Source organism: Panthera onca, chromosome B1, assembly GCF_046562875.1.
Source record: "Panthera onca isolate mPanOnc1 chromosome B1, mPanOnc1 haplotype 2, whole genome shotgun sequence".
Lineage (NCBI taxonomy): Eukaryota > Metazoa > Chordata > Mammalia > Carnivora > Felidae > Panthera > Panthera onca.
In genome coordinates, this window is record NC_138342.1 from 186,745,449 (window position 1) to 186,817,537 (window position 72,089).

The window sequence follows — 72,089 nt, forward strand, 5'->3', positions numbered from 1 at the left end:
ATTTTTTTAATTTTGGTTTTTATTTTTTTAATTTACATCCAAATTAGTTAGCATATAGTGCAACGATGATTTCAGGAGTAGATTCCTTAGTGCCTCTTACCCACTTAGCCCATCCCCCCTCCCACACCCCTTCCAGTAACCCTCTGTTTGTTCTCCATATTATGGGTCTCTTATGTTTTGTCCCCCTCCCTGTTTTATATTATTTTTGTTTCCCTTCCCTTATGTTCATCTGTTTTGTCTCTTAAAGTCCTCATATGAGTGAAGTCATATGATTTTTGTCTTTCTCTGACTAATTTCACTTAGCATAATACCCTCCAGTTCCATCTACATAGTTGCAAATGGCAAGATTTCATTCTTTTTGATTGCTGAGTAATACTCCCTTATATATATATACCACATCTTCTTCATCCATTCATCCATCGATGGACATTTGGGCCCTTTCCATACTTTGGCTATTGTTGATAGTGCTGCTGTAAACATGGGGGTGCATGTGTCTCTTCAAAACAGCACACCTGTGTCCCTTGGATAAATGCCTAGCAGTGCAATTGCTGGGTCGTAGGGTAGTTCTATTTTTAGTTTCTTGAGGAACCTCCATATACTGTTTTCCAGAGTTGCTGCACCAGCTTGCATTCCCAACCTGTCTCTTGTTTTTTTAACTACAATCAATCTTCCATAGGATTCATGCCCTCTCTACTTGTCCAGTACCTACTCAGATTACCCCTCACACTTACAGTGGGCTCATGAAGCTGCTTAGTGTTCTCTGAACATGAAGACAGTACAAATTCTATGACAATATTCCTCCATGACAATACCCCTTTTTCTCTGCTGGAATGACCTTGTCTACCTGGGGCGGGGGGGGGGGGGGGCAAAAAAAAAAAACCTCTGACTTATCCTGCAAGACTCATTTCAAAGTTTTCTCTATGGGATTCTTTTGAATCTACCCAGAATTGGCAGGTCTCTTCTCTTTGCTTGCATTGGGTCTTGTATAAACACTGTTACAGTAGATATTACCCTGTGTTGCAATGATTTGGCCTATGCCTGCTTCCTCTAGTAAACTGGAAGTTCTTGGACTCAGAGGCATCTTATTTGCCACAACATCCTTAGAACACATGCACTTGGACTAAATAAATGCTATTTAATGAATTTTTGTTGATCAAGTGGTTAGATAATGCTATGCTTGAGCAATGAGACACTAACAAGTGCCAAAAGGACATTGTTTTCCTTATTAGAGTTTATAATCTCTGACAGAGAAACTTACCTATCCACACAGCATGAAGTCACAGAACTCCGACTCTCCCAGAATGCTGGGAATAGCAGTGTGACACTGTAAGCAGTGCTTACACTACCTAGAAACCCACACGGATTACCACCACATTGTCTAAAATCGACATCCAACCTCGAGCAAGAATATTGCTCCATGGAATGGTATGGTTAGGTCAAGAGAACAGAAGTCACTTGGAAAAAAAATCTAAAAAATATTATCTTGAGAAGTTACAGTGCTTCTCTCTAAGATGTAATTGATTCAGAAGGATATTTCTTACTAATGGCAAGTTGAATAATTTCAGAATTAACAGATCAAGTTTGGCAAACCATTTGGACCCCTTGATTCCAACTTCCTATTTCTGGCAGGATGCTGATCCCATTTCAACTTGGACACTTCCATAGTGATGAGAATCTCATTGGTTTGGAGGCAACTATTTAATTTTGCATTATTCATGTTAGTTTGAAATCTGTCTTTTTATAATTTCTTCCATTGACTTGTTGGGGTTTTTTTTAAGCTACATTTAATTGTTTTTCCATAGAAAGCTACATGTATTTGAACACAGCTATCATTTTTCCCAAAGCTTCCTTTCTCCAGGATTAGAAAAACTGCATTTCATATGGTAATTTCCTATGTGATATTAATTTAAAGCCTTTTAGCTCTATTTGGTTGTATTCCAATGGACAAATTGCAGTGCATTGCTCAAATATGGAATTCAGCACTGCAGACATAACCTATACACTGCAGCCTATAAGGAGACATCATTCCTCACTTTATGTGTATGATATACACATTTATTGTAATCAAATATTGTATTAGATTCAGTGAATAAGAGGATCAAAATATTGTTTGCCAAGAATTGTTCTTGGGGCTGTGAGAAAGGTGAGTAAACAGAGTCTTTGCTTCAAGAAGCCCACACCGTAACAAAAACTAACAGTACCCTCTTATTATATTCTAATATCTATAATTGAGGTATAAGCAAAGTATGGTCACCAAGTGAACTCATATATTAGGCTTTTAGACAATTGAATATCTCTGTGTTTTTTTCAGATGACTTGATATTTGTCAAGATCACCCTAATTCACACTTGTGCTGCTAATTTTTTTAAAATCTAAATGTCAGACTCTATGCATATCTTCCCTAATTGTATCTTGTTGATTTTGTTCCAATTCCAGCCTGTCCAGGTCTTTTAAATCTTTATTCTGTCATCAGGCACATTAGTTTCCCTTTCTAAGCTTTGTGTCACCTCTAAGTCTGATAGAAACAGAGAATTTGGCTGCTCTTTACGTGAACAAAATGGTTTGTGTTCTATTTTCCCAGCAGAAATATGTGTTTGGGAATTTGGTTAATGGGAAGTGGTAAGGCATATATTTAGAAAAGGCAGTTTATTCACCCTGGACAAATATAGACATTTGGAATTCTACCCGCGATGACTCATAGAAAGCACAGAGGCTTCTCATCCTCTGACTGTTGCACGGTGTTAGCTGTTGGCATATGGTGAAGTCAGGGCCTGAGAAACAAAAGATGGCAATGGTTGATTGCTTTTCACACCAATTTCTGACTGTATTGCAAGTTAAATGGCCACCTCAATTCCAGCCATCTTAGGGCAGTTTATGATGTGCTTACAATAATCAAACTTTTTTAGGGGTGTCTGGGTGGCTCAGTCGGTTGAGCGCCTGGCTTCCGTTCAGGTCATGATCTTACAGTTTGTGAGTTCAAGCCCCGCATCGGGCTCTGTGCTGACAGCTCAGATCCTGGAGCCTGCCTTGGATTCTGTGTTTCCCTCTGCCTCTTCCCCTCCCCAACTTGTTCTCTCTCTCTCCCTCCCCCCCAAAAATAAATAAATAAACAAACAAACAGACAAACAAACATTTTTAAAAAATCAAACTTTCTTTACATCTCCATTTGAATGACATCTTGCTAGGGAGTCCTCTTAACATCTCTGCTTCTGCATTCCTTGTCCCTTGCCCTGCTGCATTGTTTCCCATGGCTCTTGTCACCATCTGGCATATGCCATATGTCTTACTTGTTTATTGTAGGGTTCACTTCATCCCCCCTGCCCACATGCACTGGACTATAAATTCCTTACTACAGTGTCCTCACTGCTCTGAACAGTTCCTGGCATTACTACATGCTCTCTTGGCATGTGCTCAATAAATGTTTGTTGAATAAATGAATGGCTATGGTGGTAAATTGTTCTTGTATTTGTCTGGCAAAGGATTTTAAAAAATAATGACTGATAGAAACATGACAGGGTCATGATCCTTGAAAAGATCATATTAATTATACAAAGGATTTTGAGCTTCTCTACATAAAAGAACTTCATATGTACTTTTAGTATATGATGTTGTTCCTTAGTGATGTATACAAAAGGGTTTGTGAAATAGTAATAATAAATACCCTTTCACCAAATTACCACGTAATAAGCTAACTGCTTAACATTTATTTTGTCATTAAGTATCACAATATTCTCATAGAGTAGATTTTATTGCGCATTTTGTTTATGTGGAAATGGAGATCAAAGAACCTTAGCCACTGATCAATGACCCACCGCCACTCAAGGTTCCAGAGCCCCAAACTGTGTCTGTTAAAGCTACTCCCTCCTTGCAACATTTAGTGGCAAGTAATAAACAAAGAAACAAATGTCTCTTCCTTTTATGAAACTTCTAGTACAGTTGATACAGCTGATCAGAGGTCTGCAGTGAGTATAGCTGTATGCTCAAGTTGGCTGTGCTTAGGAAGGTGACCACCAAAATGACATCTGGATATTTTCCACTCCCAGCTTTTCTTGCAAATCAAATTTGCCAAGAAAATCAGGTAAAGTAATGCTTTTGAAGCTGTCAGCATTCTTTACATCTGAAACAAGTTATGCGTTTTCTATCACATTCATCACCCTCTCAACAAAGATTTTATAATCCAAATGGGAGAGCTATGGGAAGAAAAGTTTGCACTTCTCTTGTGCTGGCAATTTTGTTAGGTAAGATAAACTAACAAAGCTTGCTCTTCAGACCCTATCTGAATTTTGAAACTCTCACAGACGCAATTTTCACCCAGGGGTTACCAGAAGGAAGAAAAGGGATTGCTTATAAACCAGACAGACATTGCCGGGAAGGGACTGATGGTGGCTGTACTGTGACATGGCCCTTTGCAGAGCCATCCTTTCAGCTTCCCCCATGCAGATTGCCTGATGTCAGCAATGACCTTGGATAGCTGCGCTTTTGGAAACCACTAGAGGGAGACCCTCCAGCTTTTGCACCTCTGGTGCATGGCGTAATTAGTGATCCCACTCTGCGACACTCTGCTGAAATGTATGTGCTCTGCACTTTTACAGAGGTCATATCTTCCCCATTTGGAAAACTCTCTCTTTCCTCACGTGCCCAAGCATCATGTGTTTCCTGTCAGCACCACTTACAGAGAGAGGTAAAACGGATGAGAAGGAAGACGGAAAAAGTCAGCACTCCGCAAAGACTACGCAGTCTGTTAGGTGCAGTTCCTGACACAGTTGCTTCAGTACTTTGCTCGGAGGTCCCTTCCTGTCAACAGTTCTGGGATGGGTGAGCAGATTCTCAGGGTGGCTGCCGTGCCTTCCTCATCTCCTTCAGCCAACTTAAAACGATCTGATTTGGGAAATGTTGGGCTTCATCCCCACAGGCACCTCAGGTCTTGATCTTAATTATGGCAGGGAGCAGATAATGGGCTGCTCTCCAAGATGAGTTCCAGTCTGACCTAGTGCATTTGAAGACTTTGTAACAAAAGGTGGTGAGCTCATTAGCATATAGATAGAGCAGAAACAAAATTAAGACTAACTCCCTTGTAAGACTTCATCCGCCGACCTCAGTCTAGTTTGGAGGCAGCCCATTCAGGGAAACGTAGATCCATCATAGACCCAGTTTTCCTCATCTCGGCAGAAGGGATAGAGACAGGTACCCAGAAACCCTATTTCCTAAGTAGGCATTCCTGTTTTGACAGCTGTGCAGCAAACCACAGTCCTGCGTCGGGACTCCAAAGCCTTGGTCACTAGGCAGGGTCATACCCACAACACTGCATTTCTTCAGTGCAGGGTCAGTGGGAGAAATAGTGTCACCCTTCCTGAAACACTACTTTCCTTCCTTCGTTACCAGATCAAAAATAGTAACAACGACAGACCTAGTGAACAGACCATTTAAACATAGTAACTTTAAAACTCTATTCATAAAGTAAAAATATTACTAAGTATCTACTGTATGTGGGACATTGCATAAATTTCTGGAGTGACATAAAATACAGTACCATCTTTTTCAAAATCTTGAAATTTTTGGCGGAGTTTGGGGGGGGGGGGAGGACGCAGACATTGAAACCAGAATTGCCAAGCAATATTTTGTCATGTCATTTCTTATCTATATCTGTGAACGTTGTCCCCACACCCTCAATTTCATCTCTGACAAGCCAAGTTCTTTGTCTTGGCAAACAAGATCATCCATGGTCTGTCTAGTCCAGTCTGCTTCTCCAGCCTCATCTTTCCCTTTGTCCTGCCTGACATCTTCTAGTCCAGCATCAACTGTCTGCCAGCACTTTCCTCGATGTTCCACAGAGGTTTTTCATCTCTCTTGCCCTTTCTTTCTATGAAAGAAAGCAGACGTCTGAAACATTCCGCTGAATAAAGGCCCACAGACTAAGACAGGAGAAACAAAGTGAGGTTGTTTATGGAGAGTCAAGTCTATCCAGAAAAGTATTGTGGTCTTTATTGAGAGGGCGGCTGGGAGCCACTGATGGTTCATGAGAAAGAGAATTACATAGTATCATACTTGGTTTTGGCAGCACTGTGGAGGATGGTTTAAAATTCATTGTCTTAGAAATCCAGGAAAGAGTATTTCAAGAGGAGTGTCGCCTCTGTGAAACTGGATGGAACTGAGAAAAGACTACTTGTAGGCATGGAACCAGCAGGGGTGGAGAGGAAGGATAAAACGTATGACCAGGGGAGGGCAGGAGACACCAGAGGGACAGAGACTGCAAGTGAAGCGGAAGAAGTAACTTTGGAAATTCGTGTAGATTCTTTCCTCTAAGAAAGGAGAGCAGAAGGAGAAAATCTGAGGTGAAAGCAGGGTGGAGGAGATTTAATATTGATAATTCAGTATCAAAGTAGGGTATCTTTTACATTCTCATTTAGGGAAAGACAGGTCTGATGATGACTGCAAAGAGAACGAGGGATGGGTTTTGAGTTTGGATAGAGTAGGAAGGGTCCAGGGCAGTGCTGTCGGAAAGAAGAGAAGGAGTCAGTGTTCAGTTAAGAACTGACACCACACCCCTGGGCTCTTGCCTGAAATACCCTATCGTGACTCTTTGTTTCGTTTTTGTGGAGGCCACCACCACGGTTCCAGGTGCCTACTGCAGACCAACAGACCACCCTTCTGTTATATTCATGATCTCTGGGTCGTAAATCAGGACACGGCTTGCCTGGGTGGGTCTTCTGCTCCACATGCCACTGGCTGAGGTCACCCCGTTTATTCAGCTGGCGGCTGACGGGCTCTGGAGTGTCCAAGCAGGCTTCACTCTCGCGTCCGGCACTTTGGCAGGCATGGCTGGGAACTCGCACACCTGCGTCCCTCTCCATGCACCGGGGAAATTTTACATACAATCCCACCAAGATTCTCCAGACTTCTAACACGGTGGCTTGGGAAAAGAAGCAGCCAGCCAGGCTGCAGGTCTGGGACTGGAAGCCAGCACAGAGCCACTTCCACAGTTGCTTCTTGGTCAAAGCAAGTGGAGAGCTTCTCTGGGGAAGGGAATTTCAAGGGCAGGGTTGGAAGGGGTGCCAAAGCACTTGGACTACCTGTTTACTTTCGCCAAAGCGTTAGTCATTGTCTAACGTGTATTTTTCTCCTGGATCCCCCACTGGAACACACAGAGCAGGAAGTTTTTCTGTTTTGTCCCAAGGGTCTGATACATAGTAGACATGTCCTATTTGTCACATGGATGATGGGAGAATGTAGACAGGAGAGTCGGTAATACGGGAATGAAGTGCCCAGGGCTGTGGTCTTCCAGGTAGGTAGGGAAGAACATCAAGAGACTGCAAGTTCATGGGTCCTTCCACATACCTGTACGAAGATTACAGCACTTGCCATCAGCCACTGTGGCTGAGTAAGGCTGTGGCTTTAGCCTCCGGGAAGAAACCATATCAGCCTCTTTAGCACACATGCTCCAGAGTCCTCGTGAATATATTTATGTTTATTCCAATGGGAAGCCCTCCTTCAGTTGCATTGACGAGTTACCAATTAATCGTGTGGTTTGTAGGAGTCTTCATCTAAATATCATAGACTGGATTTGCAGTTCAGGAATCCCTCCAAAATTGTGTAGACAGATGTATCTTAGGAGAGGCCCTGTGGGTTTCATCAGTCTCTCAAAGGGAGATTTGACCCAAAAATATTACAAAGCACTGTCAGAATAAACTATATTTGGATTTTACCTTTTAAATATGAAAGCCGTCTTTCAAATACTATGAAGAAAAAAAAATAACCTGAAATAGGAGAAAAAAAAAGGCCACTTCTAACACAAACTAAGGCCACTTATGTAGCAAGCAAATTGATGCAATACTATTTAATGATTCCCCCGGAGCTATTAAGTTTGATTTGGTTAGTGGCATGTGAACCTGCAGGGATTTACAGGTAAAGTTATTCTACCTACAAAGAGAAGCCATAGCATTGTGTCAAAAAGTCATTTAAAATGGAAAAAAAAAAAGTATTAGGGGAGACTTAGACTGTAAAAAGGTATGTTTCTCAATTAGTGCTTAAAAGCCTCTGATTATAATGTGGTAATTTATTTTTTCTTAAAAAGAATCTCCTAAGTATATTTTAACAATTGAACTAAAATTATAACTCCATTATTTGAAAATACTTTCACATACTTTTCTTTCCTCCTCTTTACTCACTAAAAATAAGAAGTTTTTTTTTTTTAAGCTTATGCTTGTCCAACTTTTAACAATATACCAATATAATGGGGATATAGAAGGTCAAGTATTTTAAAAATTGAATAGTTTGGGGGCACCTGGGTGGCTCAATCAGTTAAGTGTCCGACTCTTGATTTTGGCTGAGGTCGCGATCTCACAGTTTGTGAGTTCGAGCCTTGCATTGGGCTCTGCTGACCTTGTGGAGCCTGCTTGGGATTCTCTCTTTCTCCTGCTCTCCGTCTGCCCCTCCCCACTCTCATAATAAATAAATAAACTTAAATTGAATAGTGTATAAATTGAGGTTATAAAGATATTAGGGAGATTATATCTAGAAACATAAAATCTCCAGATAAGCTAATGTAGGTTTAAAATGGTTCATAAATATTAAGATGCAAAGGACTTTATAAAGTTTTGTTCATTTCCTTATTTTTATATGTGAAGTACCTAAAGGATATCACTATTAGAGTTTCTTGTTACTTGTTACGACCCAGTTTTACACAGGCTAGAGCTACATCTCAGCCCTTGCCGGATTCCTTTCTCAATGCCCGCATTCTGTGAAATGAACAATCACTGCATGAGATCACCCTTGACTTCTTTCCAGTCGCACGGATCTGGTACCCTCATCTTCTTAGCTGGAATCTCAGATTCTAGAACTTTCTGGGTCATATAGCCCAGGTGGGAAATGCATAGATAAATACACTTACACAATCTGTATTCTGATTCAGGCCTTGTTCCCAATCCATAGCTCAAATCCTGTGTTTCCCCCGTCTGCTCAAAAGTCTACTCCATTACTCAAGATTCTCATGCTTTTCCTCCAAGATAATACCTTTACCTCATGTTCCTGATGCTAAACTACTTTATTTTTTCTTTTGAGTGCTGCTGGGACAAAACTCTGTATAACAGTCCATTTTCTTTTCAAGTGCCAGTAATGACTTCTCATTGCTCAATGAAGCAATCCTGTGCCTCTTCTTTCTCTCCTACCAACGCATAGGTCACATGACCAGTTAGACAAGGATGAGTGAGAACGAGGTTGCAATTTATGATTGATTAATTCATAAATAAAGATCCAACAAAAGAATATAGGAGAATTTTTTTTTTAATTTCCCCTAGTTTGGGATCCAGGATCCAGGAGTCAACTATGTGAAGATACAGTGTTAGTAAAATACGCACAGTGTGAGTGTGAGTCTGGTACATAGGACAGAAGTGAACGGCTGTATTATACTTTCTGGGTCACAGGAATTTGTCTCCAGTTGGCTCTGGATCTAAATACGTGTGATGTGTGTATGCAAGTGGTAGAGAGACTTGATAGGGAAGCAGCACTCTGGTCCTTGCTGGACATTTGCATAGGCGTAAGAATTGCAGGGGTGCCTGGGTGGCTCAGTGGGTTAAGCAGTGGACTCTTGGTTTTGGCTCAGGTCAAGATCTCCTGTTTCTGGGTTCAAGCCCCGCATCAGGGTCTGCAGCTGGCAGCACAGAGCCTGCTTGGAATTCTCGGTCTCTCCCGATCTGTGCCCCTCCCCGACTCGTACTGTCTCTGTCTCTCTCAAAATAAATAAATAAACTTAAAAAAAAAGAATAAGAATTGAAGGAAGAAGGTGTGCAAACTCTATGATCAACCTGTGGTCTATCAGTCACCAACATAGGCTCACTCACTCAGTTGGGATAGGCTCTTTCCTTGGCCCCCAAAACAGTAAGCTTCCCTTCTCATCTCTGTTAATGCTGTCACCCTTCATTTGAGACATGCCTCTGTATCTTCTCCACATAGCCAAATCCTTCCGTTCTACTTCGCATTTCATTTCAAATGCCACTGAGAGGAGTTCCAATTCCATTTCATTCATGGTGCCGTCTCTAGCTTCTTCATACTGACCTGTCTCTTCTCGGAACTTCTGCACACACAGTGAATAATGGCCACTTCATACGCACTCAGTTTCATCAGTAGAGAACAGGGAACATGTTTTTAACTTGTTTTCTGTCTTACATGCCTCCTAGCATAGTTCTAAGAGCAACAAATAGCCTTTGGATGATTGTTTTAATCAAAGCTCAGTTTTTCCAAGAAATTATTAAGCTTTGGGATTGTAATATTTGGAAAGAGCAAGAGAGAAATACAACAATCATAAAACCACAGAAGTTAAGACCTGAGAGTGATATTAGACATCATCTCTTTCCACCCCCTCAGTTGATGCACCAGGGTATGCAGAATAACTTGGTAATTTCCATCAAGCTAAGCAGTAAACTAGTAACAGACCCAAGGCCAGATCAGGACTCCAGCCCTATTCTAATGCTTTTTGCTAAGCTGGACTATGGTCTAAAGTACCTCATGAAAGGCAAAATTGATTGAAAAGATTTTAAATATGCTTGCCTTTTGAAATCGTACTTAGGCATGCCTTCGTACAAGCTGCAAAATACGTAGTTTGAGTCCTAGTGTAGCTGACACTGTTGGCTGACTATCCAGTGCCCTTTCTTCCTTTATTATTACGTCAGCATATCCACACAGAAGCGCAGACAACCCAGAGGCATGGGTATGTGCCCCGATGAAATCTAAAAGCTCTCAGTCCCCTTGGTGTTGAATCACTGTGTCGTATGGTTTTTTTGTTTGTTTTTTGTTTTTTGTTTTTTGTTTTCATTAATAAGATACAATTGTGCAGTCTCTCTCTGCTGGTCAGGACAGCAGCATGGTGGGTGCTGAGGTATGGGCCTCACTGGAGCAGCAGCCAGATGGGCACCCTGGCCATCCGCACGGAGGTCGTGGGGCACCCGGAGGTGTTTACAGTTGAAGAACAATTGAAGAAATGACGCCTCATATCCAGCATTTGAAAGGAGCACACAGTAAGAACTTATTTCTTAGAGACAAGAAGAAAAAAAGCTATTGGCTGGTGACACTTCATGTTCAAATGATCTTGCCAAGCAGTTAGGCGTTGGGAGTGGGGATCTTTGGTTTGCTGAGGAAACAGCCATGCTAGAAAAGCTAAAAGTTGGCCAAAGCTGTGCCACACCCTTGGCACTCTTCTGTGGTGATGGAGATGTGAAATTTGTTCTGGATTCTGCTTTTTTGGAAGGTAGACGCAGAAAGGCGTACTTTCATCCAATGACCAGTGCTGCAACCATGGGATTGAGCCCTGAAGACTTTCCCACATTTGTGAAGAAGATGGGATATGATCTCCTGGTGCTAAATTTTGGTAAAAAGCAACGAATCGGGCTGGTGTTTAGAATATGTTTATTTCTGAAAGCTGTTTTTCTTATTTGTAATTTCTTAAAAAAACATTAAAAGTGACAAGAGTATTTTTTTAAGAAAAGATAGAATTGAAAATCTGCTGGGAAATGACTACCTATACAAATAAAAACAACGATATCTCTGTGTGGAGAAGGTTTTTGGATCTTTATCTCTTTGCCCTTTTTGTGTCTGGAGTTCAGATGTGATACTGGAAGCATAGGAGCCATCTTGTGATCATGAGGATGAAAGCCACAACCAAGGATTAAGAACAGTGTGATAGAAGGAATCCAAGTCCTTGATATCATTCATGAGAAGCTGACCCTGTCCTGAGTCAACTCCAGACTTCTAAATAAGAACTATAAATCCTTCCTTGTCTAGTCCATTAGTTATTACATTTTCCTTTACTTTTGTATAATAACACCCCACTCCCCACCAAAAACATAATCACAAAATATGTTAACATGCAGGAGAACTGGTGACCTCGTCATTCATATTATTTGACGAGGCACTTTGGCAGTGGCTTTGCTGCAATGGAACTTTTCAGTTCATAAAAGCATACCTGTTTTATAAAATGGCCTAAATATGCTAAGCATTTATCCTAAGCCCTTTAAATATATCATCATCATCATTGTAGAGACTGTGTGAGGAATTCATTGCTATCTTCTTTATAAGGAAGAACATTTAAAGCAGTTGCTTATCACATAGTAAGTGATAAACGTCCCTGTGATATGTATGATCATGTTTTGTCCATTGGTCACACCACATAATAAGCCATGTGAAGTGCAGTTGTGTTAATTAACGTATTGTTTTAAAATTTAATATAGTTGACCAGCAATCTTGTTTTCTTCTCCAGAAATGAAACTTTAAAACTATAGTAAAAAATACAGAACCTGGGGGCGCCTGGGTGGCTCAGCCGGTTGAGCGGCGGACTTCCGCTCAGGTCACGATCTCTCGGTCTGTGAGTTCAAGCCCTGCGTCGGGCTCTGTGCTGACAGCGCAGAGCCTGGAGCCTGCTTCAGATTCTGTGTCTCCCTCTCTCTCTGGTCCTCCCCCCATTCATGCTCTGTCTCTCTCTGTCTCGAAAATAAATAAACGTTAAAAAAAAATTAAAAAAAAAAGTACAGAACCTGGATGATGCATATGTAACCTAGACAGAAAATTAAGTTGTGAAGTTCTGAAACTGTTAATTTGATAGTTTTGTGAAGAATTCATCATAGAACTGATTTCATTTTTTTCTCCGGCTGGAGCTTGGCATTACACTGGGCTGGTAATTATTGCAGGTGTAGAGGCCTCAAACGAACTCAAATGTTACATTCCACAGCCCTTCAGCATTTTGACACCAGGTTCTTTTAAACTGGAATAGCTTCTAGACTTGCTTTCCTCTTACAAAAACATCATAGGTTTAGATTCCAAAGGGTGTAAATCCCTAAATCTTTCAGGTAATTTGTGGTTTCTGATTCTTTATTCTCTAGGAATTATTTTCTTCATTGTTCCCTCAGAAAACAAAAGCGAGCATGAAAAATGATAAAGGATGCTCCTAGATAAAAGGAGTAAATATCTATGACAATCAAACAAGACAGTTGAATACTCACACCACTTGAATTGCCAGTAATTAGAGCATCTTTTTTAAAAAGGTAATTGAAAATCTGGTTTTATCAGCTCAACTGAGGAAAGTGGTATTTTGGAGTCAACTGTAAATGTACATCAAGGTAAAAAGTATCTTTCATTCTCTCATTAACACGAGACAATTGAGACAAAATATTTTTCCAGTTTGAACTTTCTGCATATTTTCCACAGTGAAATGGAGAAACTCAATCATAGCTTTCTAGATCAGATACAGATTCTTTACCCAATGTTCAGTGCTTTGGATGAGAGAGTAAAAATTCTCCAAATTTGTAGTTTTCCATGAAGACTTCTGGAAAATGTAGACTATGAACCAAATCTAATACTGATCAGACTAATTGATGATTACCTTGTGGATAATGTGCTATGAGGATCTTTACTGAGATCCTTTCTGAAAGTACTTTATACCACCTTCACTGGATTTTCATATATTCTCCATAATACAGTTTCACTTGACTGAACACATATTATGTTTTAGAGAGGCTCCATGAGCTCCAGTGCAATTGTTTTAGAGGTAATTCCTGCAAAGAGGAGAATCCCAAGTCCCTAAGAGCCCACATCACTATAGCAATCCATTCTTCTCTGTCAGGGAGATGTGAGCTGTAAGACCTCCACGGGTTCTCAGCTCAGTGGAGAGACAGTATTTATAAGCAAGAAACAAATACAAGTAAAATCGGAAACAGTCTATATCCACAAGTTAAATTGGGTGACACAAATCAGAAATACAGCCAGACATCAATGGGAAAAATAGTCATTGTAGTCACAAATCCTGGGACTGGACACCCTGCCCTTTGAGTTTATCCATTCATGCACCCAGTACTCCCTAGGTGACCACTGTGTGCTAGGCACAGTGTTAGACTCAGAATATAACACGGGACTGTGACCTCAAGGAGTCTGCAATCTAGTCGAGATGGGAGGAAACACCATGTAAATGAGCGGTTGTGGTGCAAAGGGAAAAACTCTACTCCGGAGAAATGTATAGCTCCCGAGTGTTAGAGAGGAGGGCGCTTCTAATGCAGGGACAATATGGTGAAGAAAGTGCTGAGAATAAAGATAAGTCATTCATTAATTAAAGAAATATTGCCTTTGGATAAAAGCCCAGAAGTGGGATTTCTGGATCATATGTTAGTTCTATTTTTAATTTTTTGAAGAAACTCCATACCGTTTTGTATAATAGCGGCACCAGTTTACGTTTGTACCAATAATGCACGAGGGTTCCCTCTTCTCCACATCCACTTGTTATTCCTTGTCATTTTCGATGACAGCCATTCTGACAAGGGTGAGGTGATACCTCATTGTGGTTTTGATTTATATTTCCCTAATGATAAAGTGACATCCAGCACCTTTTCCTGTACCTGTTGACCATTTGTGTATCTTCTTTGGAAAAATGTGTATTCAAGTATTCTGCTCATTGTTTAGTCAGATTTTATTTTATTTTATTTTGTTTTATTTTATTTGCTATTGAGCTGTATAAGGAAATGCAAATAGGATCTCAAAGAGATATCTGCACTTCCGTTGCAGCATTATTAACCAAGATAGGGAAACAACCTAAGTGTCCACTGGATGAGTAGATAAAGAAGGTATGGAATGCATACACGATAGAATATCGTTCAGCCGTGAGAAAGAAGGAGATGCCGCCATCTGAGAAAAACATGGATGAACTTTGAGGGCATTATGCCAAGTGAAATATCAGAGAGAAAGACAAATACCGTACAATAGCACTGATACGTAGAATCCAAAAAAGCCGGGGAGTAGTATAATGGTTACCAGGGACTATGGAGGGGATAAGTGGGAGATGCAGGTCAACGAGTACAAACTTCCAATAAGATGAATACATTCTGGGCACCTCGTGTCCAGCATGGTGCTTATAGTTAATAACACTGTATTAAATACTTGAAACTTGCTAAGAGAGTCAAGTCTTAAATGTCCTCACTACAAACATAAGGTAGTTACATGATGTGGCGCTGTTAGCTAATACTATGGTGGTAATTTTATAAAATATCAAGTCAACACATTATACATCTTAAAATTACACCGTGTTTTATGTCAATTACATCTCAATAAAGCTGGAAAAATATATTTAGTGAGCATCTACTCTGGGTGAATTCTTACATAGTTTTAATGAAATATGCTAAATGCTAGAACAGAGATAAAGTACTTTGTGAATTTTTTTTTTAAAAAGGAAAATTCACTAAGGGTTTAGGAAAGAGGATTTCAAGTGAAGACTCCATTAAGGAGAAAACTACCGAGCTGAATGCATTTTTTGATAGAGAAATTAAAGAAGGTCATCAGAATAACAAGCACAGCAATGTAAAAGAGCATCAGCGTGGGGAGCAGAGGAACTCCACTGTGTCAAGACCAAAGGAAGCAGGAAGGAAGGAGGAGAAAGGGAGAGGAAGTAGATGGAGCTGGAAAGTTAAATTGGGGTCAGATAATTGAGGTGCTGTAGGCCAGCTTACGGAAGTGCTAAAAGTCAACCTGGAGGAGGTTGATGTGAAATCCATGAAAATGAAGGATGCCTTCAAGGAAGAAAGAATACATTAAAAATAGAGGAGCTGAGAGTAGAGAAAGACTAATCCACTTCCTTCCATAAATTTACTTAGGGAGACTAGAAAGAATTGCCCACATTAAGTGCTAATTTTACTAGTCTTCACCTATGACACAAAGATTATTGATGCACCATTAGCGGGCCCCGGCATTAGTCGTTTTCCCAGCAGTGGGGATGAATTTGCACTAAATGTCAAGACTGCCTTGTTATCACCTTTTCAAGAAGGCTGGGAGTTATTAACAGTTGTAGGCCAGGGCTCAGACACAGACAAAATTCGGAAGGGGGCAAAATTGTTTTTTAGCTCCCACCAAATTTGTAAATAAGGAGAGAGAGAGAGAGAGAGACAAGAGACAGAGAGAAAGAAGAGAAAGGGCACAGAGCAATATTCCTTTGGATTACAAATCTGTATATATTTCAAGGAAAATATAACCTGTTTCTAATTGAAGTAATTATAACCCAACAACACTTTGATTTGGCAAGAAATACTGGAACCCTGACTAATTCCTTACAACTTCTTTTGTAAACCTCCTTAAATCTTTCTTGTTTGCAATAAGAATTCATAGCTTGCCAGCTGGGAATCTTAAAGAGATTTGAGTTTTGTTCTTGGCATTGGGATGGCAAACTACATTCTACCACTCCTAATTGTAAGAGAGACAAGATTCTTGTCAGAACATTCTGAATATAAGGCAATTATGCAGGAACAGTAATTTCTGAGAACACAAATGCACAACTGTGAGCCAGTTTCATTCTTCTGAGATGTGCGTCAGAGGGAAACACGGAACATGGAAAGAGTTTGCTAAACTAACAATGAGCAAAACCCTGTAAAACAGCTACTTTGATTCTTTTAGACTGGCTGGCTGCCTAGGAGGTGACCTTGGGCAATTTCAGAAGCAAAGAAATAGAGATTTGAGCCAGAAGGTGGTGAAGAGAGAGGGCAAGTAGTAATGTATTTCTCAGGAGAAATAGTGAACACTCCTCAGTGACCAGGAACCGGTCGCATAATATTCATGTGTAATTTTAATATGCGGGAGTGGAACTATTGGTCATCAAAATATATGTGACATTTCAATTTAATATTTATTTTCCATTGATGATTTTGCAATATAATGTTATTTTCACCCACATTAATGAATGTTGACAATCTATCAGTTCTAAGAATGAGAATAAAAACATTTTGGCGTGTATTCATCTTTAAATGAATTTATTAAAAAGCTCTTGATATTCTCTAGATATTCATGTCAGGGACAACTGATTTTAATTTGTCTTTTTGAAGTCCTCTCAGAACATTCATTAGGAAAGACAGGGCTGCAGGAATTCATACATCAAGGATTTTATGCATGACAAGTTTCTTGAAAAAGACTTAAGTACTGCATGATTCTTGACAACATTTACCACCAGATGATTGCAATTTGCTTACATTAAAAAAAAAAGATATACATTTGATTCAAATTTAAAACAATGTTGAAATCTTCAACTTGCTGAGACATTAAGTAAGAAATGTAGCCTATAGGAAAAGGAAAAAAAAATCACTTTAAAATGCAATGTTTAGCATTTCGGGGAGAAAAAGTGTATTCAGTTTAATATAAATAAAAATATCTATGCTGTGTAGACAGTGCTGATTATTTCCATTATTTGGTCAATAGCAGAAAGAGAATCATGATGAGAAATGGATGGGAGAGTTGCAGATTCCAGAAAATTTATAGTTCTATTGCATCTTTAGCAGATGAACTTTAAATGAGAGGTTGTGTTGCTTACTAGGAAGTTTTTAAAAATAGATTCATTATAAATAGTGCTACAGCAGGCAGGCTCCACACTGCGGCTGGTGCCTCTTCCCATCCCACTGCTAGGACCCTAACTAAGGCTGTTGTTATTTATTAAGGGGGTACTGCAAATTCCCCTGTTTTGCTTCAAGCACAAAACAATTCTGGATTTCCCACCCTCACTTGCCCACTTCCCATTTGTTATGGGGTGAGTTGTGTCTCCACCCCCAAAAGATGCTGAAGTTCTAAGCCCATACCTGTGAATGTGACCTTATTTGGAAACGAGGTGGTTAAGGCTGATCAAGTTAAAATGAGGCCATTAGGGTGAGCCCTAATTATATATGATGTTGTCCTTCTAAAAGGGGACATTTGGACATAGAAACGGAGATAGGCCCACAGAGAGAATGGTACCTGAAGAGACTGGAATGTAATTCCAGACCCAAGGAACTATAAGCAACCAAGAGAAAGGCCTGAAACAGTTCTTCCACTAGTACCTTCAGAGGGAGTATCCTGGTTTCAACTTGTAGCCTCCACAACTATGACAGTACATTTCTGTTGTTAAAGCTGCTTGGTCTGTGGTGCTTTTCTATGGAAGTTCTAGCAAACCAACATAATACCCCATTCATTCTATTCCATGGCCAGCATGTACTTTTAAAACTCTACGCGATTTCACCACTTCTCGGTGATGATGTGGCTTCATTACCGCCTGCGCCTAGAGAGTGTCAGACACGGATTAGGTACTTAGAATTATTTGTTGAAAAACATGATAAATGGCCAAATTAATTACCTACCAAGTTAAGAAAAATTACCTCATTCAAAACATTAAGAAAGTGTACCATCTGTCTTCAACCTGCTTTTTCAATCTTTTGAAAACATGAAAAAATGTCTCGAACATTACAATCCAACTTGGCTCTTAGCCCCACTTTCAAAACACTGAGTTTATGCGCTTCACCAGAATATTTTCATGCTCTGTGTATCAGGATCTGTGATGTTCATTTTGCACTGATATTTCATCCTCTGCTAGCTTCTCCTTCAAATTTTAACTGGTTACAACCTATATATTCTTTAAGGTCCATTCCCCCACCTCCTTCGTGAACCCCAGTATTATTCCCCAATTCAATGTTTTATCTACTCTCTCTGAATCCTCAAGCACTTTTGTGACTTATTTTAGGCCATTCAAATTGTTCCTTGGGATGTGGATATCTGGTAACTACGTTTATGTCTATAATTAAATGATAAATTATTTGGGGACTGGGACTGCATTTAATCAGAAGAACACTTCACATGATATGAGTGAAAGTAATACACAGAGTGGATGCTCAACACATATTTTGAGTTCAATTATAAAATTAATGGGCCATATTTAAATGTGATTCTAGGACGGTCTTTGCTGATTTTGCAGGAAAGAGGGAGAAGTGACAACAGAAGCAGAAATTACAGTGATGTGAGCCGAAGAATGAGGCAGCCCCTGCAAACCCAGGAGGCAAGGAGAGGGATTCTTCCCTGAAGACTCCAGGACCCAGCCCTGCCCTCACCTTGATGGTAGTCCTGTAAAACTCATTTCAGAATTACAGTCTCCAAAACTATTGCTGTATTAATTTGTGTTGTTTTAAGCCACTAGTTTTGTGGCCATTTGCTAACAGCAGCCATAGGAAGTTAATACAGAACTGAAAGTCTTACTACTGGGCACACCAGGATTTCCCTGAGAAATACTATAGAGAAAAGGGTCTTGTAATCAAATATACTGGCCACTGTGACATCTCCCTCTTGGAGATTCAAAACAGCATCTTAGGCTCTGAGGAGACATAAAATAAAGAATCTGTTTAACTCAGCATTTATTAGAAGTGTCTGGCCATATAACCACCCCCCGCCCCCCCCCCCCCCCACACACGCACACAAACACATACAGACCACACATCACCTATTAACATCCCACAAGAACACATTTGGGAAATGCTGATGGAGCTAATTAGATCATCAGGCAAGTGTTACTCACCACTGCAGTACCACAGAGGTATTTCCTTAGCTATACTCAAATATTACCATCTGACATAGCAACTTCTAGTTCCCAAAGTTAAGCTCATCTAGATTCATGCCACATTCATTGTGAACATCCTTACTAAAAAGTAATAAAGAGCATGTAATGTCCTAAATAATAAAACTGTTTTGACATTCAAAACGTCAGTGCTTTAGATATTTAGGAATTTTAAAGTAGTCAGAATCATTTAAAGTGTTTATTTATTTTGAGTGAGAGAGAGCAAGCGTGAGCAGGGGAGCATCGGGGGTGGGGTGGGGAGAGGGAATCCCAAGCAGGCTTCATGCTGTCAGCGCAGAGCCTGATGCTGGGCTCGGTCTCACCGCCCTGGGATCGTGACCTGAACCAAAACCAAGAGTCAGATGCCTCACTGACTACACCACCCAGGCGCCCCCCTAAAGCTGAATATTCTGATTCTAAATCATCACAGACGACATCATGAAAGAATACCCTGGGTCATCCAGTGAGGTTGTTGTCCTATTTTCCTTAAACCTTGTTAACAAGATGTGTTATCTAAAACCCATGGTTCTTATACTATGATTGTTGATTAACTCGTTTACTTTAGTCAATCAATGTTTATTGATTGCCTAATAGCTGCAAGTTTTGAGGGCTGCAGCGGTGAGGGAAAACGAAAACAAAAGCAATGCCACAAACCCCTCTCCTTGCCTTCATAAATCGTACAGTCTAGGGAGTGGACAGAAAGATATTAGTCTCAGAGTTAAACAAATAAATCTATTGGGCAAGCCACAAAATAGACTGCTACTGATAATTTAATTATAGCAGCTTTCATTCAAGTACAGCTTATCTCTAGAAATCAGATCATATTCGGAATCAAAGACAAGAAGCTTTCCTGCAGAGGAAGTTTATTAGTAGACACGACCTTGCTTATTTCAAAACAAGGGAACTCCTCAGATTTTATGTCATAAAATATATCAAGTCTGCTCACATTTTTTTCAGAACTTAGGTTGTAAAACACTCACAAACATAACAAAACACACAGTGCACTTCAGAGTGACCACTAAAAAGCAGAATGCAGAACATCCAATCACCTGGGCTGACATTAGGTGGAGAGGGGAGCAAGGCCATAGCTAGGGTGCAAAATTTAAGGGGTCGCTAAAAAACCCAGTGCTCAAGATAAGTTACTATAATAGCATTAATTTTGATAAAACATCAAAACGAGTGCAAAAATACATGATGAACAAAATATAAAAATTTGAAATAAAGCTGGAATCATTATCACAGATATTTGGCTCAGCATAGCACTGGTCATTACCCTTCTTCACTCTGCTGTGCGGCTATTGTCTGTTTGTCCATCTAGACTCAGTCCTCACCCTTCTCCAGTGGTTTTGTACCTCAGGAAGCTGATCTTCAGAAGCTTCCGTCACTGGTCTCTCTTGGTCTCCTCTTTCTGATTAGGCTCAGCCAATGGGAAATTAGTGCAGTTTAGCAGAGGACACAGTGAGATTAGGATATTTATCCCCTGGTTCCTTCCCTACTGAGTGGTGATGAGGGCTATGCTCCCATACCAAAGGCCACAGCTCAGTCTCACTCCCCCCCACCGTGCAACTTACAACCCCCTTACTCTGATCTTTTGAGTCCAGGAGTGGTGATGGCTTTTTTCCATTGCCCGGATGCTTCCGCATCTGTCCTGAGTCCCCATACCCCTAGTCACACCTCTGTAAATAGATTCTTTATTAAACTCTCTGCCAGTATCTTGTTTGAATAGGCTAAATATTCCCTGCTGGGACCCAACAGCCTTGCACCAAGCCAGGTCATGTATATGCAATGCCAAAATATAAACCATGACTAAGCAGTATCTTTACAGTCTATGATTAAGAACTTAATATGATTAGACCTTGTTCCCAAAGCAATGCCTCTTTATGATCTCTCAAGTATTGACCTGGCTACTTTGGCCTCACAGGACATGCTCAGTCCAAATCTGGCAACTTATTTGTTTATGGATAGTGAGCAATTTTCAATGTTTGTTAATACTAGGCAAAATACTTGCATAATTAATGTAATTGAGAAAGGTTTGCAAATACATTTTGAACTTAGATGATATAGAGCATTTATTTCATAATTCAGGCATTCAGTCAAAATTTCTCTTAATTATTAGACCAACTTGAACAAAAACTGTTTGGGTTTTTTAAAAACCTGATTAGGTAATTAGATTTATGATGTAATTCTAGGATGGGTTCTGGGCTGAACTGAACTCAAAGGAATGGTTCATATGACTACATCAGTTCTCATCTTGCAAACCATGTACTTTTCACATTAATACTAACAAAAACAATATTCAAAATGGCCTATTTGTCTAATAACGTAATTCTTTCTTGTGAGGATCATAAAATTTTGGTAATTTAATTTTTTCGTTGTCAGTTATGTGGTAATAATTTGGACATTATTACACTATTTTCTTGTTTCCTAATATTAGTGACTGCTTCAACTTTTAATTTTTAAGTATGCATTTATAATTGCAATCTTTTATTATAAAGAAATAGGTTATTTTATCTTATAATAGACTATTACTATGAAAATAATAGAAGGCAGAGATTTATAAATATTAATTTTCATAAAAATATAAGAGCAAATTGAAATAATAACCTATGCTTGTTCTTTATGATAAATGGTAATTAATATATACTTGCTTGTTTTAAGGCAGGACATATGGTAACAATAGCATAATGTCTACTTTTAATAGGCTACTGTATTTTATGAATTAATATAAAGTTCTTTGAGATCCTCAGAAGAACACTGCTGTATAATTGGAAATTAGTAGAAAATCTATAATGCCCTGATTGTAAAATATATGATATTCTATTTATTGATATCCAACCACATTTCCCTCCTTTCCCTCCCTTCTCATGTAATATAAGCCATAATGCATTTGTGTTTACATGGGGGATAAGGGACACGTAACTTACTCACTGAAATCTTTCTTACATTCTTCAGCTCTTTTTTTTTTAAGTTTATTTATTTAAGGGGCACTTGGGTGGCTCAGTTGGTTAAGCGTTTGACTTTGGCTCAGGTCATGATCTCATGGTTTGGGAGTTTGAACCCCACATTGGGCTCTGTGCTGACAGCTCAGAGCGTGGAGCCTGCTTGGGATTCTTTGTCTCACTCTCTCTCTGCCCCTCCCCTGCTCATGCTCTCTCTCTCTCTCTCTCTCTCTCTCTCCCTCTCCCAAAAATAAACATTAAATTTTGTAAATTAAAAAATAAAAGTTTATTTATTTGAGAGAGAGCGTGAGCAGGGGAGGAGCAGAGAGACAAGGAGACAGAGAATCCCAAGCAGGCTCTGCACCTTTAGCACAGAGCCAGACGTGGGGTTCGATCCAACAAAGTGTGAGATCATTACCTGAGACGAATGCTTAACTGACTGAGCCACCCAGGCATCCCAGTTCTTCAGCTCTTCAACCTACTGAAGTTTCAGATCTTCATAAAAGGCACTAATGTTGACATCGCTTTCTATGTATTTTACAAGTATCCTCTATAAAATCAGATGTTCTGGGTCTTGTAATTTGGTCAAAATTTTATTTACTCACATTATTTATCATTGCTAGAATTTTACAAGGCTATAATATAAATCTGAATATTGAGCCTTCAGAAGTATTCCAACAACTCAAATTCTACAAATTCTTCCCAAATAAAACACGTCAGGGGGGCACAGGCGAAAATGGAGCAAATTAGATTTTTCCTGTTAAGATAGATCAGTCAGGATGCAATGAAATCAATCTAATTCGGGCAGCCACAGAAGCATTATACTAAACCCAAACAGTTCGTGTGTGTGTGTGTGTGTGTGTGTGTGTGTGTGTGTTCCTGAGCTTTTCATTTGAAACAGCAAAGTTTAATTAAATGTGGATTGAGACTCCCAACCACGAAATCAGCCCTGTTCGATGATAGATGTAAGTAGCTTTGTAGCTCAAGACTACACGCTTAATCCAACTATGTTTTTCAGTTGCCAAGAATTAAATAAATAAATCCCTGCACTTAACATTTACTTGATGCCTTGCTTTTTAAGGATTGAAATGGCAAGTCAGATGAAGGAAAACATAGCTAAATATGTCATGGTTGAGAGCGCTCCATCTATTCTGGGGCCCCTCTCCTACCCCTCCCTGAGAGATTAACCGACACAACGTGTACACGCTCATACTCACCAGTATCAGTGTAATAGAGTCTCTCAGGGCTATCACTTCACTGCCCAGATATTTTAAATGTAAATTAGAACACCTACTGAAATAGATTGAGAAGAAAATTCATAAGATCAATTTCACAGGCCAAAGGAGAGCAAACTAATAATATGGATATTCAAACAATAGAGTACATAAAATAGCAAGGATATCAGGCAATTTGCCCCAAAATTACATATTCCGGGTGACCTAAATCTACTTGCATATGCCACTGTGCTACTGTTGTAGTGTTTTGTTTTTTCCTCCAGCGGTTTTAGGGCTCTGGTAAAATTCGACCTGCACAGTTTACAAAAAGGCTTCTACTGGCTGCCTTCATTTAAAGATTGCATTAGCATAACAAGTGTAATAGTAATCACCTCAACATCATGCTCTTATTGCAACCATTATCAAACTCTGTGGATCAGAGTGTCTGTGCTCCAAGGCAGGCGTTCCCAGCATGCCTCTGGAGGGAACGCAAGTTGCATAATGAGAATGGCCAAGGTACAAGTTCCCCGTTTTGTTTTGTTTTTGTTTTTTATCCCCTCTGATCATTTGGTTTTTATCTCCTTTGTTATTCCCAGTAGCATCCATTTTTAAAAGTACATACAAGGCATGGATTTTAGTGGCTCTATGCATACACTGCAGAGTTACATGCATCTGGGTTTGAATCCTGATTGTGCCATTTACCTGTCTCGCGTTTGGGCAAGTGACTTAACACCAGTAAACTTTTCTCATCTGTAAAGGAAAATGGTACCCAACCCATGGGGCTGTTGCAAGGGTTAAATAGCATCATATTTATGGATAGCCTAGCAAACTGCCTAGTGCTATAGAAGGAAGCTGTTTCATAAGTAGCTTCAAAGTACGTTTTTCTTTCTGCATCTCTCCTTTGCTTCCAGTCCACCCAACACACTATTCATCTCTCTCCTGCTTTCTCTGTCTGCATCTTGCCATGCATAGTCCAAAGGTGTGTGCACCAAAACTCTACATCTACTCAGTCTTCCTTTCCAGTATCTGCTCCTATCAGTGCCAACCACAAACTCTACGACCCAGACCCATTGAACTTCTTCCGGTCCCCATCACTGAGGGTCTCTCCTTGATCCATACCTTGTATGTGCTCTCTCCCCACTGTGCGAACAAACCCCGGGTCACTTTTTAGAACTATACTCGTGTGTCACCTCCTCATCTCCACACTTGCTTCCTTCTTTCTCTATATCCCCTCTGACCCCAACAGCACTCATCTCCTTGCATTGTAATTAATTGTCTGTGTATTTTTTTTCTTTCACTAGATGACACTGACCGGAGATCAACCACAAGTATCTCTGGATTTTTGTTCATTTCATTTTCCTTTGCTTGTCCTAATATGCTGTCAGTCGTACCACAGGAGTTCAGTACAGGTTTGTTGCATAGAGGCCGGGGCATCTGTGAAACAGAAATAGGCAACAGCTGGATTATTCAATGAAACTCAAAGTTGTGTAGCGTGGGAACTGTCGTTAATAATACCGTATTGTAGTTCTGAAAGTTGCTAAGAGAGTAGATCTTAAAAATTCTCATCACAAGAAAAATTGTAACGATGTGTGGTAATGAAAGTTAACTAGACTTATCATGATGATCATTTTGCAGTATGTACATATATTGATCAGTATGGTGTACACCTGAAACTAATATAATGTTACATGTCAATTACATCTTGATAGAAACTAAAAACAAAACAAAAACCTTGTTTTCCAACCCTCCCCCTAAAAAAATCACCCTATGTTCACACAGCATGCATGAGTAAGATAGTCCTTATCCTCTAGATACTGAGTATCTTTGAGGAGAGATGAATATGCAAACAGAGAATTGCAATATGACATGCAGTAGAAGGGACTGTGGCCATTCAGAGCAGGATCGCTTACTTAAATATGAAAAAGTTAAAAAAAGCATTCTGATGGGCACCTGGGTGGCTCAGTTGGTTAAGCATCTGACTTTAGCTCAGGTCACGATCTCACTGTTCATGAGTTCAAGCCCCACATGGGACTCTGTGCTGACAGCTCAGAGCCTGCAACCTGATTCTAATTCTGTATGTCCCACTCTCTCTGCCCCGTCCCCTGCTTACACTCTCTCTCTCAAAAATAAATATTAAAAAAAAGAATTAAAAAAAACATTCTGAAAGTCAAAACCTATGCATCTAAAGGACATCTCTAAAGCATTATCATCACTGTTTACTGTTACCATTTATTTTCAAATTTGGCAAGTACAGCAAATTCCAAACATGTGACCAATGTAAATGTCTATGAACTTAATATTCTTGTTAATATAAACAACTATATGGAGAGATTATTACTCCTGTGTAATAATTTCATATAATTCATATTAACATATTCTTAGCAGTAAAATTAAATTATTTCATAATTGCATCTCTGATGATTCAGAAGCCACATTAAAATGCCTCAGTGACTCAAGGTCAGTGTGAAATTAAGTCCTAATACATGAAGCAAATGGTTATTTGAACATTGTTTGAAATATCTTCAAGTAAGTATTTGTTGAAACATTTCAAAATTTGCCACTCGATATGTAGGACTACGTAGTTGATACTCTAAAGGCCATTTGTTGTCATAAATAACATAACAATGTACGCTTATCCCCACCCTTTGTTCCTCTTCTCCAAATTTAAGAATCCAACTCTATAGGACTAGATGTGTAGATATGAGGAATTTATGAAAAATTAGAGAAGATGGCTATTTTGTTAACGTTTGTCAAATTCTTTTAAAATTTTTATTTAATTGGCACAGAATTAGTGACTGAAAGATTTTAAAGTAAGCACAAGGGTGGTGAGTCAGCTGGAAGAAACATCCATTAAGAATTATACTTCAGTGTTTGGTAATGTAACTCTTGCTGGGTTAGTAACTCTGTGAGAACACTTTCACATTGAAATGTTCATTTTCAGAGAAGAAAATTCCTAACCATTCAACTTAGCTTTTTTTCTTTTTACCTAATCCATTCAACAAATTTTAACAAATTGTCTTATCTCGGGGCTTATATTTTGTCCTAAAATTTTTGGAGCAGATAATACAGAAACTCCTAGTCTATAACCCCATTACCAATATCTGTAAGAATATTTAGAGTCAACAAGTCATGAAACATAAAGCTGAAAAGCAGCAGTAATTGATTTTGTAGTTTTTTTTTAATGTGTTTATTTTATTTAATTAGAAAGAGAGAGGGGAGGGAGAGAATCCCAAGCAGGTTCCCCGCTGTTAGCACAGAGCCCGATGTGGGACTTGAACTCCCGAACTGTGAGATTATGACCTGAGCCAAAATGAAGAATCAGATAGTTAACCGACTGAGCCACCCAGGCACCCCACCTTTTATAGTTTTTGATGTACGGATTATGGATTATATATATTTTTTTCATTTTTGGATACATGTATTAACCATAAGTACTATGGATAAATTATTCTTAAAAGTGAGAGTGAGGTATATGAAAAATAAACTAAGGAAAATTACAGATCACTATAAAAATTAATATCCTACTTGCTTCTGTTAACCTGCCTTGTACAGGACTGGCATTACTACGCCTTCCTGCTGTACAGAGAATTCAGACATCCTCACCAGCTTGCTTCACAATTCATCAGGAATAGGGACTATACATATGATTACATGGCAAATGAAAACATTTAGCGTCACAGAAAATAGATTTCTTTCACTGCATTAATGTCAGCCCTTCCACAAACAATAGCAACCCAAGCAAACATGAACACAAACATGCGGAGCGCCCAGGCCTCTGCTGCTTTGTTTCTGGGACTCGGGGCCGACCTGAGCATCTGCAGGGCTTCGATTACAGCTGAAGCTTCCAGAAGCAGCTATGGACGGAAATAAGTCTTTATTCCGAGTGAATGCAAAAAGGACTCTTCTAAAAACATTCATTTTATAGTGCACAGTAGCATGGCGAAAATAGCAGCACTCTTAATTCCCCCATTCTGATAAAAATGAGGACAATAATTGGACAATACACAGGAACAAGCTTGGGTTCTATCTTATTAATCTGCTTCGTGATAAGAAAGATGAAGAAAAAGGAGCTCTCCTTTTACTCCATGTTTTGTTTTGCTTTTATCCAATAAGATAAAAATAATTTAAGTTTTGTAAGTTTTCTTGTATAGGCAATGTAGTCCTGTGGCTTAAAAATCAAAATGACGTGTAAAGAAGATGATTGGAAATAACCATGATTTTGAGTTTCTTTTGTATCCTTCAGTATTTCTTTATATATACAGGTACGAAGATATGTTATTTCTCCATTTCTTAGTAAAAAATTGCATACTACAAAGATTGTTCTTTACCTTTCTCTTTTTTGCTTATAATGTATCCTGAAGGCTTCTTCCACAGCAATGTAGAAGCAGTTTGCATTCTTTTTATACAGAAGCGTGGTATTCCATTGTGTAGATATGCAACTGTTTATGCAGTAATTACTTTTGAGGTTAGGAAAATGCAAGCTGAAAGTTTCATGCCCTTTTTTTTTTTTTTAAAGATACAAGCTTTTAAATGAGATAAGAATATTTTAGGCCAAAGAAGAAAAAGAGTTTAAATCTAGTGTTCTCAGGTCTTCGATGGATGTTACAGCCATAAGTCAAGAGATGATAGTTTCATGCTCATATTGCAAAATATTATTGGTTCTGAACATACAAGGTAAGTACACACTATATATAACTATATATGGTTTATGTATCAGTATGACAGCTGCTATCTCTGAATATAAAGATAATTTTAAAAACTGGCCACAAAAGCATTTATTTAAAGGTTCTTTGAGATTACACTTGCCTCATAATATTCTATTATTGTCAATGACTTGTTATGTATGTTAATAGTTGTTTCTTCCTTTTAAGTAAGTAAACTCCTTCCCTTGTATTCCCTGTCTTTTGTAAAAATAGGACAGAGCTAAGGATGTTGGGGCTTTACAAATGAGTTTAGTCTGTTGTAGCAATACTTGTTCTTAGTGTTTTTAAAGCTATAATGTTATTTTCATGACATTCTTTTGCATTATCTGAACCACTAGTTCTCTCTGTTGAATAAGTAAATTAAAACCAATGATACCCATGTAATTCTCAAAGTGACTTGATGATATTCATCCATAGGCAGAGAAATTCAAGTCAGAAAAGGACCTTCTGGAATCTCTTATCATTTTACAGATAATTCAGTCGAGTGCAGAGAAGTTGAGCGAAGTTGTCCATGATTGTACAGATGAGCCAGGATTTGATTTCAGGAAAGTTGATTCTGACTGATCTTGGTCCTACGAGACGCTGCTTTATCAATTAACAAGCCTGGTGTATGCAACGTACAATGTACAGAAAGAGATGAAGAAAAGAATCAGATCTCCTTTTGTAAGGATATCAAATATAAACTGAAAGTGTCAAAGTTAGCAGAAAGTTAACTTTAATGATAAATGACTTTTACATTTTCAAGGCATTTTGTTTAAAAAATTTTTTAATGTTTATTTATATTTGAGAGAGAGACAGAGCACGAGCAGGGGAAGGGGCAGAGAGAGACAGACAGAATCTGAAGCAGGCTCCAGGCTCTGAGCTGTCAGCACAGAGCCTAATGCAGGGCTTAAACCCATGAATGGTGAGATCATGACCTGAGCCAAAGTCGGAGACCCAACCGACTGAGCCACCCAGGGGCACCTTTCAAAGCATCTTAAAAGTAAATTATCAAGTTCGTAGCAATTGTTGTTATAACTTCGGTGTAATGTTTGGCACGTTCCTAGGACAAGGTCGAGTCTGTGTGTTTTCTGGGTGGTTTCAGAGCGGGTAAAGCCATAGAAGGAGCTAGGCAGCCAAGTCAGGTATCTTTAGCCTTTGGATCTGGTAACTGAAAAGCTACTTGTTGTTGTCCCAGAGGAAGTCATTTCTGGAGGAAGAAGGCTTAATGGATTCAGATGGGTAAAGTTATTCAATTAATAATTATTGGTCACTGGGCCACCTGTGTGGCTCAGTTGGTTAAGTGTCCTCCTTCAGCTCAGGTCATGGTCTCACAGGTATGTGGGTACGAGCCCTGCATCGGGCTCTGTGCTGACAGCTCAGAGCCTGGAACCTGCTTCCAATTCTGTGTCTCCCTCTCTTTCTGTCCCTTCCCTGCTCGTGCTCTGTCTCTCTGTCTCAAAAATAAATAAACATAAAAAAATTTTTAATAAAAAAATGATAATTACTGACCACCTACTACATGCTGTGGACTATTCTAGATTCTGAGGATATAGTGGTCCTATCTTCCTGGGGAGAAGGCATACTTTTATAGTATCGTAGAAAGTGATAGGTGCTATAAGAAGGATGACAAAGAGTGAATGGGGTTATAATTTAAAGCAGGTAGTTGGGAAAGGTGTTGCCGGTTGAACTATGTCTTGTCCCAAAACCGTGCACTAAAGTCCTAACCCCCACACCTCAAATGTGGCTTCGTTTGGATATAGAGTCCTTACACAGGTAACCAAGTTAGAATGAGGTTATTAGGGTGGGACCTAAGCTAATATGATTTACAAAAAGGGGAAATTTGGACACAGAGATACACACAGAGGGAAGATGATGTGAATATACAGGGAAATGTCATTTGAACGTGAAGATGGCCATCTCTAGGCCAAGGAGAGGGGCCTGGAACATAGTCTTCCCTCACAGCCCTCAAAGGAAACAACCCTGGTGACGCCTTGATATGGAACTTGTGGCCTCCACAACAGTGGGACAATAAATTCCTGCTGTTCAAGCCATACGTTTCGTGATACTTTGTTAAGGCAGCTGTAGTGAACTAATGGAGAAAGTCTCACCGGAAGGCAGTGTGTGAGTGAGGACTTGAAAGTGATGAGAAGGGTGGCTGAAGCTTTTGAGGGAACCGTGTTCCAGGCAGAGAGCAAAGAACTCAGGCCAGAAGCCGCCAGGTCTGTTGGCAGAACATCAGGAGGCTGTGTGGCTGGACCGAACGAGGAAGCCGAAGGAGAGCAGGAGCGGGTGAGGTCAGGAGACGGAGGGCTCGGGGAGGTGCCTTATAAGCCATTGTCAGGACTTAGCTTTTACTACGAGCGAGATAAGAAGCTACTGGGGGTTTCTGAGCAGAGGAGAGATAGGATTTTTACTTCACAAGATCATTTTGCTACAGTGTTGAGCCCAAAACCTGTGAGTGCTGGGGCAGGTGGAAGCAGGGCCGCCCTCTAGCCGGCGTTTGCCATCCTCTAAGCAAAGGTGGTGGACACTTGCCCTGGGTTAGCAAACTCGAGCAACGGCTACATTGCGGAAGTCTTCTGAAGGTAGAACAGGTAGAGTGGTCTGATGGCCCGGATGAGTGAGAGAAAGAAAGGAGATGAGAACAACTTGAGTTGTCATTGGTGACACTGACGACAGTGGCGGGGCAAAGGGACCGGAGCGAATTTAACGAGAGAATAGGAAAAGGATGTGATGCAACAAATACAAACATTTTCAAAGAATTTTGCTATGAAGAGGAGCAAGGAAGTGGGAAGACTGGAACAGGGGTGAATGGGGCTAAGAAATATTTTGGGGACAGAATAAAAACTTGCTTGCGTAGTGATGGGAATGACCCAATAAAGAGGGAAATTGCTGGGGTTGGTGCTCTGGTAAAGTACAGAGGGAAGAACTGAGGGAGTGATGACCTTGAGCACAAGGAAAATGCTGATCACTGGGAAGGGCTGGAGGAGGAGCAGTGTCTGCAGGGGGGACATAATTCTCCAACCAGAGAGCAAATGAACTTTACTTCCAGCTCCATTTAGAAAAGTCTCAAGAAAGAATTTTAAATTGGCCTCGCTTGGGTCACAGGTCCACCCTTGGCCAGTGGTGTCCCGGAGGGTAAGATACTGACATTGGCAATATTTACCAGGACTACGTTTCTTTTGAAAAACTTAAACGTTGAAACCATTAAAAAAGAAAAGAAAAAAAAAAAAGGGTCAAATTAAAGCAGGCCAAAGTAACAGAACAGGCAATAGCTTATTTATTCATTCATTCATTCATTCATTCATTCATTCATTCATTGTGAGAGACTGAAGGAAGGGGCATAGAGAGACGAAGAGAGAGAGAATATGCATGGGGCCTTGAACTCATGAACTGTGAGATCATGACCTGAGCAGAAATCAAGAATCAGATGCTTAACTGACTGAGCCACCCAGGCACACAAAAGAGCATCTTTTTTAAGAAAATATTGAAAATAATATAGCTTGTAGTACTGTAACAATAATGTAAAAATAGTGTGTATATAAAACTGGTAACAATGCATCATTATGTTGCTTGGGAGTTTGGGGACAGGAAAGAGAGAAAGAAGCGAGCCAACATACCAAGAACAGTAAACACCCTGAATATAAAATTCATAAATCCTAAGTGTTCCTTGAATTTCTTTTTTTTTATTCTTTTCTCATTGACACACTGCTATACTCTCTTACTTTTAAATTGGTAGAGTTCATCACTGGAGACATACTCTGAAAGGTGGCTCCTTTTAGATTATGGAAGCAGTAGGTTCAGAGGAAGGATTTTTATAAAATAGGCAGTTGTAGCTTGTTTCAAATATGTATCACTTAAGTGAAGCAGAGAGTTGAATAGAATTGCTCAGTAGATATTCTGGGGGAAAAAAATGGTCAGGCTAGGTTATTATCGATCTTCTCCAAAGAACTGGGGTTCTAATTCCAATGCATAATTATTCAACTTCCCAGTTCACTTGAATATATATACACACAGCTTTAGTGATCAGCTTCTAGATAAGAGAGGGACAAATTGGAAGAGATAGAAAATCAAAGTGGATGTCTATTAATGCAATTCACAATTCAAACACCTAGAGTAAAACTAGATAGATGGAGGTGGGAAAGAAGAAAAGTTAACAAAAGATTCCAGCTCCTTGACCTAGAACAGAAATCTCAGTATTCATCAAATGCAAGGAGTTATATTACAGGAATCCCTGGACATATTTTTAATTGCCTTTTCAGCATAAGCCTTAAATTTGAGTCTAACCTTGATTCTAGTTTAACTAACTGGTTAACTTGGAGAAAACCACCCACCATCTTTGAGCCTTATTGAATAAATTTCAAAAATTGTAAACTGATGTGAAACATTAATCACTACTTATAATGAATGATACTCTACTATATATAGTTATAGGCTATATGATATATGCATAATATGCATATATATGGTGTGCATTATATATATCCTGTATGTATTACATATATGTGATATGAGCTGGGAATATTTTATTTTACTTTATTTTTTAATGTTTTTTTTTAATTTATTTTTGAGACAGAGAGAGACAGAGTATGAGCAAGGGAGGGGCAGAAAGAGAGTGAGACCCAGAATCTGAAGCAGGCTCCAGGCTCTGAGCTGTCAACACAGAGCCCAACGCAGGGCTCGAACTCACAAACCGCGAGATCATGACCTGAGCCAAAGTCGGACGCTTTACCGACTGAGCCACCCAGGCGCCCCCATTTTATTTTATTTTATTTTATTTATTTTTTTATTTTATTTCATTTTGTTTTATTTTGACTCTGTGTATCGCTTATTAACTGCACAGCCTTCAGCATCATGCCTAGCCTCTCTAAGCTCATGTTTCTTCATTCATATCTTTGCTGAGTTGTTTTGAGGGTCACATGGAATTTTCTATAGCTTCTGCCACATGTGGGAACCTAAAACTATAAATTATTAATATAATTATTTTTATCTGTTTTCATATTCTTTTTTAAAATAATGTTTATTTATCTTGAGAAAGACAGAACTGTTGAGGGGCAGAGAGAGGGGGAGAGAAAGAATCCCCACCAGGACAGTGCAGAGATCAACTCAGCCTTGATCCCACAAACCGTAAGATCGTGACCTGAACCGAAACCAGAAGTCAGATACCTAACCATCTGAGCCACCCAGTTACCCCTTTATCTATCTTCATATTCTTTGGCTTTAATGTTATCACACATTTTGAAGATCCATAATCATCTCCACCTTCCATTTCTCATTTTTAGTTCTAAAACCAAAAGAGGAAGGATACATATGCGTTTCTACTATTGTGTATTGTTATCACTATACTTCTAGCACCGGATGCAACAGAGGTTGAGCTTATTGGAAAAAATTGTGACTCAGAAGTAGAAGTGAGTCCTATCAAGTACTTCTCAGAGACGTGTCCTATGAGAATTATTGGTTACACTTCTAGAGCAGATCACTAGGCTTGCAGGAGCATGCTCTTAGAACATCAGTGATTTTTCTAAGTAGATCAGGATCTCCTATTAATTGTGAAAGAGACCACTTTTAACTCTGCTTCCCATCACTTCTGGCAGAAAAATGTGGAAGGGCTCGGTGATCCCATTTTAGGTTCCTTTAAAACTTGAATGATGTTGGCAGAATTATGGAAATTGGATTAGTAAGCAACTGCCAAACTCATGATTATACATTTAAATAAATAATAATAGATTTAAAACAAATATAAATATTTCCATATATAATTCAAGTATCTTATTTTGATGTAATTTCAGTATAACACTGTGTGTTCATACTTGAATGTAATTTCCATTGCATTTTTGTGTAACTTCTTTAGCATCCGTATTGTTATGTAATTGACACACAATGAAATTAACCATTTGAAGTGTTCAATTCAATGGTTTTTCATGTATTCACAGACTTGTACAAGCATCACCACAATCTAAGTTTTTGGAATATTTTTATCAACTCAAAAATAAACCCCACATGCATTAACATTTGCTCTATAATCCTTCCTCCCTCACATACCTCAGCCTAATGCCCTAGGCTAATATACTTTCTGTCTTTATTGATTCACCTGTTCTGAACTTCTTTTAAAAATGGCATCGTGTAATATGTGGCCTTTTGTAACTGTCTTCTTTCACTTAACATAATGTTTTCAAGGTCCATCCATATTGTAGCATGTATTGGTACTTTATTCCTTTTTATTATCAAATAACATTTTATTATATAGGTACACCACATCTTAATTATCTATTCATTGAAGGACATGTGTGATATTTCCATTTTTTTTCCTATTTTGGATGATGCTACTATGAATATTCATGTACAATTTTTGTGTGGGTATAATTTTTCTTTCTCTTGGGTTCACACCTAGAATGGAAATGCTGAGTCAAATGGTAACTGCTTAACATCTTGAGGAACTGATAAAATATTTCCACAGTGGCTGTGCCACTGCTATATTCTTACTAGCCGTGAGTGAGAATTCTAACTTTTCCACGTTATTGTCAACACTTGTTACTGTCTATCTCTTTGATTATAACCATCATAGTGGGTACAAATTAGTGTCTCATGTGGTTTTAAGTTGCATTTTCCTAATAATTACTGATGTTGAACATGTCTTTCCGTGTTTATTGCCCATTTCTATGTTTTCTTTGGAGGGATGTCTACTCAGCTTCTTTTCTCATTTTTAAATTGAATTGTCCTTTTATTATAGAGTTGTAAGGAATATTTACATATTATAGATGTATAAAAGTCCATTATGAGATATGTGATTTTCAAATATTTTCTCTGATTCTCTGGGTTGTCTTTTAACTTTCCTATTGGCATCAATTGTAGCATAAAGGCTTTAATTTTAATGTCGTTGAATTTATCTTTTTTGCTGAAGAGCACTTTTTTGGGTGTTACATCTAAGAAACCACTGTCTAAACCAAGGCACACAAATTTACAACCATGTTTTCTTCTAAGCCATTTATACTTTTGCTCTTATGCTTATGTCTGTAACATATTTTGTGTTGATTTTTGTGAAAAATGTGAGGTGGATGGTCCATCCAAATTTATTCTTTTGCATGCAGATATTCAGTTGTCTGAGGGCCATCTGTTGAAAATTATTCTTTACCCATTGAATAGTCTTGACACCCTTGTTAGAAATCAACTGACTATAAAGGTATGGTTCTTTCTCTCTTTTTTTAATGTTTATTTATTTATTTTGAGAGAGTGCAGGGGAAGGGCATAGAGAGAGGGAGAGAGAGAATCCCAAGCAGGTTCTGCACCCTCAGCACAGAGCCTAATGCAGAGCTCAGACTCATGAACCATGAGATCATGACCTGAGCCAAAATCAAGAGTCAGACATTTAACCGACTGAGCCACCCAGGTGCCCCTGTATGGGTTACTTCTCAACTGTCAATTCTATTCAGTTGATCTATAAATTTATCGTTATGCCAGGATTTCACAGTCTGGATTACTATATCTTTGTAGTAAGATTTGAATTTGAGATTTGGTCTTATTTTTGAAGGTTATTTTGGCATCCTAGATTTCTATACAGATTTTTGAATTAACTTGTCAATTTCTGCTAAAAGTCTTGAGGCCTTCCTGTGATTCACTGTGGCCCTTCCTCCCGCAATGGTCACCTCTGCCTGCTCAGGCTGCCTCTGTCGCTTGGACTGCTCTGGAGAAAACATGGTGTCTGCCCTCAATTTGTGAACAGTGCTAGCTCTCAGCTCAAAGGCAAATAATTCAACTTTGTGAATTGATCAACAAGAATAAGGAACTTTTTGCAAGTAACTTATCATATCTGGGCACTATGTTTGGAGCTTCTGATGTATTGGAACACTTCTTGGGTGTCCTTGCTGTTTTGTTTGCAAGGTTTTCTATGCCCAGCATTCCTGGTTCCCAAATATGATTATTCCAGGTATAGCTTTTCATTAGTACTTATAATGGGGAGCATATTCAATATGCAACAAATAACTTTGCTGGGCTTTGCCATCAGTTAACAAATGCACTTGTGGAAAGCAAACAGCCCCTGGGAGGAATTGGCATCCTTAATGTAGCAATAGACAAGCTTCAGATGAATGCAAACTAACTGACTTCCATACCTGCTAATCTTTGCCAGCTTTGCTTGCAGGCAAAATGCTTTAAGTGTGCCCTTCCATATCTTGACATAGATATGATAGGTAGCTGTAAAGAGAATAGAGCTCTATTCATCTTGAGTTTTGTCTTATGGGTGTTTTATGATGCTTTGACAATTTGGAGGCCCTGTGGGCCTGGGGAGGGGTTAACTGATTCCTAGAGACAGCTAACAACTTGCCTGTGAGCATGCATTTGACATGCAAATTAATCAGTCCCTTCAGATACTCCTCTGCCTGTCTCATTGTCAGACTCCTGCCATTGGGAACATTATCCCCCCCCACCCTAAATCACCCCAGATCCAGGTATGGGACAACTACGGACCACCACTATAACCCAGAGCCTACCAAAATTATTCAAACATCCATTCCTAAACTTGCTTAGTTTGCCTGCTTTACCTTGCCTGTTTCTTCCCTCAAAAACCAGAATAAAGGCTTTGAGCCACACTTTGCCCTGGTTCCTTCTGCCCCCTGATTGACCGTAGTGCTTCCTCATGTGGTCCTGTGTGGAGTGCTGTGCCCTCTCCTCTTGGGAAGTATAAACGACAATATTTTCAATGGCAATTATCCCCTGATCTATTGGCCTCTCTATATCTGAAAATCCTAGGCACATTTTAGAACAGGAGCCTATGATGCAAAGCACTTTTTATGATACTGTTATATGGAAGAATTATCTGGGCCAGGCTGACGAGCACTTTACTTTTCTGAACAGGCTAAACCCAGGCCTGCTGTGGTGATCAGTCATATCATGTTGGAGTCATGTATAATAAGTGCATTCTAGCTTCTCTGATGCTACTTAGCAAAGTACAGTAGCTACCAAAATGTAACGTCTCAGATTATAAGTAGATTCATTAAGTCCCTTAGCAGTGTTTACCATGAGTTACCACAAATTTATTCAACCAACAATCTTTCAAGACTTTCAAACCTGGTAAATTAATTACAGTGAAATTTTTGCTTAGGATAACATCATGCGACTGGAGAAGCAAAACTTGTTATCTCTTTAAAACAATACTGAAAGGCTCGCAAAGACTTTTTAAACATTATTGTCATGAAATTTGGCAAGGTGTGCACAATTACCCGGACCTCAAGAGACAGAAAAACACATACTACACATGACAGAAGATGGTGAGATGTTTGCAAGCATGTTATGATCAGTTTTTCTAATGACTACCCCAGAATATAATATATAATCCAGCCATGCTTCATAACATTGATCCGGAAATGTTGAAATAAAGAGAGCTTGATGAGTGACCGAAAGCCATGGATCAAGAGGCTGTGGTGAATTCCCAATCTGCATAAAAGAGAATGGGATCACAAGGTGAATCAGTAAACAAACCATATAGTTGCTCTTGAAACTAACATGCATTCTGAGTTAAATAAAGGTGAAACCAACCATCGCCTTGGCCAGAGGCAAATGTTACACGGGTGGCAAGGGAGGACCAAGACTGTCTCACCTGGATATTAGAGAATTAATTTTTTTTTTTTTTTTTTTTACAAATCCTGGCGATACCTCCTAGCTGCAGTACCTTTAACTGCTTGCCCCGTTGCTGAACACAAACCTCTCTGTTTGTCTGCATATTAAAATTTACAAGGTTTTGGTTATAAAAATATTGCTATGTTTGCCAATATAAAGGATTATATAATTGAACACAAGAGAGAGAATAAAACTACAATAAACACACACCTCTAGAAACTCAAGTGTTAAAAATCAGACAAGGACAAAATAACCTTTACTAATATATTCAAGGAAAAAAAAAGAAAAAGATGAGAAATAGATTAAAAGATGAAAAATTCGGGGCACCTGGGTGGCTCAGTCACTTAGGTGTCCAACTTTGGCTCAGGTCATGATCTTGTAGTTCGTGAGTTCAAGCCCTGTATCAGGCTTGGTGCTGACAGCTGGGAGCCTGAAGCCTGCTTCAGATTCTGTCCCCTTTCTCTCTGCTCCTCCCCCTCTCACGCTCTGTCTCTGTCTCTCTCAAAAACGAATCAACCTTAAAATAAATAAATAAATAAATAATGAAAATTTGCTTTGAATTCTATAAAATGAAAAAATGGAAATACTAGGATGGAAAAATTTATACCAAATTATATACTGAGAATTCTATGAATGAATTTATCACAATAATAGGGAAATCAAATGCCAAAATATACAACTAAATTTTTTCCATACTCTCAATGTTAAATTAGGTATCCCTAAAAATTCCATGGGTCAAAAGAAGAAGTGAGAATAGAAATTAAGCAGTATTTATACCGAATACCATTGAATACAAAACCCATTGAACTTGTGAGATGCAGTCAATGCAGAGTTTAGAAAGAAATTTGCTATTTAAGTGCATATATCAGAAAATAAATGCCTAAAAATATCAGTGATCTAAATTTGATCTCACTAAGCTATGAAAAGAACTGTAACCTATATAATGTAGAATGATGCATATAAATAAGACAAGAGCATTAGTCAACAAAATAGAAGATAAAATATGTAATAGAGAAAAATTAACAAAGCCACAATTTGGTTTACTGGAAAAATTAATAAAAGCAATAAACCACTATCAAGAAAATTTAATGGAAAAAAAGAAAACACACGTTACCAATATCAAGAAGGAAAAAGAGGATTTTAACATATAGAGTCTGTGAAAAGAAAATGAGAGCATGTTTTGAAAGAATTAAAGTCAATGATCTGATTAGAAAGAACATTGAGTTTTGTCATTTTTGTTTTCAAAAAGCTTTCAAAATCTCCCTGTTACCCTGAGGTTAAACAAGGGCAAATATGATCTGCTGCTTGTCCATATTTTCCTTTCATCAGCTGATACTTGACCTGCTCTTCCCTCTTTAGGCCACAGCTATACTGGCTACTGCTTTCTTTCACTCCTCCATAAATACTGATTCTAACCAGCGTCAGGATTTCTACAAATGCTATTGTCTCTGTGTTAGACTAGGTGAGCCAAAAAACCTTTAGTATGGCTCCTTACTCCTGAGTCCTTGAAAGCATACTTTGCAATCTTAATTTAACATGATATAATTTCTTGGGATATGAAAAAGCCCAGAGCATAATCTCCAAATAGATTATTGCAGTGAACTCTGTAATCGATTTTTCTTGAATTAAAAAAATACATGATGATAAAAAGTAGTTGACAAATACATAATAGTAGAAAAGAGGAAAAAGCAATCCATATTCCAGTCTTCCAAAAGAAAAGTATTATTAACATTGCCGAGTAGAGTTTTATATTTTATTTTTATATAATGTAATTTTAATTCCCCACATTGTACTTTTTATGAATTTGTAATATTCCATTATATGGATATATCATAAATAATTATTTCCGTTCTGATAGAAAATTAACTTTTGATTCTTTTCTATTATAAATAACACTTTGATAAACATAGGTTTTCATAAAACATTTTTGAATTTAGGGTTATTTCCTTAGACCATATTTCCTAATTATGTCACTATTAGGTCAGAAAGTATGCAGGTTTCGAATAATTACTACATGATGCCAAAGTACTATCTCAAGCAAAATGCAGGGCACCTGGGTGGCTTAGTTGGTTAAGCAACTGACCCTTAATCTTGGCTCAGGTCTTGATCTCAGGGTCATGAGTTCAAGCCCTACATTGGGCTCCACTCTGAGCGTGAAGCCTACTCAAACAAAATAATAATAATAATAATAATAAAGCAAAATTCTGCTGCTCACCTCATTAGAAGAGTATGACGGTGCCCTCTCTTTTAAGCTCTTCCCAAAACCGGATTTTCTCAATTTTAAAAATATTTGCTAATCGGGAATTAGATACCATGTTCATTTTAAAGACACATTTTTATTTATTTTATTGCCAGTACTTTCTACAGAGGTTCGAGGTTCAGTTACATTTTCCTCTGTATATGTTTTTACTCCTTTTTTTAATTGCAAGAATATTGTCTTTAGGTTGATAATTTTTCAGACTACTTGAAATCATTAGCAGTAAAGTTACTGCCCATGTGTATAGAATAGAAAACAATGTATAGATGTCTTTAAGAAGAAAAGGAGGTGTTAGTTTTCACGAAAAGTACTTGAATTGACCTTCAACCCATTTTTCACATAGTTTACAGAAACTAACCATTCCTCAATTTGTTGTTCTTTACTACTTCTTGCAAAGCACTATGTTAGACATAGTTAAAAGCACAAAGTTCCTAAGGAGGCATGTCTGCTCTGTATTGGAGAGAGGTTGCTGATAAAATTGTTAATTAGCAATTTATCAAGATATCCATGTCATTGTGTATTGTAAAATGCCCATGGGCCAAATGTAAATTATTCAAAAATTAACATAGGAAAAGCAAAAGCTGGATCAGCAAGTTGAAGGTCATATCTACCTGATAGACTGAAATGCTAATCAACCCATAATTATTAAAGATGAGTATAGATAGAAATAAACATTTCTGAACAAAAAAATACGTTATAATTTACCTTAATTCACTTAATAAAACTTTCAAATTAAATTTGTGAAATTATTAAGTCAGTCACAATTCCTCTTTAATAAATCTAAAATTTTTCTAGTGAGACTTATACAATGTAGCTTAAATGAAAGGAATTCCAGTTTTTTGTGAAAAATACCAAAAGGAAAGAAAAACAAGGATCATTGCCCTCCACCTCTAATTCCTATGAACACTTTCTAAATTCTGTTCTATTTGTACCATTTCCTTTTTTTTACTATTTATTTACTTTTAAGAGAAAGAGAGAGCACACACAAGTGGGGGTGTGGGTGGGGGCAGAGAATCTGAAGTGGGCTCTGGGCTGACAGCAGAGAGCCCAGTGCAGGGCTCAAACTCACGAACCATGAGATCATGACCTGAGCCAAAGTCCGATGCTTAACCGACTGGGCCACCCAGGCGCCCTGTACCATTTCTAAATACAATTACAATATTCAAAAAAATCAAGTCAGACACCTAGAGTGCCATAAAAGGCATTAGGGGAAACTAAACAGATTTTATTTTCTACTAGTAACAAATGGGACAAAGACACTTTTTTCTGAATCATAAATGCTAATTTACAGCCACTTGGCAAACAACTAAATGTCTGTACAACAATATAGATGTCACTCTTGGTTAATTATTTTCAGCTTCTATTAAGAATTAATCTAATGTTTGAGTGCATCTCAGGTTTTCTACTATGGTGAACAGTTTATTATCAAATATGTCAGATCATTTCAAGTTAGTAAATATTCATTGGGCCCTATGTGTTTACAGCACTTCTAGCTGTGAGCATTTTCACAGTGAAGACAATCCAAGTCCTGCCTTCAATGACATTGAAATAATGGATATGTTCCTGATTGAACTGGGATTTTGGTTCATCAAACACTTTGTTAATTAACGGCTTACTACCCCCAGAATTGTCCACTTAACTCTGCTCCAGGGAACTGACCAAGTTGCCTACGAGAGCACAAAACACCCTCAAATGGGTGCAAATCAAGAACTTACAAAAAAAGAGCATATTTTATTTATTGAACATTTTTATGTGATATGATGAGGAACTTTTTAATGTATCTAGTGGGGAATTCTTTATGTATATGTAAATGTTTTTCGCTTTATCCCTTACAACAATGTATAAAAAAGCTAATTTTGTGAAAATCACTTTACGGATGAGAAAACTGTGGCTTAGGGGCTTGATAATTTCGCCAAGATCCCGTAACTAGTGACAAGTGTTGCTGACCCACCTGTGATCCCACAGCCTGTGGTGTATCTAAGCTGCTCAAGAGCATGGTCTTCTTCAAGGCCAAGCCATTGCTTCTAGAGCCACTTAACTTACAACGAGATACAGCATGTTTTATGCATTCCTGTCTATAAAGAGAGTAAAGAAACAATCCAACCTCCTCCCGGAGCCTCCTGACTCCATTTCTGATCTGCAGATCTGTAGGGATCTTTCCACTGATTTGCACTCTGATTACCATTTCCTTTTTTGCATAATCAACTGTGGTCTGGTGCCCTTTAAAGAATAAGGAAGAAGCTTTGTGTTAAAATTTTTAAGTACTTTGAATCAAATTGCGAATAAAGTGATCGAACTCTGGGAAAATAGAATCCAAGGTAATAATGCTAATGTAACACTTCCACACAGAGCAGACGCTCAATGTTCAAAGATCCCAACAACCTGTTGATGCAATCATACTTCTAAGGGAACAAATCTGTGCTCCTGAGTATCTTTCCAAGTTTTAATGAGCATTCACAATGTTAAAGCAATTTGCGTATTCTTCTTTAATTTATTTGTGTTGAATAGAGCTTATTCAGCCACCAGGAAATGTGCTCAGCCTTGTGATCGCTAAAACATAGAGAAGTTTGTGAACACTTTTGAGAAAAGGAAGGTTGCTTGGAGAAAAAGCAGAAGAGGAAGAAATCATGGGCTTTGAGGATATTAGAAAGTAAGCAAGTCTGGTAACCAAGAAACACAGACAGAAAGGAGGCGTTGAGAGAAACCAGCCTTTCCAGAGAAACACTTGGCCCAAGATTATCAGGAGGGTCAGATGGGGAGAACACATCACTTCTGAGGCCTCTTGTGGTGCACAAATATCCTCTGGTCCCAGAGCACTGACCCATGCCTTCACAGTTGCTTTAAATAGACCAACTCTAACTGGACCCTTCACAGGAAGTCAGCACAGCCTTATGTTTAATTGTTCATCCTCAGGTATGAGTTGCCAGACGAGTGACTGTTTCCTGGCAAATCTGGGCAGGCCCAGGACCCACTGCCTCCTTCATCCATTTTTATCAGACCAAAGTGGGTGTTAATGAATGTGAAAAGTGAGAGATTGTGTTTCTAATGTTTTATAAAAATGTACCAGTTATTCTTTTTCAAATGTTATAAACTCAATTTTTTAGGTTTTACAGATATGTAAACAGTTAGTCTAAAATGCTGCTCCTCATGTTCTTGGCTGTAAAAGAAGAAAATTTTGTCTCACTCCCAGGCTACAGAGTGAACTGATTTATATATGCAATTTGATAAACCAATCTTGCTTTTGGATGCAACTTTTGGTAGCTTCTTCAATTATTTTAAAAATGTTTGCTATATCAGTAAGTTCCATAGTTAATTTTTATTGAAACCCAAAAGTGGTTCCTTGAGGGAGAGGATTTGCTGGTCTCATTGGTGGTGATGGGCCTTTGAGAGTCTCAAATGAGATCATGACACTTGCTTTGGAAACTATAATGTACTCTGTAGTGTGGAAGTCGTATTTTGATTTGGTTTGAATAAAAAGAATAGTAACAAGCAAATATTTGCATTCGGTCTTGTCTAAAGAAATGCACAGCTCTATTAGGTTGTGTTGAAAATGAGGAGTGAAGAAACACCCAAATGAGGGAAAACACGAATCAAGCATCATTTTCTTTTAATACCAAAAAACATATCATACTTTCTCTTGCTTCAGGGGGTTGCCACATGCATGTAGTGTCCCCTGCTTGGACACCCCAACCCTCAACCTCTTTACCTGGTTAACCTCGGTACTGTCAGCTTAGGCACCACTTGGGAATATGAGTTGATGAGATTCTTGCAGAAGTGAGAGGAAGCTCTGTCTTCTGTCTTGTTTATCATGTGTACAGCATAAAGATGCCATGTCTTTATAGGAAACTCTTCACAGAATAAACTAATTCAAATGAAGGACTCCTTGGAGGTAGAAGTGACCGTGAAAATGTCATCCTTGCTCCCTTGCTCAAATTCCCCTTCCAACCCTGAAATTGACAAAACTTGGGTGAGAGTTCGGTCATCTCCACTGTTTAGGAGGGGGCTTGAGCCAACCTTATGTAAATTCCAGGGAGCTGGGAAACCTCAGCTGATATCTGGAAGACATGAGCACAACCAGAAGAGTGTAGCCTGTTGTCAGGAGGTTATTTGGTAGACAGGTGGGGGTAAATAAAGAGAAGACAATGATCACTTTCATTTATGCTACCTTGCAGTATGTACAGAGATGACTGAATCTTGTTTAGGTGATTCACTGCTCTGTCCTATCCATCTACCTCTCTGGATCATAGGTTCACAATGTTTTATGTTCGTCGGGTCTGCTGGGCTCTTAGCCGAGACTTCTTTTATGGATGAAAGACAAATTTATAGACAAAAGACAAATAGCATGCCTGGAGATACCATCTTATAGCCTTAGTAATCTTTCCAGAAAATTCAAATCTATAAAAACCTTTCACAATGTACCAACAATACAGGAACTAACGATATGATATCCAGATTATTGAAGGGCTCACAGAATAAACTGTGGCACATATAATCCAATAAAAGTGTTTAGATCTATTGTTCTTTGACTTTTGTTTTAGAAAAGATTCAACCAGTGTTTGTGGGGAAAAAACAGTTGTCAATAAATGAGTGGATTTATTCTCTCTCTCTGATGGATTTATTCTCTCTCTCTGATGATTTCTAAAGATAGCCTGTGCCTTTACAGGTGATTTATTGGTCCATAAAAGACCTTCTTTTTAATATAATTTAAGGAATGTAATTTATTTAAACTACAATATTTAACATAAAATCTTCAATAAGGAAAAAAAATGGAGAAGGCAAAATACCACGACATGTAGATACTTAGACCAAATAGTTCAGATAAGTTCATTTTGTAAAATCTATTGAACTACCTGGTAGTAGGTTCTGAATAGACATTCCTCCTCTGCTTGTGAGCAGTTAGAAAGGAGTTTGGGGTAAGGGCTTTGAAGATGAGGAGGTGCCCGTGGCTCTTCTGTCATTAGTTACAGCCTTGAGCTGGCAAAATAGACAAGTATTATTGATTTTATGAAATTTGAGAAAATTGCCAGAATTTAAGAAATTGCAACGTGAAAAGTTGGCTGAGGACTCTTACTGTCAACAGGTGGGGAGTGAGCATGGTCTAGACCATGGCATTTGTCCCTTAAATCCCACAAATAATGTAGTCTTTATAACAGGGTAAAAATAACACATGGTACCCTTATGTTAACAGCATTCAACTAGAATTCTGAGAAACACCCTTTTTTGAAGAATAGCAGTATTGACCTTTGCAAATAATTCTCACGATAACCATTTCGTGTGTGGGCTTTGAAGTCACAAGAGCAAAGTTTCAATGCTGGCTCCACTCCTCAGTAATTGCGTGACTCTGGGCATTAATTAACCTCTCTGTGTCTCTGTTACTTCACCTATAATGTGGGGATAATTATAGTATCGACCTCATCTGTATGTGCAGGGGTAATAATAGTATCTACCTCAGAGGTGTTTTGAGACTTAAGATAATAAATGTAAAGCATTTAGAACAGTATATACTTAGCAAGGTCTCAATAATAGTAGCTATTAATATCTTTTCAATGTCTTAAATTTACAGATGAGCAAGCAGAAGCTCAGGGAGCCTGTGTGCGCTACAGGTTATGTCTCTAGAAAGTGGCAGAGCGGGGAATAAAGCGCAGTTGCACCTGATTACAAAGCACATATTCCTTCCCACATCATCATATTGTAAGTGCATATGGGCCAAAATAAAAGAAGAAAAAGAAGCAGGTCATTGGTTTAGTTAGGTAAGGGAGAGACAGAAAGGAAAGGGTGGCTGATTATGGGAAAATGGTGGGTTTCAGACTCAGCGGTAGGGGCACCTGGTTGGCCCCCGATGGTTGAGCCTCCCACTCTTGATTTCCGCTCAGGTCATGATCTCACATGGTTGTGACATCGGATACCCCCACCCCTGCATTTGGTGCCAAGCTTGGTGTGGAGCCTGCTTAGGATCTCTCTCCCTCTCCCTCTCTCTCTGCCACTCCCCTGCTCACATACGTGTGTGTGTGTGTGTGTGTGTGTGTGTGCATGTGTGAGTGAGCGCTCTCTCTCTCTCAACAACAAAAAAAAGACTCAGCAGTAAGGTTATTTGAGCTGGTGACTTGGTCTAGAATATGACTGTGGGCATGACTTAAAATGAAATGAGGTGGTGGTAGTTTGAAGCTATCCAAAAGTTTATCCTGCTCAGAGATATTCGATATAGGATTGTAAACAAATCTCTTAATATTCTGCGTCTTAGTTTTACAATTTGTGAAATAAAAAGAATAGACCAAATCATCTTTTTACTTGCCTCTCACATGTAAATCTTTGACTCAGTGACACAATCGGTGTTAGTTTTCATCTGATTTAAACGTCAATCTTTCATATTTTAAATGAACCCGTTAAGTGAGCCCTACCTTATTTATGAATAAATATTTGTTGAGTCCTTACTAAGCATATAAACCATGACAACTATTTTAAGAGTTAAAAAGAGACATTAGTGTTAACCCTTCTCTTAAGACATCCCTCCTGCCACATTCTAGCAGGAAGAGCAGGGCAGACACACAAGGCATTCACTGGAAGCAGAAAGCAAGTAGTTCTCTTCTAAGCAGTGAAGTGGAATGCTACTGACATTTCAAACCTTGGTGGGTGTGCAGTTTGAGCGGGGCTGAGAATTTGAATAGGGGAGAAAAGAGATACTCTGATTAAGTTTAGGGAACATAAATACTTACATGAACCAAAACAGCTTTGCCGGAGTGTAGGGAATGTGAAGACACAACTTAATATATACAAGCCCAATAACCCAGAGGGCAATAAGGAACCAGATAAAGTTTTAAGCAGAAGTTGACTAGATTAGAGCTATAACATATTTTGGAAGCACTGTGACAGCAGATGGTTTGGCTGGGGAAAAGAAAGTGAGGAAAGGTCAGCCAGTAAGGAATTGCCATTGTTAATCTATATCACCAATGGACAAATGTGTGTCTTCGGTTGGAGGACCTGGTTTAGCCCGTTGGTAGCCATTAATATGTTTTTTGAATGAATAAATAATGGTTTAAGATTAGAAAAGAGATGAGAAAATGCTCTGCTGACCCATAATAAAATCCAATAGACTTGAGCTGACAAGGATTAATGTAATCCTGACAAAAATATAATAGCATTATAGAAAGCAGATTAAAGAACAGGAGTGTTTTTGTACACACGACCAAAAATACAATCTAATACATTAAAATGTCCATGTTATTTGCAGAATGGCTCTGTTTGATATTTTATTTTCACTCATTTCCATATATGCAATCAAAACTCCAATATATTTCACATCCAAGCTTGTGCTATGAAATAGGATAGTCTGGTCAAACAATATTATAATTATACAGCCTCGAAAATTTTACATGAAATCTTTCAAAGAAAGTTTCCTCCACAATATGGATATTGTACAATCAGTTGGTGAGTCCTTTTGCAACATTTCCGTTTCAGTTCAATTTTGAGTGTGCCTGTGGAGGGCCCAAATTAAATAAAACTGGGTGAGGTGAGTCACTTAAGTGTTAATTAGCACAAGACTTCATTGATGGCTATACAGAAGCCTAGAAAATATAAGGACTGTATTGAACAGGTCCTCCCCTTAAACCATTTTCTGATATTATTAACAGGAGTAAAATATATTATTTTCTATTTATCCTGGATACTTGGCAAATATAACTAGCAAGTTTACACTAGAGCTTACAAATTTACCAGGTCTTATATAGTTGATTGCTACTGCAATTTTTTTCTTGTCTGCCTAGATGTCTTAGTAATTTTCATATCGTTTCTTATATGACGAACTTTTTTGGAAAGGGGGGGTAGATACATGCCCCAGCCTCCCCCTTAGTACCAAAGAGACATAGCCTCTTTTACAGAAATGGCTCTCCTATCCCATTTTTACCTGTCTTTTGTATTCTGAGTCACAGCTCTTAAGCAAAAGAGAGGGAAAGCTAAGTAGGTGGTTACTGTGGAATGTCCTGTACGGTGAGGGTCTGGAAGTAAATGCTGGTATTCTACAGCTTGCCCACTGTGCTTCTCGATGGCCCCTAAATGCATATAGAGACCTGGAAGTACTTCAATAAAAGTAGAAGAAGGCTATGTTCTCTTACCTGATTCAATTTAGTCGTTTCTCTAACTGGTTATTTGAAAAAGTTAGTAAATGGGAGTCATAAGATATGATAGTTATATACCTTAATATTTTATCCATCTATCTATTTAATTGGTAATTTTTGATAGGAGGCTGGACTCATTTTTAAATACGACTTTACATATTGGGGGTCTGATTTTTTTTTTTTTTTTAGATCACACTCATGATGCATCTTTACAATTTTAGAATTACGGTTTCTTTAGAATGATTAGAACTTAATGACAATCTGGGTGGAGAACCCTAGAGGACTTTCTCCTCCGCACCAGTCTCTTTCAGTTGTCTTGCTCATGCACAAAAAAATAGTATATTTAACAGCCTTGTGTTGATAAGCCTTCCACCAATTTTTGTTAGTTTTTACAGAAATAACAGCTCTTCTTTTTTGCACCCATATTTCATCACTTTGTTAAACAGCTAATTAAAATATATAATTATAAGCAAGCCTGCCCTAAACAGGTTTGGGAAAAAACACAAGGAGCACTTGTTAAGCAGAGGGCTCATGTCACTGTAGCAGAATTGCACCATGCGGGTGGCCTGGAGCCGGCCAGCCACACGATCTCAGTGTGCTGTGGCAAGGTGTTCAATGTAAGAAATGGAGAACATCCATTAACTCCTGAGTTAGTTAAAAGGAGATTGATAAAATAAGCTTATTCCTCCCTGCTTTGTCAGCACCTGGGCTGTTACTGAATCTCTGAAGCAGTTGCTTATTTCAAGCACATATAATACAGATGAGGTAGCTTGATCTTGTGTAATTCCCCAAAATGTGGTTTCTTTTGCCTTTAAATAATGGGTACATTTCATAATAAACTAAGCTGTAGCTGAGAGCTACCAATTATTATCAAGCATTCAAAACTTAACAGGTGCTGCGCTCAGTATTTTTAATCACTTATTTTATTTAATCTTTTTAACAACTCTGCAGATTTGATATCACTGTTATCAGCATTAGCAGATGAGGAAACAGAGGCTCAAAAGTGTAAAGTCATCTATCCAGAGTCTCACAGGTAATAGGCACCTGCCGCAGATTAAAATTCACATCCCCGTGAGCATAAAGCTGAAGCATTTAACCATTACACTTTTACTACTGTTCCATTTGTTTATTCATATGTTTTATTACATTTGGGGAATCCATTGATGGATTATGAAGGTTTCTCAACCTTGATTGCTTTCCTATTAGTCTTTCCCTAAAGATGCTCATCTTTAACTTCTCTGTCTAGGGTCCATGCTAATTTCCAAATTTAAATAATCAAAACTCCTGCAAACTTTTTATGACAATATTTTTATCACTCTTATTTTTGTCAGGACCTGAGAGTCCTTCAATCTCTTTTCTTCCTCCCCTCTCTCCTTTCTTTTTTTTCATAAAAATAGTGTCTATTATGACATTCATTAATGTCATAACTGATCTTTCCTGCTTCCATCTTATCCCCCAACAGTCTGTTCACAGCTCAGTAGCCAGAGTGATTCCACTAATACATAAGTCAGTCCACATCATTCCTCTGCTCTGGCCTTGCAGTAGCTTCTTGATTTACCAAACGTGCAAACCAGAGTCCCTAAACACATGCAAGGCCTTAAGGGATTTGCTTCTCCATCTCTTCGCCTTTCAGACTTCACCTCCTTCCACCTCTCCCTCCCTCTGTTCTAGCCAGGAGCCTCCTTGCTGTTTATGAACACATCAGACGTGCTCCTGCCTCAGGATTTCTGCATTTGTTGGTCCCTTCCCTGGGATCCACTTCTCTCAAATGTCTACTCCCTCACTACGTGTTGTTTTTGTGTGTGTGTCCAAAAGTCATACTTGCATTGAGATCTTTTGTTGCCCATCCCACTTAATATTATAAATCCCAGAATTTTGTCTCCCTTTCTCACTTACTATACTTTTCTCTATAATACTCATCACCTTCTAATAGTATATATATTTTACTCATTTATGTTGTGTCACGATGTTTGGTGTCTATCTGAGTAAAATGTCTGCTTTGTTCCACTGCTGAATCCTCAGAGCCCAGATCAGTGCTCAGCACTGAATAATACTCTCCATTTCGTTGGATGAAAGATTGAAAGAATGAATGGAGATTTCAATAAAAATATTTTATAAAATCATATTGTACGTGGGTAGGAGTGTGAACATGTTTAAAAGCATTAGTGAAACTGTAGGCAGTTTGAAGATCAGGTATTTAGACTCTACATTCAAGGTAGGAAGAAGAATAAATTCATAAGATAAAATAGTATTTTATTTTGACAATGGAAAATTGTTGTTTACCTTTGGAAAGATTTTAAAATGCTGAAATTTCATCACCTAGTGATAGCATAAAGGAGAATGTGACTATATACATATAGTTAAATGACATGTATACATTTTACACATCTCCATATTAGAATCTTAGAAAGTACATTCTCAGGTTTTATTCAGCAAAAAACACCACAGTACTCCATCTTGTATTATTTTATTATTAAAAAAAATCTTTTTTTAATGCTTATTTATTTTTGAGAGAGAGAGACAGAGCACGAGCCAGGGAAGGGCAGAGAAAGAGGGAGGCACAGAATCTGAAGCAGGCTCCAGGCTCTGAGCTGTCAGTACAGAGCCCGATGTAGGTCTCGAACCCATAAACTGTGAGATCATGATCTGAGCTGAAATCAGACTCAACCGATTGAGCCACCCAGGCGCCCCTGTCTTGTAGTATTTTATAATCTCCCAAACCAACTTCATATAAGTCTGTCACAATTAAGGGACAAAGAACAGGTACAAATGGACTGTATCAAGTAGTTCTTCAGCTTAAAAGCTTGACTAGCAGGGAATTATATCAACCTGTTCTTAAGGTCAGGTTAAGAGAGAGGTTAAATTACACAGCTGAAAGAAACATTCTCAAATCATGCTTGCTGTGTGAGTTTCCATGAGAAATTCAGGGACCAGAAATAAATAACCAGCGTCTTAACTTGGTGCAGAGCAATGTCACATGCTTGCTAGGTGAGTAGACGTGGAAAGATTATACCCATTGTGGCTATTTAGAAGAAATATTCTGGCTTTCTGTTCTATGTTTTTGCCATAATAACTCCTACTCATTTGGCAGGAGAGATATATCAAGTGTAATTTTAAGATCAATATTAAAGGGAGGCATTTTTACTCACAGGACAACTCAACTGCAGCCACATCTGTCATATCCATACAAGGATTTTGAACTAGGAAGCCTGGATGTTTCTTTCCAATTCTATTGTGGTATGACGCTAACAGATCTTAAAATTCACAATCTGTCTCATATTGCAAGTCTTTTTGAGGCCCGAATCATGTTCTGTAGTTCTTAGCCACACCATAGCCTTGTCATCATTCTCCATAAATGCTAGTTGTTCTCTAATGTCAGCTTTAGAAAACTACTAAACTAATAGCTATACCAGTTATGTTGCCCTCCTATTTGACTAGTTCGATGGTAGCCTGACCAGAGGAAATCCTCAAAAGTCATTTCTCCAAGGCTGGCCCGTGAACACACGAAGCTGGATGATACATTGCTAGCAGGTTTAACACACAAGAAGACCACATTCAGTTGAAAACTCTGTTGTTTTCATGTTCAATTCTGAGTCGCTTCCGGATAGGTAGGGAAAATACCAATTGTCCGCTTAATACAATGTGAGAGAGTCTAGCTCACTCAAGGTTTGTTCCTGGCAATATGGAACAGGACTACAGTGAACTGAGCTTATCTCAATTAGTTTGTGTCTGCTTCTAAAGCTGTATGAGCAATTACTAGAGCAAAAATCTTGAGACAAGGTCAACAAAGGTAGTGCTTTTTGGAAAGATGTTACAGAATTTTAAAAATGAGGTCTACTTTGTCACTGCATCTGTTTCTGTTCCTGCAGTTAGCCCTATGGAGGGCAGCCCTCAGATGATTCCTGAGGGGAAATCAGCTTGCATGTTCTCCTCATCCTCCCCTTTTTGACCCGGAAAGATCTAAAAAAAAGCACAGCCATGCTGAGCCAGTTACTTCTCTGGCTACCATTTCCTACACCTGCATCTAACTCCTTACTGAATATATACCTACAGGGCGAAGAGTTTCAAGCAACACTTAACTCAAGTTACCTTTTATAAATCTCGATTCTACAGAGTTGATTTGGGGCAGAAGATCAGTGTTTCTTTTTCTAAGATCTCTTGCCTACCAGCGTCATGCAAAGGCAAAGAGCTTTCAAGCTCAGATGCTTAGATGCTGTCCTGGACATTCTCTAGCTGCCCTGCAGACCTCCTCGCTTTTCCTCCTCAGCGCCACCTCTCTCTCCTCTGAAATCCCAATCTTCCTCCATGTACCAGATGCTTGATTGTGTTCCTCAACGTGCGTGGAGTTACCCCTCCATCCTTCTATTTCGTAAATTGTTGCTTCTTCTATCCCTGGTTATAAGTCAAAAACTATTATTCTACCTTCTCGTTCTGCCTAGAATCAGTTTCATTTCTGAATGTGGCAGGGACAAGAATGAACATTCAAGTACTCCTCCAATCTCATCTTGGAATTCATTCAAATTTACTCTCATTTCCATTCATCATATCCATCAAGACACAGCTAAAGATTTACTTTGCCTAAAAAGCATTCTTTATTGATCCCCCTCAAATTATTTTAGCACTTCTTTGCACTAAATATTTGCTCATATTTTAAATATTTTTACATACAAATATTGTATTTCTCCATCCATAAGGTTAAGTCAAGGAAGGAGGCTTTCTTCTCTCATTTTGAAATTTACATTTAGAATCAGAGGGTATTAGACCCACACTTCACCTTAGAGATCATCCAGTGCAATGGCCTCATCGTAATGAGTAAATGGAATCACCTTACAGCCTCCCATTAACATATAACACACTATCCACAGTAAATATGCAACAAGCGTTTGTTGAATAAATGGAGTTCAGCTGCTCATTTAACTGGTCTCATTACCTTTACATGGTTGGCAGCATTTATTAAGTGCCCACTTCTGTGTGAAACAGTGGTAGATGCTGAACAAATGGAATTGAATCACAGTATGAGACAGAACACTGAAGCAGTCAAGTCTGTTGAAGCTGTACACAGGGCAGAAGGGTTGGGTCGGTGTGACTTGCCAGTAATGAGGTGGTGACTAATGACCAAGTTTCTAGCAGGGAGTGCACATGGCAAGGGGTCTGCCAGTCCTCTGCAAATTAGTAAAAACTGATTTAATGGAAAGAGGAAGGTTTTAGAAGTTGAATGGCAGTGCTGAAGCATCCAGGAAGATGGACCAATCATTCATTTTGTTGTTTGCTGTATTAATGACTGGTTGGGCATAGGATCAACCCTCTTGAGAGAATGTATTCTAGATTCTATCTACATTTCTAATTAGTTCTATTCTTTCCTATCGCAAGATTCTTCCAGGACAGTTCTAGTTGTTGAATCTTTAACGTGCTTTCATGGTTGTTAGAGAAACCGTCTTTATTTAAAGTTTTGTGTTTCATGTTGGAAGCATTTAATTTGAATATCTAAGTTAAAAATGCAGTTAATTGGTCTCTGGCTTAAGAGAGAATATGTTTTAAGCCATGCTCGGGAGCTAAGAATGATTGCCCAAATCTATTTAATCGGTTTCTTTCTTCAGAGAGATGAACTTTAAAGTTCAAAAAAGAGAGGAAGGGCAGAATCAAAGTAGGAAGCTACCTCAGACCAAGGGCAATGAGTACATACAGTCAATGAGTCTAAGTTGGAAAACAGATGACTGAGGCGGAATATTTGGAACGCAAAGTAAATGCTATACGCTATAAAAACACACAATTTTTTAGAAGTGTAATACACATTTATGAAAAAATTCAGACAGTATATAGAGCTGTTTAGAGGAAAGCAAAAGTCTCATTTCCCACATTTTGTTTGAAACCCCCCACCCCACCCACCCCCGGATAAAAATATTTGTTATCAGTGCCTATTGATTCCCTCTCGAAAATTCCCAAACATACCTCCACCTCTATTTCACCTACCTACTTACCTCCCTCTCTTTTAATTTACCTACAACCATATGGGGGTGCTTGGGTGGCTCAGCTGGTTAAGCCTCCAACTCCATCGCAGCTCAGGGCATATCTCACGGTTGGTGAGTTCGAGCCCTGCCTCCAGCTCTGCTCAGCACAGAGCCTGCTTGGGATTCTCCTTCTCTCCCTCTCTCTCTACTCCACCCCTGCTTGTGTTCTCTCTCAAAATAAATAAAAACACCTAAAAATTATCTACAGATATCAATTTATATATTTTTATAAGTCTCTGTCTATGGCTATATGGAGTTTTAAGATAAATGAAATTATTATACACCCCATTCTACAACTTCCCCTCTTGTTTTAAAAGTCAACAACATATCTTGATATCTTTTCAAATCAGCAACCATATTCTACCTCCTTTTTTCCCCATTGCAAAATATCCTGTGATATGAGCATACAATTTTTAAACTTAATCACTTCCTTATTGATAGACATTTAGATTACTTTGAGATTTGTTTCATTCACTTCTCCTGGGCATATATCTCTGTGACAGATTCAGAGCATTTTAAAGCCTTCTAAGAGGAGAAGTGAGCAAAGTTTTCAAGAAGGGTACATAGTTAGAGGAGAAATAAGTAAACATGGTTCGAACCAGATGGAATATTGAATGCAATCAGAGTCAGAAACACACTGCATAGTAATACATACATATGAAATTCCTCACTGTGCTCAAATTATTTTTAGTTAAAGCTAAGAAAGTTAGTGAAATTTTCCATATTTAAAAATCCACTTAACACTGATTATATAATCCAAATGATCATTCTGGATATTACCAGTTTTTAAGTTTGAATGAAAGGCATTTATATAGAATAGAAGCAGCTTTTTTTTTTCCCCCTTGGCAACATTTTTCTTTTTTTAAATCAGAGTCAACAGTGAGTCTTTCCAGGAACTGAGCTTTGTACTAAATCATTCTCTACTTAATTGTTTTTCAGAGATTCCCAAACTACCAATGATTCTTTCCCTCAAGTTTTATAATTCCAGCAGAATTTACAACAGGAAAATAATTCTAGGTTGGAAAAGCTAATTTATGATACTTTCAAAATCTATTCAGAATCCACTTCAAATCTGTAAAAAAAAAAAAAAAAAAGAAAAAGAATGAAAGAAAGAAAGAAAGAAAGAAAAGAAAAAGAAAAAGAAAAAGAAAAAAGAAAAAAAAAAAGAAAAGTCTACTCCAAATCCCCAAGCCAGGAAAAAGGTAATAACCTCTCTCACAAGGATGGCATAAAGAAAATGGTCAAATTACAAATGTTTAATAATGAATTTTAACTCTTTTAGTTATATGCAAAATGAAGAGGGTCAAAATGGAAAGCAAGGTTATTTTTTTTTTTTTAAAGATCTTTAAAAGAATCCTTAAACATCTTTAGTCTTGTGGCCCTTGTAATAGGCACGTTGTACTGAGGTTAGAGTCTCTCCGTGGTTATGGGGGTATGTTAACTGTATATTTTTGCCCTGCCCTGATAGAGGAGGGGTTTGAACAGAGAAAAGGAACTGAGAAGATGTGAAAGAGGTCATTTAGACAAGAAATCATTTGCACAAGGCCAGACAAGAGCTTTTCAAGCGCTTGAAAGAAGAGCCAAGGATTGGGAACAGCAATTGCTTTATTATTTAGGATGGCGCATGCATCTAGATTAGTACTTCGCGATTCTTCCATTTGCACCTGGCTGTTACAGTGGGGGTGGACAATGTCATTTCGTTAGCGAGACTGGTGCTCTTGTAAGGCATCAAAGGACTGCAAATATGGTTCTATGAAAGTGGATGAAATATTTAGCAATTTCTGTTACTGTTGGAATGTTAATTTCAGTTGCTGAAGAAAACATTTTTGGCAACTAGTGTCAGAAAATGAACTGTGGGTGGGCACCCAGTTCTTAGAAACCTATTTTGGTCTAGAGTTATAATTCCACTTCAGTAGACTCCGGAGCACGGATGGAACGTGAATTGAAGAAAACCAAAAGGAGAAAGGGCAAGGGAATGGAGAGAATTGAAAGAAAGTGACCCCATACATCTCTAATCTACTGATCGACCAACAGAAATGTCAGTAGTTCTTTGTGGGTAAAGATTGCTAGCATGTTAGCAAATAGATATTCTCTACATCTGCATACACAAATCAATTTCATTGAATTAAAAAAAATTCATTTGTTAACTATTCTTCTCAAGTGTAGTGCCAAATCACTAGTGTAATCTTTCATTTTTAAAGCAGTTTTCCTTCTCATTTTGGTAAAGCCATATACTTTTAAGTTTAGGTTGTTTCAAACAAGGAAAGTGACAGAAATCGTATGGCATGGAGGTTGAATTCCTGCATATCTTGTCATGTCTCCTATCAGTACTAGAGCTAAATATGCCACGCAGCTTGTGCCCAAACATCCAGTATGTGACCACTTAGATGTGAATTTAGATGGTTAATTTATTGCAAATCTTTAAGCCATTTGTATTAATAAATACGACATGTATGTTGGAGTCATATTAAAGCAGATTTTAAGTAAAAGAATGAAAATCGTTAGAAATTACAGACAGTCTTTCAAGTGCTGAAGAAAGGGGAAATAAAGCTTTAAAAATGTAATATAAACATATTTCCTGAGTTTTTGCTATTTTAAATGTGAATAAAGGAAGAAAATAGCAACATGTAAGGTAAAGATGGAATAAAATGTTTACATACAGGATCAATACTCACATGAACTATTTTTTTTTCCTTTTCTATTTATCAACACCATCATTTTCAAGAAGCATAACCAAGACCTGGTATTTTACAACTGTTGAGAAAGCATTTTTTTTTAATTACTTGAACAATAGGAGTTTTTAAAATGATTACATTAGTTGAAGAGAGTAGGAAAGCAATGTATTGACTTCACAATTTCCTTTTTCAAACTTTCCTATGCTATATTTATTTTATTCATGTACATTTTAGAATTAACTTTCATTTTGAGCAAAGAATGGTATGTCCTTCAGCTGACTGTTACACATGCTATTGTTACGCATGACTATACTTGGTGCTTTCCATATGTAATCATAATTTAAAATTAGATTTAATGCCTTAAACTTGGGTCAAAGTGTTGATAGAGAAACACCAAGTAATTTGATTTTAAGCTGTGCCTTTTTGTTTGTTTATTTGTTTGTTTTTACTTTCCGGCCTATCTCATAATAAGTTTGTTGTTCTCAGACACTTCTGGTAACACAGCTGAAGTACCTGATACCATTTCTAACCACATGTTGATCCTTTAAGAAATTAAACTAGGGTGTGTACCCAAAATATGCATAATTCTTACCCCCATTTTCTAAGTAGATAGGAAGCAGTCAGTGAGTAACATTTGTTGGGTTCCCACTGGGTGCTGTGCTCAGTGGAGGAGATTATATGTAGAAGTGTTGAAAAACTCTGGGCAATGTATCTATCTGGTCTAGAAAAGTAAAGGAAAGAGTCCTTTTGACGTCAGTAAGAATTCAGATGAGATGGGAGAGAGGTGAGAAGCTGACCCAGAATCAATAGCTAATTACGATATGTCAGTGGGTAATCCCAACACTCGGTGATAATAAGGCTGAATAGTAAAAAATAAAAGTAAAAAAGAAAACTAAAATTTGCTGTCCGTATCTGGAAATCCAAGTCAAGGAAGAAAAAAAAGACATAGCAACTCTGTTATTTCATGCAAATTTTTGCTGAGGATTTTGTCGGTTTACTTATCTATCTCTTTTACTTTGATTCAAAATCAGAACTTAAAGAAAATATTAACTTTCCCTTAACCTGATAACTGTTTTGTGGTCTAACTCAATATGTTAACGATATAATCATAAAGACAATATTCTAAACATCAGTGCCCAGAGAAGAACACAACTATAAAGCTGTGTCATCACCATACCAAATGTAGGTATTTGTTTGAGTCATCATGTTGGCTTGATTAAAAAAAAAAAAAAAGGATTTTTATTTTCTTTTCGGGCATTATTAAAATGTAAATTTCCACTGTATGTATTTGATTCAGTTTCTTTTATTCAGTCAAAAACCAATAAATAAAAATTAAGCAATGCAGTATGTCTTGATTTAAAAACTATTTATACTATAAACAGATTTAAAAAGCTGTTTATACTCTAACCAACGGAAATAACACTCCAAAAATATTCTAAATATCCTTTATAATCGGCTTATTGGCTTCTTTAAATAAATCCCATCACTGCAACTGTTAGCAAATGTCAGATCCATTATCTTCCATACTTTCTATGGCCATTTCTAAGTTTTTCACTACATTAACATTTCAGATGTTGTTAGTAGTAGGTGATTGAAACAACAACACAGCAAATGAGGTCTATGGTAGTGGTATCAATTCCAAAATTGCTGTCGTACATTTTCAGATTAATATATGAACCAATTACCTTTTTATTTTTTTAATTTTTTTTAACGTTTATTTATTTTTGAGACAGATAGCGACAAAGCATGAACAGGCGAGGGTCAAAGAGAGGGAGACACAGAATCTGAAACAGGCTCCAGGCTCTGAGCTGTCAGCACAGAGCCTGACGCGGGCTCGAACTCACGGACCGTGAGATCATGACCTGAGCCGAAGTCGGACGCTTAACCGACTGAGCCACCCAGGCACCCCATCCAATTACCCTTTTAAAAGAGTTGTATCTTCATGGTCATGATGTCTACCTAAGTCAGAGACATGACTTTCTTTCTCTGAGGTAGTAAGTACTCATCACAGGCAATGCAATTGCCAAAACTCCTGGAAATGCTATTGAGGCACAAAAAAATACACATAATTTCAAGTTCTAGTGTGTTTGTTTTATAGGTTTGCCTTTATTTGCTGAAAACATAATACACAAATACTTCAAATCTTGGAGGAATCAGGCTCCAGATTCTGTTTTTATTGACTTCTTATTCTTGAATGTGTACCATGGTATCTGTGAAAGGAACAAAACTTAATTTAAATGTATCTTTCCTAATTTAATATCTGACTTGAAGCTTCCCAGGCCCATGTTACACTGTTCATCTCATTTCTCTTCCTCTCTCTGTCTCTGGCCTTACTTTTCTCTTTTTATGAATATGTATTGAAAGGAGATTTACTTTTCTCTGTTTGGAGATGAGCAAGAATTAAAATGAAAAGTTACAATGAAATTCTGCTTTATTTATTTACCAGCTTTATCAAGGAGTGAGAGAAGCCCCTAAAGTCGATCAACACATTTTTTTCTTTTAAATATGATGAACAAAGCCATTTTGATTTTTTATTTTCCTTCAAAAGACAGGTGACATTTCCTGCAACATTGACTTTTGTTCATAATCCCCTTTTGGCAAGCCAAAGAGAATTACAATTGGAAAGATTTTCACAGTCAGACGCTCCACTAGAATGAAATGCTGTAGAGCGCTTCACTTCAGCCAAACCAGCAAAATCTTTCCATTGCCAATTTTTCTTTTATATTTTGAAGTTGGCCTCTCAGCACAGATTTGATTCACACCATTTAAAAATAAATCTGGCGTCCGCAAAGCAGAAAATTTAGGCTGTGTTGTCAAAGTATCAGTATTTCATTCTTAGGCCTGGGGACAACTGAGGCTTCTATAGGGAACCACAATTCCTAATCTATACTAAAAGTAAAGACTAATTTTATTAATGCTGTACATATGATTTTTATATTTACTAAAGAATAAAAGTACCACATCGACACATGGCACATTAAACATTTTTAGGAATGATTTAATTCCATGAAAAATACATATTTGTATTAAGATGTGATAGCCTGTTGCAACAATTGGTTTTGAGATATATGCCTTAAATAAGAATTTGAATTCAGTATCACTGTGCCATTCTGTTCTCACTTTCTCATAATGATCTCATCATTGCCTGCTTACAAATCAACTAAACGATCAATGACATTCGCCTGGCATACATAGGGTAGCTTGCCTCTAAAGAGGTTCTGTGACGACTGTGCCCATGATCTGTGCACACACGTGCTGCCCTGCCCATCCAGTGGTGGAACTTGTCTCCCTACCTGAATTCTGTGATGCTTTGACCAAGAGGATGCCGAGGAAGTGATGCCCTGGGACATTTGAGCCCAGACTTGAGAGTGTGGTAACTTCTACTTCCTCTATCCTAAAGTCTTGAGCCACTGTGTATGAAATTCTGGCAATCCTGCTTGTATGTACGAGTGTGTGTGTGTGTGGGGGGGGTACTGTGTGGAGAGGACCTGGAAGATAAGACACCACGCACGCACACGCACACACACACACACACACACACACTAAAAGCAAGACAACAAGTACACTCAGGAGCCTAAGGAGACACAACTAAATATAACATGGTGTCCTTGACGAGATCCTGGAACAGGAAAAGACATTAGCTACAAAGTAAAGAAATTAGAAAAAAAAATCTGGACTTTAGTCAATAATTACACATCATTATTGGTTCATTAGTTGTAACAAATGTACCATACTAATATAAGATATCAGTAATGGGGAAAGCTAGGTGTGGAATTTTTCTCAAGTTTTCTGTAAACATAAAACTGCTCTAAAAAAATAAATTCTATGGGGGGAAAAAACGCATGCAGCTGCTGAGAGGAGCATTAGAGCTGGACACGGAGCTTCAACTGTCTGCCTGGGGGCATGAGAAGCTTCAGGTAAGGCACCAGGGGCACCCACCGAGCCCTGGCCAATCCTTAGCACCAACAGCTAAGAAAGCAGCCGCGTAAGCTGTATCTTTTCGGGTTGTTTGTTATGCTGCAGCAGGTAACGGAGCCAATATGCCGCTTTAGTTTGGTTACATCAAGGATATATGCCTACTTTGTTATATTTACCTTAAAAAAAAAAAAAACAAATCACTGAGAATTTCATTCCATTGGAAGGACTAGAGGTGTCTGGAGAAGAGGTTGCTTTCTGGGAAAGATGATAGCTCAGTTTGAAATATGAACACACAGGTTCTGGAGTCAGAAACCTGGGTTTAAATGTTCAATTTACCTCCAACGAACAGTTAGGTAATACATGTTACTTCTCCCTATTAACTTGGGGATTTCCCCCCTCTGTTCAGGGTGTTACCACGCTTGTATCATATAGTTAAAGTGATAATTAAAAGAGATAATGCGTTTAGGGTCTTAACACAATTCCGGGCACAAAGAACACATGCATTAAATGTTAACCCATTCGTGGATCCACTAAACAGGCCACACTGTCAAGTGGAACCTCTTCACCCTGTCTGTGAGGCTGCATGAGCGCCCTTCTTCCGTATAGCTCAGTCACCTGCAGATCTAGCTCCAGTCCTTTTAAACCAGGAGCACCCGGGTGGCTCAATCAGTTGAGCATCCAACTCTTGGTTTCACCTCAGGTCATGATCCCAGAGTCGTCAGATGGAGCCCTGCGTCAGGTTCCACGCTGAGCGTAGAGCTTGCTTAAGATTCTCTCTCTCTCTCTCTCTCTCTCTCTCTCTCTCCCCCCCCCACCCCCGCCCCTCTCTCACATGCTCTGTCTCTTTCTCTCTAAATTAAAACAAAAACATGTCTGAGCAAAAATTAAACTCCTAGTTTTTGAGTAGTGTATGTCAAATATTATATATATGTGTGTGTGTGTGTGTGTGTGTGTGTGTGTGTGTGTATCTCCTATCTTACTTAATTTTCATGACATCTAAGACGGATATTATCACTTTCTTATATTCACCAAGAAACATCATGCTTTAAAACTCTTTAAGCTACCTGCCAGAGTTCAAACAGGTAGTGAGTGCTAGAGGTGGGATCTAAGCCCATGCTGTCTGATTTCACGCTACGCTCTCGAACAAACTATTCTTTATTTCTTCTATCTGTATGATTTAGTGTTTCTTTGTCCTTATTAATTAAATACTGCTCTAAAATGTACTATTTTACCTTGAGCCTGGAAATACTGGGTTTGTATTGTGTTATGAGAAAGGAACTATGTCATGTCTTTAGGTTACTAGGTTAGCACTTCATAAGCTGTTAAAATTATTTCACTTCCATGAAACAAGCTAAATATTAACCAGTCTGATCTAGGTCAGATTTTTGTAGTTTCTTTTCTGTGAAACCCTGTCATAAAAGAAGATATATATCATATATATATATGTATATGTATATATATATATAGTTTAAATTGAACAGGCCTAGAAATGGAATACTCAACTAGTGAAAGGAAATTCTTTCATACTGAAAGAAAGAAAAATTCAGTACAGCTAGATAAAGGTCAAGAAAAAATCTCCCACAACTCTGCAGTGACTGAGTTGAAGAATAGAATTAGGTTGTGATCAAGGGCAACAAATGATAATGGTAGAGATATGAAAGGGAAAAATAAACAAGATAGGAGAAATACAATATGGTCCTGCTAATATTGACAATGTTCCCAAGAATTCAGCCACAGGGAGGAGAACCAAAGTCACATAACCTCTGATCATAATCTCTTAAGGGTAAATAAAGAAGGAACAGGAGGATTTCTATACAAACATTCCACAAAATAACACTTTTTTAAAAGCCTTAACGTGGATTATCTGTAAAATGACCAAGATGCCCAAGTCCATCAGTTTAGAAGCTATATTTCTTGAGGATGGGAACGAGTTTGCCTCCTGATAAAAACAGCATTCCCATGTCATCCTCAGGGCTCTGTCACTGCCGTGGTAGTAAGTGCGGAGGAGGCAAAAGGAGATCAGGATAACAGAAAACAGCTCCTTATGAAGGAGGGCAACACCTGTTTTACAATTGTTTTTAATGTCCAAGCAGAGGAATAGTTACATTACTTCCTTACTGAATTAAATATACTGAATTGACTCTCTCTTCTGTGATATTCTATAGCAAGATGCACATTCTGCCTTATGTGACTGCTGTTGATGTACTTGTTTTATTTACTTGTTCTTATTTACTTTTATAAATCTTATAAGATTATATATACATGAATTTTGAGGTCTGTAGTAGGTAGAATAATGCCTCTCCCAAACATGTCCATACCCTGATTCCTGGAATCTGTGAATCAGTTATATCACAGGGCAAACGGTTCTGTGTAGATGTGATGAAGGATATGGTCCTTCAGATGGGGAGGTTGAGTTGTATTGTCCAGCTGGATCCAATCTAATCACAGGTGTCCTTAAAAACAAAAAAGTGAGAACCTTGCCTGGTGGGTCAGAGGGATACGAGAGAGTTTCTGCTGAAAGCTGCTGGTTTTCAAGATGGAGGAAGGGGCTGGGAGGTGAGGAATGTGGTGGCTTCTAGAAGTTGAGAATGGCCCTCAGTTTATAGAGAGCAAGAAAGGGGAACCTCAGTCCTACAACTGCAGGGAACTGAGTTCTGCCAACAACCTGAATGAGCTAAAAAACAGACTCCAAAAAGGAACTTAGCCATGTAAATCTTGATTTTCACCCTGTGGGATGATCAACGGACTTTCCACCTATAGAACCAGAAGGTAATAAATTTGAGTTGTTTTAAGATGCAAAATTTGTGGCAGTTTGCTACAGCAGTAATAGAAGACTTATGTACAGCTATTATACTTTATCTTTTTACAGAGCATAGCCTTAATTACATATAACATATATAATGATATTTAATTATTAGTTATTGCTAAAATTTATTTATTGTTTATTTTCTTGTCCTAAAAATAAAGACAAAGGGGCATAGCATTATTACTCCCATTTTACAGATAAGAAAATGAGACTGAGAAAACAGAAGGAAATTCTTAGGCATTTCTATTTCTTTTCTGGATTTTCAAAAGATTCTGTCCTGAAATTACTTGAGGTTCCCATCAGGGAGAAAAAAATAACCCAATTTGTTAATATATAAATAGTACTTTTGTTCTTGTTTAGAAATAAGTGGCATTGCTCTGATACTTAAGTATATTTTGCCCTTAAAAATGTTTCCATTACCTCTTTGCTTTTAGCTGAGTCCTACATGTGTTGATCATGATTACTTTTGCAAAGTATCTGAGTGTCACAAACTATAGAGAACAGACTGAGAGTTGATGGAGGGAGATGGGAGGAGGAGGGGCTAAACGGGTGATGGGCATTAAGGAGGGCACTTGTTGTGATGAGCATTCTGTGTTACCTGCAAGTGATGAATCCCTAAATTCTACACCTGAAACCGATTTCACCATGTATGTTACTAGAATTTAAATAAAAACACCTGATACCTTATTTCTACTTCCAAGTTAAGGTAATAATAATAAATAGGATGAAGAGAAGGCTATATGTGTGTATGTATATACATATATATGAAATATGTACTTGAATAATATGTAACTAAAGAATATCTAAAAAATACATCTCAAAAACATATATCAGGACTATATATATATTTTTTCAGATATCTATATATAGATATATTTTAGATAATTATATATATCATCTGATTATATATGTATAATATATAATATAATATATATATATAATATAGTTAATATATATATATTATATATATATATATAATATATAATATATATATATAATATATATATATATATAGTTGGTCCCAGAGGTTTTATTTGAGAAAACTGAGTTTAATGTTTTCACTACCTTAGAATCCAGGATCTCTACTGATAAATAATTGAATCATTGCATTTACTCATTTTTTTCATTAATTCATGTTATTAATTCTTTTGAAGATTTCTTTTTGAAAAATATGTTTTTTTGCAATGTTAGTATGCTGCTCTAGCAAGAATAGTCACATGGGAACCAAAGTATACTTATGAAACCTACATTCAACTCAACTTTACCTCTCAGTGATGTAGCTTGATTTGAGAAAATAATCATACCGTCTTCAAACTATGTAAGTCTAGACTCCAAGATACATAAATCTGAATTCCAAGATTCCAGGAATTACTTTATTTCTAAATAAGATTTTTAAACAGATGCTTTGTACATCTTCGTCTATAAAAAACTAAAATTATTTTAAAATGAAAACATGGTATGTGAAGGACCCTGTATTTTAATAGGTATGAAAATATTCAAGAATTTTTGATGAAATAAATGCAACTACAGTGATGTTTAATAACCAATATTTAAAGTAGAGGAAAATGTTTACCCAGCATTTCCACACATAAAAAATTTTAAAAGACACAGCTTCCGCACACTTGTCATATAGTAAAAAAGAGTGTTCATCTTTAATTTTTTCACTTATTCCAATCATCACATATCGACCACTAAAATTTGTTAATAGGATGCGCTGTACAAAGAGAAGAAAATCTTGTCTTCAGGAAGCATTTTGTTGATGAGACAAGTTTTAATAGAACCTTCCTAGGGCTTTGCAAAGTTCTATTATTCTACATCCAACTCACACAAATCTTCCCCCTTGAATTGGTTTTCTAGGGCTGCCCCAACAAGTCACCACAAACTTGATTTATAGATGTATTACTCCAGTCTCTGCCTCTGTCATCATTACCCCCCCCTTTCTGTGTCTCTGTCTTCTTTTAAAGACACCTATCATTGGATTTTTGGGTTCACCCTAAATCCGGAATGATCTCAATAGCAACTTTATTACATCTAAAAGACATTTTTGCTAAATGATGTCATCTAAACAGGTTCTGGGCATTAGGACTTGGACATACCTTTCCAGAAGCCATTATTTAGCCTACCGTACTCCTCTTTAAGATCGTGTGGCTCTTTGTTCTATAGTACACCCAGTCATTGGCTGTCCGTGTTATTCTGTGTCTGCTTTAAGGAAGTAGTAGAACGTAGTGCTTGCTTAACAGCATGGACTCCAAGTCAAACTGCCCTGAAATCCTGGTCAGTTCCTGGCTCTGTATTTTACTAGTAATGTAATATTAGTTGTGCTGCTTAACTCTGTCTTGGTTTCCTTCTGTGTAAGATGTGCATAATAATTATACTTGACCCATAGAAGTTTTGTGTTACGGTGTGTTAACACACACCACACTGTTGGTAATTACCATTAAGGAGGTTTTCTTTAACAGATCTTATTTTAAAGTGTGGTCTTGGGGCACCTGGGTGGCTCAGTTGGTTGAGTGTCCCACTTCAGCTCAGGTTGCGATCTCGCGGTCCGTGAGTTCGAGCCCCGCGTTGGGCTCTGGGCTGATGGCTCAGAGCCTGGAGCCTGCTTCCATTCTGTGTCTCCCTCTCTCTCTGACCCTCCCCCATTCATGCTCTGTCTCTCTCTGCCTCAAAAATAAATTAAAAATAAATTTTTTTTTAATAAAAAATAAAATAAAGTGTGGTCTTAGTCACAAGAGCAGTCCATGGAATTGTTAGTTCTGCAGATCTGCGTTTTGGATGGCAGAGAAAAAATCCAGGGTCTTAGCTCAATAATGTGACAAAATGGCAGGAATCCATTTAAGTATAGGGCAGATTCGGGGAAAGGAACCTTTTAATCCTTTTAACGTCAGCCCTGCCCCTAGATAGAACCTTCTGGCTTTTGGGAGCTACAGGGCAGCAGGAGCCAAGTCAAGGAAGAGAATGGGGAGAAAAAGTCATTTCTAGTTACATACGTTGAGTTTGAAGTAACAGTAGACAGGCTACGCTAGAAATTAGAAAGTAGAATGAAAGATTGAGAGTGGAAATTTGTTTTTCACAGAGAAGTAAATGAGAAGAACAAGCAATAACCCCAGTAACCCCAGAGAGAAACAAAACCTTAGAAAACATCCAAGAGAGATAAACAGACGAGGAAGCATTCCCACTAAGATAAGAACAGGTATTTGGAGATATAGGTAAGAAGACAGAATATGTGATCTTCAAGAGAAGGAGGGGAAAGAATTTCATGACACAGATCAGAAACCACATCAAATGGAACCACTATATGCCAAGGGTGTAGAAAAGACAATGGCTTTTTCTCAGTTTGCAATTAGAAAGCCATTATTGAATTTTAGATGAGCAGTATTTGTAGAGATTTGGGAAATCCACTGAGATTGCAAAAGGTTACACACTGTATGTGCTGAGGAATTGGAGCCAGTAATTATTCCAGAAGCTTAGCAATAAAAGAAATGCATAAAAAAATGGTTGGTGGCAGGATTTGTTTTCAAGGCAAGGTTTTGGAGCCTATCTGAAGATCGAGAAGACGAAGCTAACAGTGTAATAATTGAAAGATAATTTTCGCAAAGGCTTAGAGGATGCAGGAGAGGAGGGGCTGCAGGAGAGGATTGGAGACCTTGGGACTGAAAAGGACTTGGGTGAGCCACACACAACAAACATTTCTATGGCCCAGAGAAAGTGTATTCCCATTTTTCTTTGCTTCAGCAAATATGTATTGAACACCTACTATCAGGCAAGCACTAAACAATAGACTCAGAGTAATAAAATGGACCAAAAACTCCTTCCTAGACCTCCCATTCTAGTTGTTAGGTGAGCTGGGATCGATTTTGTAGAAAAACCAAATGGCATCAAATAACACTTAATTGATAGATGCATTACTCCAGTCTCTGCCTCTGTCATCATTACCCCCCTTAAATGAATGACATTTAATAGCACTGCTTTATACACTGAAGAGAGTTGAAGGTAGTGTCACCTAGGGTTCAACGGTTGCTTACAGTAGAAGCTGAAAAGATCTTGCCTGGTTAATCTAGACTGCTAGCTGGAGCAGGGTTTCTCTACCCCAGCACTGACATTTGTGGTTGGATGATTCTTTTGTGAGGGGCTGTCCTGTGTATTATAGGATGTTTACCACCCTCACTGATCTCTACCACTAGATGCCAATTGCATTCTCCTCCACCAAGTTGTGACAACGAAAGTTGTCTTTTTGTGTCACCAAATGTTCCCTAGAGAACCAAATCACCCTAGGAGAGAAGTAATGAGCTAGAGAAATATGAGTATGGCTGACAGAGGCCCGGTATGGAGGGAAGAAGAAGCTAACTGGAATGATGTGAGGATAGAGAGGAGTCCAGGCAGAAGAGGCCATGATGAGTGCGAACAGCAGATTCTATAGGAGTGAGGGGGTAGGAGAGATGAAATGATAGGGGTGTGTGGTTCATTTTACGTGTCAGTTTGGGCTAAGGGATGCTCAGGCAGCCGGTAAAAATATTATCTGGGTGTGTGTGGGAGGGTATTTCCAGAAGACATTTGAAGCATTTGAATCAGTAGATTGAGTAAAAAAGGTGGTCCTCACCAATGTGGGTGGGCCTTGTCGAATCTCTTGAAGACCTGAATAGAACAGGAGGTTAGAGAAAGGAGAATTTTGTTCTCTGTCTGAGATGGCACATCCACCTTCTCCTTGGATAATGGGCTCTGCTTCTCGAGCCCTTGGACTGGGACTAAATTAAATCATTGGCCTTTCTGGTCCTCCAGCCGGTAGATGGCAGATCATAATTGTATGGGCCAATTCCTATAATCAACCTCTCCCTCTCCCCCATCCATCCATCCATGCAATCTGTCTGCCCATCCTATTGGCTCTGTTTCTCTAATACAGAGTGCTGTCAATAGCACTAAATAGAATGTGGTATTTAGAAGATCTGGGTTTGAGTTTTGATTCCCCATGTGTGACCTTGAGTAAAACATTTACCTGCTGAGTCTTAACCCCCTCCTCTGTAAAATGAGGGTAATATTACTGGTTATGTAGTTTTGTTGTAGAGTCAAATACTGCCTATGAAATTACTTTATACAATGGAAACTACAAAAATAGCACTTTCGTTAAGTTTGCAAATATGAGAAAAAAATAGTTAAAGGTAAAACAGAGTTTTAGCTACTTCATACGAATGCCTTGGAACATAAGCAACGTTTCCAAGAAGAGCAGTTTATAAAATAAACCTCAACTTTTTTGGGTTTGTTTCTAAAAACTTTCTAATGCTTTCAATACTGTCTGCGTAATCATGATGGAAGACAGATTTTGAAAAAAAATCAGACTAGAGAGTTTGGATAGTAGCCTAAAATTATGTGTTCTTTTTGTGTCCTGTGAATTTCGAAATAGGACATTTCTGGTTTATTTTGATGTGTTTAAATGTGTGTAATGTACAGCTATATTTGGGCCTGAAAATCCTGTGTTCCTACCGCCCCTGTGGGCTACATGGTCTAAAAATATAACACTTTTTCACAAAGGTTCTAATGCCTCGGTCCTGCTTGACTTTTATAGTCAGCCTATAAATTCCAGATAATGTACGTTTATGATGGAAATGCTGACAGGCTCCTAGGTCTACACATTCTAACTTGCTGGCCCTGACTTGTGGCCCCTCATGATGCCGCTGTTAAACGTTAGTCGGAATGATCTTTCAAAAAGAAGGACTCTGAAAAGGTGAGTTTGGGTGAATTCACACCGTCAAAAACAAGATGTTTTGACATTTAAATTATTTAATGCAGTACTCTCTTGGTCCTAATCTGCATGGATGTCAGACTGTTTCCACTTTTAAATAAGTCACCTTATCCAGATGGGTGTGAGGAAATGCTTAGGAAAATCCTTTTTGAAAACATGTATAAATTATTACAACGATTCCTTTGGACTAAGTCAGCCTTGAACACCTACGTATCCCTTTCCCTGTGGTCCGCTGGAGTCACGATTGTCATCTTGCTCTCCTGATGTTTGCATTTCATGGGGAGAGAAAAAGCTTCATTCTGACGTACACTTGGCATTATGGTCTATACTTTATGCGCAATTGCCCTGAACAGACTGCCAGGTGTTAACAAAACCATCAGAATGGCAAGACCAAGATAAATAATTTCATTCATGTGTTAGAAAAACACTTGGCTTTCTTTTCTAAGGTTTTTTTTTAAATATGAAAACTGATTATAAGAACACACCGAAATTTCACAAATTCAACCAATTCTCAGTTTCACCCAATTTTCCGTTAATGTAAGAATTTATTTGCTCTTTGAACTTCAGAGTTGGCACCAACTCTATCAACTTTTAATCTTTTGAAGCTTTGCATGCATGGCAGAAATGAGCGCTAGAAGATAAGTCAATATAGAATGACTTCTAATATAATTTCCAAAACCACTTAAACATTTTTTTTTAATCTTAACGTTTATTTTAGTTTTTGAGAGAGAGAGAGAGAGAGAGAGAGAGAGAGAGCATGAGTAGGGGAGGGGCAGAGAGAGAGGGAGTCACAGATTCCAAAGCAGCCTCCAGGCCCTCAGGTGTCAGCACAGAGCCTGACCTGGGGCTCAAACTCGCAAACCATCAGATCATGACCTGAGCCAAAGTAGGATGCTTAACCGATTGAGCCACCCAGGCGCTCCTGAGATTTTTTTTATATAAAATGTAAAAGATATAATTTCTATATATCCATAAATGATGTTATAATCACTTTTCTAGTTTGTCTTTTTTGCCTATAAAGTTGTAATGCACTTTTTGCCTTTGACTGAAAAGGTGCACATTAAAATAAACCAGAAATACTGAGATCACTTTTTCAGTTGAATTCACATTCCTGCCTTTTGAACCTGGTCACACAGAAGGAGAAAGATATTAAATATCCCTGGCAAAATATTTTTACTTTTCTGAAGTCCCCTCTCCCATGTACTAAATCTTCTCTTATCAAATAAAATTTGCTAGAACATCAATATAGAGGTTCCCTTTCAATTATTTTTTGAAGTCTTTATGTTAGATTTTGGCATTCTAAACACAAAAGCCCTTTTATAGACTCTGTTCCTTTTTAAAACCTGCTATATTCTTCTGAACATTGTGTATATCACCCATTGTTTGTTTGCAGACCCTCTAGGCATTTTCTCAGTACCATACAAATTAGATCTCAAGGGACTTATCTATTGAGTACCTCTTTCATTACTGTTTCTTCTATTTATTTCTAAAAACATGTTAATACTGGATAATACCAAGAGATTGAGTGTATTCCAGGATTGCATTGCATGAATACATTTTCGAGAAAAGAGATTCACTGCAATTTTTAAGCCAACTGTATGCAAGCCAGGATTGGGGATGCAGTGAAGTAGGGAAAGAATGTATCATGACTTTGATTTTTATGGAAATTCTCTATATTTTTATGTTGTGCTTTGTTTGTTTGTTGGAGTGCCTAGTCCTGCAGTTGCCAGGCTTACTTAAGAAGGATCTGCTCTATTTTAAGCTGCTGTTTCTGTTAGTGAGTTCCCGGACCACTGTGTGCATGTGTGCAAGCGTGTGTGTACGTGTGTGTGTTTATGCGTTCCTGTGCATACACACATGGAAAGAGAAAAAGCCAGAGAAAGTGACCTCAGAGGTCAGGAACCAGAACTTCCCTCTATTTTCTACAACCTTTTCTATAACTTTTGTTGTCACTTTGGCCCAATCAGTGCCATCCTTCTTTACAAGAGTCCTGTTTTTATCACCAAAACTTCCAACATTCTAAGATGCTGGTGCTTATGATCTGCAACGTACACATTTAACATTATTTATCTCCGTCACCTAAATGTCAACATTATGAATTGAACAATTCAACATTATGAAGTCTTTCACCATCACGAATATTAACGAACCAAAGTATGGTGGAACATTGCTTTGTACGTTGCAACATTTTTGTGCATGACATTGCTTCTAAAAGTTTGACAATCGTGTAGTTCTTCAACAGTTCTGACCCAACTCCTTCTCGTCAAGGTTTCTTTTGATTAAAACTGACTTTTCTACTTGTGTACCTGTCCCACTATCCTATTATGGGATTTATTCTCTTCTTACCCATATTCTCTCTCTCCTAATTGATTCTATATTTTTTGCATTATTTACAGCATGCATATTTAATCCCCATTTATACTCTTCTATTGTTCAGTTTATCATCTACATTTATTTTAGTGGGAAGTGACAAATTTAACTTCAAATAACATTTAAAAAGTGACTTCACTGGTTCCTGCAGCTAACATATCCCACTGTGGAAGTGTCTTCAGATGGGGATTTATGCTGTGGCTCTCACTATAGGGGGTGTGTGCATGAGGTGGGGGCAGCGCAGGTAGGGAGTTCTGTCTCCCCCTCAGGGAGGAATAGTTTACCACTTACGTTGCTTAGAATCATGGCCATATAATAACAAAAAAGCTCAACTTGGTTTATTTTCTTCACTTTTAAGGATTCCTGCTTTCTTAATGCAGTTTTCTTTTATTAATTA

The 72,089-nt window shown here is 38.2% G+C and overlaps 2 pseudogenes; both read left to right on the forward strand.

Annotated features, from left to right (window-relative positions):
- The first annotated feature begins 10,855 nt into the window (after window positions 1-10,855).
- LOC132691569 (prolyl-tRNA synthetase associated domain-containing protein 1 pseudogene) lies at window positions 10,856-11,449 on the forward strand (annotated as a pseudogene).
- A 24,481-nt stretch (window positions 11,450-35,930) lies between these two features.
- On the forward strand, window positions 35,931-37,689 carry LOC132693177 (COP9 signalosome complex subunit 3-like; annotated as a pseudogene).
- Window positions 37,690-72,089: the final 34,400 nt, after the last annotated feature.